The sequence below is a fragment of the Gossypium raimondii genome, chromosome 11, assembly GCF_025698545.1.
Source record: "Gossypium raimondii isolate GPD5lz chromosome 11, ASM2569854v1, whole genome shotgun sequence".
Taxonomy (NCBI): Eukaryota; Viridiplantae; Streptophyta; class Magnoliopsida; order Malvales; family Malvaceae; genus Gossypium; species Gossypium raimondii.
The window spans coordinates 59,311,530-59,379,947 of NC_068575.1; the positions used below are offsets into that span (position 1 = coordinate 59,311,530).

Consider the following 68,418-nt stretch of genomic DNA (forward strand, 5'->3'; position numbering starts at 1 on the left):
GACGGAAGGCTATGAAACTTCCTATAGAGAATAACTAACAGGGGGTTGGATTTTTTTCAATATCGATGGTGTCGTTCAATTGGAATCAGGAAGTGCATCTGCTGGGGGAGTTATGTGAGATAAGAATGGTGATTGGATCTTAGGCTGTAATTGATTCCTAGGGACATGCTCGGTCTTTGATGCAAAACTTTGGGGCATTTTAGATGGCCTAAAACTTGCCCAACGAAGAGGCCATGAAAAGGTGATTATTCAATTAGATAGTGTGGAAGTTGTGAAAGCCATACATGAAAGTGCTTAATTTGAAGACTTCAAATTCTGCTTTGAGCAGAAGAATACACAACAATGGTTATTAAGACACATTTCTAGGGAGCATAATCAAAGCGTGGATTGCATAACAAAATTGGCTTTCACAAATACGGCGGATCTTCATCTATTTGAGACCCCTCCAAAGAAAGCGTTAGACTTTCTCGTTGCAGACAAGGAAAGAGGGTTTTATATCCCTCAGTATTTTTCCATGTAATTTAATTTAGATTCGTTTTTTTTCACCAAAAAAAAATTAGGGAGAGGGTATAGGTCGTTCTAATTGTATCAAGAAGAGTAGATATTATAAGAACTTATAATGAGATTAATGTTAAAATATGTATATTCTTTTAATAATAAAAATATATATTTTCTATTTTTAACTAAAAATAAATTATTAATTTTACAAAAACAAATTGTTTATTAGATTTGATAATAAAAAAAATTGATACATGGTGCACAATTACTAACCAAATTGATAAAAACTAACGGCATGCTTTGATTTATAATTGCTAAGTTTTAAAAAAATTAAATATTAAATAAATACAAGTAATAATATTATTATTATCGTTTTTGGAAAGTAATCTATTACCTTTGCCTGTCCCCTTTTGCCCGTCAATGCAATAGCACACTATTGCCAGCTACAACGCATTAGTTCATAATATAATAAAAGTGTGAGTTAATATTTTAATTAGGATTTAGGTTTCGCATATAATCGAAAAAGACAGCATCTCTTTGTTTTTCTGTGTTATGGGATTGGGTTGCTGCCGTGATTCTCGCTGTTGTAAGCCGTATGCATCCATCGTACTCTTTTTCCCATCTGTTTCCGCATCACTATTATTTCTTCTTCTTCTTCTTCTTCTTCTTCTTCTTATCTATTCAATTATTGTTTCATTTAAATTTTGGTAAATGAATTTGTTTTCTGAAAAAATGAAACACTTAAAGATGTTTATATACACACTTTGACTTATATTTTTATTGAATATCATGGATTTCAATGACCAATGTTGTATGTATCCATCCAATCAAAATAAGATAAAATACAGTTCATATTTTCATTCTAGCCGGTGATGGGCTAACTGTGATTATTATCCTATTAGTTAAGTAATTTGCCTTCTTTCTTTATGTTTGATTGATTATATTAAAACTCATGTATTCAAATTATTGTTGTAGGTAATATATATTTGTCTATGAATATATGTTTCGATCAATATTTTCGTATGTTTAGATTATTTTAATGTATCTTGGTTCATTTCCGTCAATACCGATTTGTATTAAGTGCATATTGATCTATATTGGTTGATATAAAATTTTGATATTTTAAATTAATTCTTTTTATGGATGTAATTGAAATACATTTATAATTATATATAATATATATTTTATTAAAAATAAAAAATTTGAAAATTCAAAATGATGCATCAACATATACCGATATTAATACGTAACCATACTAAAACAACACTTCCTTAATCCTTATGTACATACACCAATAATAATCTAAAATCTTTTGTTGATAATAATAAAATAATTAAATTTTATATTTGAACTCTAATATTTTACATTCATATCCCATATATATTATCACAATGTTATTTAGTTTTTAATTCACAATTACAAAAATTCACATGTGGCAAAGAAAGAAAGTAAGCATTTGTGGAGGGAAAATTTGTGACATAAATCCCTCCACATATTTTTGTATAATTTTGGTACTTTGCAAGTTATATATTTTTATAACAAGTCATTCTTATTTGCTTATATCCAATAATTCAACTTATAATTTTACATAATAAGTCCTTATAAATTTTAAAATTGTTTAAACAAAGTCTTTTCAAGTTTATCACTATTTTTATCAATTAAATACACTATTAAAATCGAAATAGATAATTTAAAATATAAATAATGTTATAGTAAATTATTTAGTGGTTACAATATTTTAATTTAATTAGCAATCTAATTCACTAATTACTAATTAAAAATAATTTAATATATATATATATATATAAAGAGAATTTCATAAAATCTGCTATTACATTTATATTTTAAAAATAAATTTAAAATTTTGTTTATTTAATTCAGTCTAATATAAATTATTATGTTTTTAAAATTAAAATTATATATTATTATGTTTTAATTTAATTTCATACCTATATTATTAACGAAACATTACAAAACTTATGAAATATTTTAAAGAAATAATTAAATGTAACTTAATTAATACATATAATCAATCAATGCATTACACGGGTGAAACTGATAAATATAACTAGTTAAATATCTAAAACTTTCTTTAAATTTAATTACATATTATTTGAAATAAATGTATTAAAATATTTGGATTTAAAATAAATAATATTTAAAGATAAATAGATTAAATTATGTATTTGTTAATAATAAATATCATTAGAAAATATTAAAATTAATAAAAGTTGTTTCTTTATAAAGGTAATTTTAAAAATTATTGTGACGTTCTTAATAAATTGTGTTTTATTATTGTTATTTTAATTAGCACCTTCCAAACATTGTATTACTTTTTTTAACAATAACATTCTTGACGATAACATTTCCATAAATCACAGTGTATTGAGGTATTAACATAATATTAACACGAGAGTAAACATTAGCTTAGATATGGACAGATTTGGTGGTGGGTGGGAGAAAGAAGCAAAAATTAGTGGGTTTTGAACTAACCACCAGTTTATGCTTTGTTGTATATGAACAAAAATTGAAGACCATCAATGATTTGCCATTCAATGCTCGGTTGAAAAACACAAAACTCTCTTTGCTTTCATTGTTTTCACGTGCCATCAATGGCTTACACTCTTAGCCCACCGATAATATAGGGTTTTTGTCTAAAGTGGTGGAGCCCCATGTCCCTGTCCTCTTGCCTGTTGTTAGGTTAAGGGTCTTTGTCTTTTTTTTCAGACTCTTCTTAATAGGTAGCTAGCTAATCGGTTTTTCATATTAAGCTTCGTTGAGATTAATCAAGATTTCGTCATATTTTTTTTACAAAAAATAATATATTATCTAAAGCTGAAGGTAAAAATTATATTTTTTATTTAAAAAACTCGAGGGTGTGTGAACAGAAGGAAAAAATTTGCCATTTTCATTTGATGACAATATTTATTTTTATTTTTTTGGATCAAATGATGACAATATTTATTTCTCAATGGAGAATGTAGGATTTATATCTATATGTTATGATGGTTCTTCCTTGTTTGCTTATGGCCATTGGTCATTATTATATATATTGTAGTTATTTGGGCACTTTGTTTACAAAATTTCCCCCTGGTTTGATAATGACAAATAACTGTTGAACTGCAATTATTTAATTTGGTTATCAGGTTTTCAAAATTGCTTGTTCAATGATTTGGTTGGGTGGACTTGGTCTTTTAAGTTATATATATATATATATATTATATGTATAATATAAGATGGTGGAATGAGGGACCCTAATTGACTGAATAAACCAACATCTACTGCCCATTATCAATCAAGTTGCCATAAAAAAGTTACGGAAATTGGGATTTGTCTTTTAATCAAATAAACAATGTAATGCTGTACTTGTAATTCGCTTTTGTTAGGCCATCTTTCATGTAAAGAGAAGCGAAATCGAATAATAAATGTAGTTCGATACTCGACTTAATTTTTGTTATTGTTCCCCAATATTACTGTTCACACCAATATGCAAGATAATAATAAATAAGAGAATTCAATATAAAGCAAAGAACAAATGGCAGCTAACGAGAGGTCAAGCTATCACCCTCAACCTCTCATTAGTGCAACAAATTCGTACAATAAATTGTTCAATTGCATTTTATCGTGTGTGTTTTTTTTTCAAAAAAAAAAAAAATCAATGGGAATTTCTCGTTTTGATGTTTAGACAAACCTAGCTCACTCACTGTCATAATCTTCGTCGTCGCCAAAACTGAAGACTGAAGCATCAGCAGCAATGGATTTGATGTCACTTGCGCCCATCAACTCCATACTGGGCAGCTCAAGTCCTGTTGAATGTTTGCCAACTCCATTAATGGCAATGTCTTTGGAACTATTATTAGATGAAAGCTCTTGATTTTTGACAGATGGTTTTGATGTTCCTTTTTGCTCGGCTGCAGGGTTCAATAGATTGCTGGAGATTGTAGGTCCTGCTCCAGCAGCCGGTTGAGTCGGCCTACTCGGTGAAGCCCCTGATTCCTCTCCATCACTGTCTGAGAATATGTCATCGTTATCTTCAGTCTCCGAAGCTTTGCTTTGTTTTGAATTGGCTCCTATGACTCGATCCTTGACATAACCGGAGTTACCCTCGGTTCCATTGTTTGCAGAATCGGATTTAGAATTCATCTTTAGTGGGCCATCATAGTCTATCATTACCAATTCAATCTTGAATCCATGGTAAGGTACATTTCTCTACAGGTTAAAGGTAACAAATCACCGTAAAACATGATGTCTGAAATGAAGGAGAAAACCCTTTCGCATACTCGATACATTAGCTTCTTTATTAAGTATTTACCTTATCAAAACCATCAAGATCCGAGGCATTGAGTATCATTCTGTTCTCTATCATTGTCGTATTTAACCAACTGAAAAGGAAAGGACAAAGAAAAGGTATCAGCTGTCCAAAACTATCATATGCATCCTAAAGAGATTTATATCACACTAAATTTTCATGAAGAAAGCATACTTTTAGAGGCAATTAAGCAATGGCATTAGAAACAGATTTCGTCACCTATGGTATTCCGACACTTAACTTTTCTTGAAGTATGTCAGGATCTTGTGTCTGATGCATATCCAGACATGAGTATGAGAAAATGATACCTGTATCTGACACTTACATTCAAATCCAAAGAACATAGTATATCACACTACATGTTCATGAAGAGAGCATACTCCTTGATGCAATCAAGCAATTGCACTAGAAACAGTGTTTAAAGATAGAATGCATGATCTGCCATTGCTGAAACAACAGCTTTGCTTAGCTTATGAATGCGTTTAAGAGCTATGTTGCTCTGATTTTCCATTTTTCTTGAATTTCCTGTATTTGACACCTATGTTGAGATACGGATATGACAATATAACCCCTCAAATGTATGGGAAAACTTAAAAAATTTGAACATACACATCACATATACCCATATCCTGACATTCACACCCAAGTCCAAGTAACCGCTTAAGAGTAAATGAACTGGAAAATACCTAAATTCATTCAAAACAGGATCTAAAAACTTCTATGGTGAATGTGAGTTCGCTTTTCATTTTAAATGAGATACAAAAGAGCAGAAAAGAGAGATATTACAGACCAGTAAAAATCGCCTTGGCGGTCATGAAAATGGATTTTGAAGTCACCCACTACTTCTGCAAGACCAGGCTCCCTGGGAATTGCAAAAATTACTATCCCTTTCTTAGGTGCCTTAATCCAGAAATCTTCTGGCTGCAATTGCAAACACATTAGCAGAGTACTGACGGATAGCACTAAAATGAAATTGTAAAGCTTTGGAAGATAATTTTCACCATTAAATTCTTTGTTTTGGGATGCTTGCTTGTAGAGAACAGAGTTCCTGCAATGAGAAAATTTCAGCTATTACCAGATTGCAGATAATGCAATTCAAAGAAGACCACATGATACGGAAAACAATGATTCATCTTGTATTTAACAGTATATGCCGGCATTGCCATGGGACCAAGATGTATCGGCTCACCGCTTCAGGATAGGTGCGATACGAAACAGTAAACGTGAAATTGAAGTTCTAGAGAAAAAATGACGGGTGGAATCACAATTAAAATTGCTTTACATTCCTACAGTATGTTATTTGTAAGGTATATTAATTGAGATAGGCAAATTTCACACAGTATAATACCATTAGGATGAACACCATGCAGGACTACATGAAAAACCAAGGCATACCACTGTGATCAGAGATGGTAATGGAGGGCCTAATCCAATAAGGACACTTGTGAAGCCGGAAGCCCCTAATCATGCACCTGCAAAACAATTAACTTCAGTAATATTAACGGTGAACAAAACACAAGTTTAAACAAATGACATACCTACGTCCAGGCTGATCTTCTCCGTTGAAGCGCGTTAGGATACGCTTAAAATATTTGACATATCTCTAAGGGAAACAGGAAAAGACACCTATGAGAAAGGATGCCAAAAATTTATCGTTGACATAAATGATTAAAATTTTCCACAGAATGTAATGACTGACAATCTGACTTGGGAGAACCAGAGCTTTCCCATCTATGCATCTTTTCTGGTTGAAGTAATCAATGGCCTCTTCAGCTGTGGGAAAGAACTGAAGAAAGCAAAGTGATAATACAATCATAAAATGAATTGAAAATGGAGCTAAAAGAACAAGTCCCCTAAAAAACCCCACAGATCTAGTGAGGAGCTAATCAAATCCCACCTTAAGGAATAAAAGAAGACTGCAAATCATTAGCCCTGTCCTTCCCATACCGGCTTTACAATGAACAACCACAACATTTTCAATGTCCTCTTTCAACCATGAGTAAGCACTTTGACAAAAGGATTTTATGAGATGAAATGGGGGGCAATTGTGGTCATTAAATGGGAAACTCGCAACCTGTAAATAAGTTGGATGTTAGATCTAGCCATCTAGGGGCAGCTGCAAAAATTAGCATTATAAAAATCCCAATGTAATAGAAGGTAGGCTAGAAACTCTAGCATTAGGTATAATAAACATTACAGGCAGTCTCCAAAATTGCTCAAGATCTACTATACTACATAGTTACAGAACCAAACAGCCAAATTCGAAGAGCACAGACCACCAAAATGCAATTTGGATTTAGTGGGAAAATAGAGATGAGAATAAACCTTCCCCTGGAACAGTGATGCATCATACAACCTCTCTGAACAAAGATTGTACACTTTGTATCTCCCCTGCACAAAAAGTTGTTGATATAAGATATGTGACAAAATGAGGCCTCCAAAAAGCTTCAGAAATATAAGACAAAGGCCTACCTACTCACAGACGTACAAGCAGATTTAATCCAGAACACATAAAGCCACTAAGTCTGGAATGTGCTATTACCAGCCAGTAACAAAACTAAACTTTGAACTTTTAATACTGCAGATATAGAATTACAGAGATGGGAAAGAGAATGATATTACTATTCGACTGTTTTTCTCTAACCCTACAAATTTTAGTTTCCACCACACTTGCAACTTTGCCTGAACTAAACTTACTCTTCTACTATGATTTAATGAGACAAACACTGACCTTCACAGTTAAGATCACAGTAACCATTAATACATGAGTAATGACATAGCAATACATTCTTCCATCATATTTTAGACAAAACTTAAACAACTACAATCCTCCATCTCCAAGTGAATTCTGTAACTATTTAACTGTATATGATGTTTCCTGAAATATAGAAAATATTTCCATATAGTTTCATATTGTTTTTACTGAAATTATACACATCTCAAATTATCCCCTTTCCTCATCCAGTCACCTATATTATATTAGTTAATATTGAACCCCTAATTTTTTTGCAATGTTGTTTAGGCATGTAACATGCAAGATTTTAAATTGCATAGTCTATATTAAAATTCTAAATAACCCTCTTCATAATATTTCATTATTTAAAGGGAGCACCTCTGACCTCACCCTTTTTAAAGATCTATCAGATAAACAGATAAAAGAGTCCTTTGTTATGCATGCAACATCCTACCTTATGATGAGTTTCAAAAAACTTGATCACTTCCTCCATTTTATTTCGGTAAAAGCCCTGCATCACATTTTAAGTCCATAAAACCAAAAAGTGAACTTGGACATGAAAATTCAATTGCAAACCAGGTAAACCTTTTTACCTCAAAGAATCCAAAAAGCCCCGAGCTTAGATCACCAGCTGGAAACCCCATGGCAATTATATTCTCAGTGATATAAGTCATATCCAAATCAAACTCTCCCTCCTGCATAACATGCATTAAAAATCTTTTGAGCATGTGATTCATTATAAATTGGTATCATACTTGATATATATAAATCTGAAAGATAAGGAACTTCCCATCATGGTTGGATAAGAGAGTCTTTTAATATTAACATCTAAAATCAAGATAACTGTTTGATGTCAGACATTTTAATTAAAAACAAACCACCACCACCACCAACACAGTTAGGATACCTGGTATCTTCGATTGTTTTGCGAGACCATATGGCGTGCTTTGACCTGCACAGCCTTCACTGCATTCAAAGACGAGTCAACTATACCCTTTTTAAATGATTCAAAAACAGCTTGTGGTGCTGTAGAAGTATGTGCTGCGCTGTCATCCGGTGATAGAGTCATCGATTGCAACCTCAATCCAAGCCCACTGGTAAAGCGTGCTAGAGCTGAAGTCCCATCATTTCCAGCTTGAGATTCCTGTGGTGGTGCTATGGGCTGTGGTAATTTCAAATTTCTTGCCCAAGAAGATATGCCAGTGGAGGGTAACGCAGATGCTGGGGAGTTCTGCGAGGAAATGGTTTTCACAGTGACAGTAGATGCATTATCAGCAGGCTTTGGAGGTTCAATATCATAAGTTTTGAGAGGAGGTTCCACATTGTTAGCCATTGGGTGACTTTTCATATCATTCATATTAGCTGGCAGTTTAGCAGCAGCGGCGACTTCAGCAGAGGTTTCAACATCAGAAGCTTTACTTGGAGCTTGAGATAAGGAATCAACAGATTCTGAGTCCATTCTACTACTCAACTGCAATCAACCAATATCTGAACAAAGGACATAACTCTAAAACAGAGTAAAAATATCATAATTTAATCATCAACGAGTTGCAATGTGGAATCAAGCAATCAAATCCAAAACTAAACCAAGAAAAAAGTGTATTTAGGAAGCAAAATAGAATGGAGCCAAAGAAGTTTGAAATCCTCTCAAGCCAATGAAACGCTCAAAATACCGCATTTTGGAACAGTTATCATTGACAACTATTATTAAAGATGGCTTTTCAAAAACAACAAATCCTAGCTCGAAAGCTAACAAAGTTCATTGATCGCTACTTATACATTGCTCTTTGAAAGCCAACGTCTCAAATTCAAATTGCAATATTTTTCTGTATACGTATAAATCTAAGCACCGGCATATCCTAATTCGACAATGAATTGAAATGCAATTAGTAAAAGATTAGATCTGGAAACAAAACTTGGATTACTTTAAACAAAATAAAAATCCAAAAATGTTTATGAATTTCGCATTAACAAATGGAATCAAGATTAGCGGCATTTTGATTTTGAAAAATAGAACCTTACCAGAAATCGGATCCTTAGCTGGAATTATACGCTGCAATTGTTGAAAATGAACAAGATCTTCAACTGTTTATTGGATTTGATTGGCTTGCGTCGAAGCTCATGTCCGCAATTGAAAATAAAAAAATATATTACCATTGAAAAAACCGGTCTCGCGGGTCGGAAATTATCCGCTAATTGAGTAATTTTGCTCACTAATGGGTTAACGATTATTTATAACGGCCGAAAGCTCCATCGGTCCATCCTTCTCTACAAACCTCGGCCCGAAAAAATGACGAACCGGGTTTGGGCTGCTTTTAAGTTAATTTATTCACAAATATCCCAAATTATATTAACCCTCTCATGTAGGAGAGAAGTTTAAGGAGAACCAAAGTTGGCCGAAGAACGCTTTACAATTACATGCTACATTTTCTTTTACGTAGAATTAAACTGGAACATGTAATATATTCAAGTACAAGGACTGCCTATTCCAAAGACAACCGACAAAAATCAAAACAGAACAACCAAGTTTGAACCAAAAGGGACATCTCTGCACAACAAACATCAGAAACTAACTGTTTCTATCAATTCCATCTATTATATTTTCTATTGCCCGTGGGATGAGTTGAATTTCGGTTAAGTCTTCTGATTTTTTTTTTTGTTAATAATTATTCAATTCAGTTGGATTTTCGATTTTAATACTTTTATTTTGCTTTAAAAATGTGTTTTTCTATGACTTGAACATTATTAGTAAATTTTCGAGCTACTTCTTATAAATATTTCTTTAAAAATTTAAAATTTCAACTAAATATAAAATAATAAATAATATCATATAATTTTTTTGAAAAATAAATTTTACACAAAATTTTAAATTACTTTTTCGAAAAATTTTAATTTATTTTTACTATTTTAAAAACATTGTTTTTACATAATAAAAATAAAATTAATTATTAACAAAATTAGATTGGATTTGAATAATGATACTTAAGTTTATTAAAAACCATCCAAATATATTGATTGAAATCAATTTTACATAATCGTGCAAACATTCATCAAGTAAAATGTATTTTACAGAAAATAATATCAATCGAGTTAAATTTAATTTTAATTAATTCGTATATCAATAAAAGAATATTTAATTATTTTATAATTTTTATAATGATGTTTTATATAATATATAAACTACTTAAATTTTATTCCAAATTTAGTTGTTTGTATAATATTTTATATCGATTTTAAAATTTCAAAATAGTTTTTTAAAACTTTTTATTGAAAAATATTTACAAATATAAATAGTTTTAAATAATTTTAAAATGTCATGTTAATAGTTTTAAGTTTCTATACATTTTAATTAACAAACTGTAGCATGTTTTAAACATATTTTAATCACTTTTTTAAAACATTTAAGTAAAATTTCCAGTAATTTCAACAAAGTTTTAAAATTGTTTGTTAAAAGTTTTATTTTTCTAAAATTTTGTTAGAAATATGTCAAAAATATTAACAACATTAAAAATATTTTATTTAAATATTTTAAACATATTAACTAAAAATAATTTCAAATTATTGTCAAAGTGTTTATGGCAATATGTTAAAATAATATACAAAGTTGTTAAAAACAATTAACATTGTCTATGTTAAAAAATTTATTTATTTTAGTATTTTTTAAACATGAAAAAAGCCAACTTTGAATTTATGGAAAACTTCCATTTATTTCATATATTTCTACTTTTATTTGTAAAAATTTTCAACATTAATTACAAATTGGACTCATAAATAATTTAGTAAAGAGCAATAAATAATTTAAATACTAATTACAGATGTCTCATATTAGAGAGGTCTTATTTGGCATAAAAATAAGATAATTATGAAGTATATTAAAGTATTTTGTATAGTATATTATTGAATTAATTGGTGTATATAGTCATAATTTATAGTTAAACATTATTAGGATAAGCAATCACGAACTTTAAATATAAACCATAAAACGAATATGAAAAGTACTAAAAGATTATGTATAATTTAAAGACAATTACTTTGTTTTAAATTAATGCATAAATGTCGAAACAATTTTCCTATTATCTTGATGTATAAATGACAGGTTAGATTGTTTTCTAGATTGTAACTTCATATTATTATAGTACACATATATGATTAGATTTATGAAAATATTTTCACATATCAAAACCCAAAAAGTTATTTTTGGAAGAAAAACATTAAATTATATTACATTAAACACGATTATACCATATAAAAAGAAAGAAATATACCGCAATATGGAATGTAAGTCCATTACTTTTTGCAAGTCACTGTGGATATGATCTCGAGGTTGGCAAAGAGATCATATAGTGCAGTATCAAGCCATTTCTGATGATAATTATAAAGCTAAATCGAAGTGGTAATTTGTCAGAATGGTTGCATTACATTATCCATACTACGAAGCAGAACATATGAATTATATACAGGCTGAAGTTCTTGCAATGCGAAGCGTAACATTTGAAACTTGAAATGGAAACAACGATAACAGTTCCTTCATTGATAAACTATGATATTAGGTAAGCCTGTCTAGATGATCTTCTCTTAGAATGAAGCATCTTCGACAATTCCTGTATCTGTAACCTGTCGAACAAGGTTTTTGGTGGAAGGCAATCCGGCTACGACATCGGATTCGATACCGCACTCGTCTACACCCCTTTTGATCTTGAAGTAACCATCCTGTTACGAGAAATACAATAGTCAATATTTAAGCATCATAAAGACGGTTTCTAAATGAATATGGAGAAAAGTGGGACAGGAAACATACATCACCCCAGCCTCTATTCCATTGGTTTGCAAGAAGCTGCAATGGAGGAAAAAGGTAAAATATTAAAATGAAATCAAAGTAAATGATTCTTCAGATATTTGGCTAAAGATACAAGCCATTCAAACATACCCAGTAATCCTCTCCATCATCTGAAGTTCCCCACCCGATCAGCTTAACTGCATGGCCTCCCATAACATCGCCAGTCAAATGTTTGTAAACTCCCGACTTGTAGTGAGCAAAATCCTGTAAAAATCATGAACCAGCTTAGAATATCGAACTGTGTTTGATCAGACTTTTCATTTCTAGAAATACCTATACCAGACGCATGGATATAGGGATTCATTTTTCTTGAAGTGCCAAAAACATGGCAACTCTTGCATGGGATTCATGCAAAAGTAATAGTTTCAAAGCCTGCTACCGCTCGGAAATTGCTCATCCAGAGAAGCAGGAAATTCAATTAGAAAACTACTGAGTTCTTCCTTTACCTCATAAACGGTGAAGGAGACCTCAACCGGTCCATTCTTATAAACCTCAGCCATGATATCAGCAGGATTTGATTTGATCCTATACGCACCGACGCTATAGTGTTTTGACTGCTTCCAGAGAAGGTTTCCCTTAACACACTTTCTCACACATTTGGGAGTCGGAAATGCAGGCTCGCAACCAGGGTGAGAACAACCAATATCATCAAAGTATGGATCACACTGCAAGATGAAGAATATAATATTAGGAGGCAAATTACGTTAAGCTATAGATTTTAATACTAAATCAGGTTAGATGTCCAGAATGTTTATCTAATACAGCGAAATCACCAGATTTTCGAATGAAATAATCTTATCATTTCATATTTATACTACTTGAAACTATTAATATAAGAATCTAATTGTTCATCTATGTTACTCTGGGTATTCGTTTTTGTTTGAAGCACTTGCGTCTGACTCTATTGTCTTATCATATCAAGTTATGATTATGGCGACATGATTTCTAATACTTTGGAAACTTAGACCCGTATCCATCACTCATACCCACGTCTGAGTGACAAAGTTCTCAGTGAAATTGTGCTTGAGAAAAAAAATACCTCTTCAGTGACAACACCACTGCGTACAAAGTATCTCCATGCAGAGATTGGATACCCTCCATCACAACCATCTCCACATAGAAAGCCACAGCATGCAAGAAGATCATTAACAGACAGAGATATGTTCTGTAACCAAAGATTTTGCAGGTAAAAATTGATGTCTATGAACCGTAAATGCCGACTCTTTTCCTTTAGAAAGAGAAAGGAAACAAAAAGGAGTTTCATTTACCATGTCAAAATGGATACAGAACCGATCAGATAGTGATTCAACAGCTCCAAAAGCCCAGCAAGAACCACAGTGACCCTAAAGCATAAGCACAGCTAAGCATACTCAGATTTTAATTCTACAAGAACCAGATATAAAAATTGAGAGAAATGAAAATGAGTTACCTGATCTTTAATATTGAAATTGACCCAAGTATTGATTTCATCATAAAAAGAAGGAAATCATCAGTCCAATTTGTTTAAAGTTGGCAAAATTTAATAAACCAGCACATAACTCACCGAGAATTCTTCCAATCGAGGTACATTGTGGCCAAGCTGTTCTAGCATCAAAAGAAGTTGGCAACTTCAAGGATTTGTCATGAGTTAAAATAGGAACGCCCAAAAGTTCTTTCTTAGGTGTTGGTTTTACTCCAAGAAGGTGCTTAAACTCACCAATCTATGCATCAAAACAACAGATTGGAACTAATAAGCATACAGAAATAGCAACATAAACGAGAAAGATCAATGATGAGGTCCAGGAAGTTGCTGACTTACGGTGTAATTAGAAAATCTAGGATTCAGTGCAGCTTCCCATCCAGCCTTGGGGTTTTGATTTACTTGTTTTACAATTGAATCCTACATGATCAAGGTGAGAGTAAAGAATCAACGGCTGTCTATTTAACAACTGAAAGTTGAAGCCCTTCTTTCCCTTAAACACATCAGATGGAGAACATACCTGAAGGATCCGAGAGTTAAGCTTGACGTCTGAAAGTTGCTCCACAGCAATCACCTGCTGACAATTCAGTATCAACTAAGTCCAAATTGCAACTTTGGGGGTTGAACCATAACAACCAAATCAATATTTACTAGCAAACAAAGATGGCAGCCATACATAGAAAGCAACCACAAATAAGCTCCCCTGAAATCTCTTGTTGAGAAAATCAATTTTCTTTTTAGTTATATTGATTTAGTTTATATCTTTTCATCAAACACATGGTAAACTAAAAAAAAAAAACGTCAATTAACCACTATCAGCTCAAAAAAAGTTTCAATCTAAAAGATCGAAACCCGGTGATGGCAAAACTACTAGCAGTAAATAAGTTTTCCTGAAGCCTCTCGTTGAGAAAACCAATTCTTTTTAAAGTTTACATTGAACACATGGTAAACTATAAAAAAAAATCGTCTATTTCACGAATCACGACTATGAGCTCAAAAAAAGGTCAACGATTTAAGAGTTTCCATCTAAAAGATCGAAACCGATCTGGTAAACACGGATTCTAGATATTATTGCCAGTTATCAAAGTCAAAAACAGTATCGAAAATACACGTATATGCCCCAAAAAAATCGGACCCAATTTAAGAAAACGGAAGAAGTATCGGAAAATACCTTTGGGTGAACCGTAGAGAGAAGCAACAGAAAGATAGCAAAAAAGAACGAGGGAGAAGCCATAACCTTCGTTTCCAATGACAGAGGAAAGGGCAAAAGTGATTATGGGGATTAGAAGGGTCCTATTGCTTGAGACCTTCCTTTATTGTTAAGATTGCAAAGAAAACGACAAAGGAGAGGTTAAAAGCGAGATAAGGGAGAGAGATGACGAAACTTCAAAAGTCCCATATTTTGAGGAATGATTGCGTGTTGGGTTATTATTGGACTGTTTGTGGACATTAAAGCGGCGCTGACGTCGAAATTATGGGAAAATCTGACACCCTGTCTCGTGGCATCTTTCCTCCCCGCCATTGTTATCTCTAATGAGATATTTTTATACAATATGTTACTTGAACTTTCACAGATAGATTCAATGTGGTGTCTTAAAGGCTAAAATAGACAGAGTCAATGTTTTTAGTTGGGGGTTATTGTTAACGTAACATCCATACATCACTGGAAAACGCAATGCAATTAAACGTTCGAGTCAGTTCGGAGTATAAATTTGTCGAGAAACGTTTAAATGAGATATTTGTATTTACGATTTTTTTTAAAAAATTTTAAAAGGAAAATTGAGTTAGATTCGATTAGTATAATCACTAAAATATACCTATTCATTTCGCTTCATCAAACCGGGATAAATTCTTAATTAAACTTAATATTTATACTAAATTACTAATATATGATTAATGTAATGATTCTACTTTTAAATAAATAAATTTAAAATTTAAATTAAATTTATATAAATTGTGAATTTAATTGAAATATGACCAAAAAATTAATAATAATTAAAATATATCATGTTACGAATAATAAAATGAACATAATCACTTACAAACAATGCACTCGATTCAAAATTACTTAGCTCAATACGAAAATAATCAAAATCAACCTTAATTTCTACGTGAATGCTGTTGGTGTCACTGAAACTATAACTTATAATCGAAATTATGTGACATGAAGGATAGCTCTAAAAAAGTAAAATCCCAAAGTTAGCATTTTTGTGGTTTACAAAATTGCATCAACATAACATAAATATGCAATTGTGTAAAATTTTATATAAAACTTTCAACACATTACAAAAATATATATTTATTTAATTCAAACATAGTGATAAATTGTGTAAAATATGAGATAAATCAAGACACAACACAAATATGACACAGAAACATAATTTATTTTATAAATTGAACCATTACTATAGATTATGAAGACATGATATGTTAGCATAAACACGTCATACACAAAAAAAAGTTTAAATTTACAAAATATGAATTATTGATATGTATGATATATACAAATTTATAATATTCTTTTTTTTTTTGAAAAACATGTATAACATACCACCACAACATAACAAAATCAAATTATTAGTATCTAAAACTTATATAAATAAAATATACATAAATTTATGCTACCTTAAATATAAAAAATTAATATAAACGTGAATCACATCACTTCATTTCATCCGAACACAATAAAAACAAAATCTCAAAATATTTTTAGATTGCCAAATACCTTTCTGGGAAATCCTAATAGCATTGCTTACTTGGCGGAAAATTAGTCTTCCTTAAACTTTAATTGAGTATATATTTTATAGATTCCACGTCATATTGAATTTTCGGATTGAATTGATCTACTATTAATCCGAGTAAGAAAAACCAAAATCATTTTCCTCCTTTCTTTCAAATGTTCTTATTAACTTAAACAGGTAGCATTAGTTTCATCCCCAAAAGGAAAATTTATAATTAGGATGCCTTCGTTCTATGAAAATTAATTTACGAATTTTTTAGCTATTTTTTGTATTTATTTCATGAAAAATAGTTAACGAAAAATGATTTATTTATTTCAATTTTGAAATTTGACTCTTCTTTTTAAAAGAATCCTTATAATACATTGATTTATATATAAAATTTATTTGAATAAGGCAAACACTATTATATTGATAATATGTTTAAATTAAAAAGTTTGTCACTAATAAGAATCATAAATTATAATAAAATAAAGACATAACACATAATATATTGCAAATTTATGCACCTATGAGTAAATGTGTTTAGGAAGTCTCTATATTCAACAATAGATTAAATTAATCTCTTTATTATTAAATAAATCAATTTAATCTATGTTGATAAAAATTATAAAAAAAAGAAGACAATTATTAACTGTATTAAGTTTTCTAGTTTAAAACAAATATGGCATGAATATTTCATCTTTTAGAAACCACCACTGAATGAGAGAAGAAAAATTAGAAATAAAAAACCATTATCAAGAACTTAAGAGAGCCGCTAAATTGATAATGCATAAAAATCAAATGTTTTATTAAATATCACGTATATGCTAATAACTGAAACTAAAATTGCTACTTTCAATAGATAATCACATTTACAGAGAAAATAAAATGGACGGAACTAAAAAAAAAAAAAAATCGGGATTGGATTATGTTGGAGTATATCGAGTCGTGGGGGGAATTGCCAGCTTAGTTATCATCTCTACATCTCATATCATGTCTTTTTCACGGTGTTTCTCTTTCCAAACAACAAATCTCATTTTTCTCTTTCTATTGAAACCCTAATCACCCAAGAAGTGTGCCACTGTCAATGGTCAACTTCGGTCACTAACACCGTCAAGTCGAAGCTCTCTCATGATTCTCTCCTCTAACGATTCAATTTTTGATTCTCATTGTTCTTTATTGCGATTTTCGATTTTGGCTCGGGATATCTATTAAGTTGTTAGGTTTGCTGATAAATTGGATTAACATTTCAAGTAGATGGTTGAGTAGAATTATGAGGGGTGGATATTGGTTGCGATAGCAGATAAGGTTTAAGAAAGAGGTGATGGTGGTGAATTGAGAAAATGGCAATGGTGAGTTGAAGCTTGGGGACCGGCCTAGACTTGTCCATGGGCCGGGCCGGGCTCGAAATTTTTTGGCCCAACTCTTAGGCACGGACCCGACCCGAAATACGGGCCTAAAATTTTACCCAGGCCCGGCCCGAGAAAAAATAATAAGCTCGAGCCCGGCCCGGCCCCATTTTTAATAAACACAAAAATAATATTTTAAAAATAAAAAAATATTTTTAAAGTATTTTAAAAATAAAAAATATATTTATTATATTCGGGCCGGGCCGGGCCGGGCTCGGGCAAAAAAAGTTGAGCCCGAGCCCGGCCCATTTTTAAAACGGGCCTCATTTTTTTGCCCAAGCCCATATTTTGGGCATATATTTTTACCCGAACCCTCCCATATTTCGGGCGGGCCGTTGGGCCGGGCCGCCCGGCCCATGAACAGGTCTAGACCGGCCCACACAAAATTTTATTCTGTTTTTTTTTTTTAGGTTCAAAGTCTAGTCTGAAAAAATAGATTTAAAATTTTATTCAAGTTCAGCCTAAATTAAAAAATGTTAAACACGAGTCCGACCTAATCTATTTATTTTAGCTTTTTAGATTATTCTTTTATATAAAAATAAATTACATCAAAAACATTAAAATATTAAAATAAATATATTTTCAATAAATTAAAACATATTAAAAGAATAATAATTAACACTAAGATAGTTGCAACTTATTAAGCAAATGTCTCAAAAATAGTAACAAATCTAACAATAAAATATGAGTTATATAATATCCAAATAATAACAATAATATAATAACAATATAATAGAAAAATGATAGCAAAACAACAATAAAATAACAATAAAACAACTTATTTAGGTTGGGCAGGAGAAAAAATCCTATTCAAGGCTCGACCAATTTAGAAAAACGAGTCTTATTTTTTTTGTCTAAACTTATTTTTTGAACTTATATTTTTACCAAATCACTCTTACTTATCAAACGAATTTTTAAATTCAGACGAATAATTTACCTATCATCAGGTATCTCGAAATTGTGCAGATAATTTCTAGATTAAATGAGAAGTAAAAAAGCCATAACTATTTATAAGGGAATCGTGATATTTGTATAAAGTTAATAGTTTAAAGAACTCTCAGCACATCCCAAATTAATATTTACAAAGAAAAGTGAAGTTCCATTTGTATAAGATTATGCATTTATTTAAGTTTTTATATTTAGATATTCTAATTATTTAAACTTATTTTTACCAAAATAATATTTAAATACTATTTTATATTAATTTATCAAATTAAATTAAAAATAATATTAATTTATCATACAATTTATAAATTCTATAAAAAAAATCAAGCTAAAAAGCGTTTGAGAACTTTGAGGGCCAAAGACAAATTATCATATTTTTAAACATTAATTATAGTGTTAGAATAAAATTTTAAAAACCTTGAAGGGTTAAAATGAAAATTTTCAAAATTTAGAGTGCTGGCCCCTGCCACCCCCGCCCCCAAAATTCGCCCCTGTTTACAGAAAACTGCCATTAAACCCTAATTCCAACCCAAACGGAAGCTATTACGCCGGACGAGATAGTTCTCTCTCGCCTCTCAATTTCAAAATGAGATAGGTACTTTACGCTTCTATTTTAAATAACCTATTTGGTTTAGGACCTTTTCTTTTCTTTTTTTACTCGTGTAAGCTGTAAGCAAGGTTCTTACATTGATCTTCATTCAACAAACCTAGCTACTATTGGAGTTCAATCCAATCCAACTCTTTTCTTCTTCACCACCGAAAGTAGAAAAAATGGATAATAAGGACACAGCTCATTCTCATCTATTGAGTTTTCTCAATGCTATTCCTCCGGTTGACTTTTGCTGCGTCTATGGCTCGACTCTTCATTCAACCGATTCTGGCAAGGTTCTTCTGTTTCACCATAACTCTGTATTTCTTGCATTTCACCTTTGTATTTTTTTATTTACTTTTTTTTTTTTGCTTTTCCAGTCAACCATGGTAGATTACATACTCGGCGTGTCTGACCCCCTGCAATGGCATTCCGAGGTGAGATTTTCATATTTTAAGCTATGTCACTACTACTTCACAATTCTTTACATTGTGATTTTCCCTTATATTTTCATCTATCTAATCTATTTTGTCTTTCTCCCAACTAGAATCTAAAAATGAATGCAGATCATTACGCCTCATGGATGGTGCTTCTCGGTGGGGCGAAACTGGTTCTCTCTCTCTCTCTCTCTCTCTCTCTCTCTCATCGGTACAGTTTTACTTTTTGTTTCCCATCAACTCACACTACAGTTGTTGGTTTGTAGATTACTAATGTTGCAGACAAATTAGGCGTAGGAGTACATTTCAACCCGTATGTTACTTGGAATAACAAGGTAATTGAGTTTTAATTATTTGAGATCTTAAGTTTAATATGATTACTGAAATGGATTATAGGTGTATACACACACTGATTTCGTTTAAATCTTAATTGCCCCACACTTTGGCTTTATTGTGGATGGCAGATGTTGAAATATGGAGTTGTTAGAATGCATGACTTGATCCAAGACATACTAAATTGGGAGAGCTTCTACTTGAGTGGTCGTTTGCAAAAACCGGTGTGTTTTATCTGATTCTTTTTTTCCTCAGTATCTTGTGCTATATTTCTTTCAAAAAAGTACTGCAAAAATGGATACTTTTTGTGAGTTGTAACTAATTGTTAACTGTCTTGTAAAGCTTGTCTAATGTTAAAATCATCCTTGTTTTCTTGTTTGCCAAATGAAGGTGAATCATTCGGCCTTTTTTTAGAAGCATATTCACCATTTATTGCAGTATTCTTTTACCTTTGTTTTTTTAGGTAAATATGCTTGTGGATAACCTGGACATTGAAACTATAAACTCAGTTAACCTTCGAGCTGCGGTGTCTGCTGCTCTCCTCCTCTTACCACCCAAATTCACAGAGGTTTGCTCTGTTGCTGTTTTTTCCTCTTAGAAATCTCATATTACCAGATATATTATAATCAACTCCGTGTTCATGTAGGAAGACCTTTATGCCAAAATATGTAGCCTGTCATACATGGGTGACGTGCGTATGCTTTTTGCAGAGGACCGAAGTAAGGTAAAACTTAAGTTTGTTTAAGGAGGAAATTTGAAGGGAAATATTTAGCTGTCGATTGTGCAATTCATCTTCTGAAATTTACATTGGTTTTGTTAATCAAAGTTGGGGAATAACTTCTGAAATTTCCTTTTTTTTAGTAAATTTTCTACTGCTTCTTTGTTCAATTTTCATTTAATCTGGTATTTATTTATTCATTTTTTTGATAAAAATCTGGTATTTATTTCATTATGCTGTAAGAGGGATATTTTCTTGATTCAGGTGAAGAAGATCGTACAAGGGCAGTTTGATTTATTCCAGTCCATGTATAAGCCGTTTCTTGAAGAGTATGAAGGCAAAGACTTCTTAAGATTCTCATCATCTAAAAATCAACTTGCAAATATATCTCAGGTTTATATGAATTCAAATTAAAGAACCCAAAGTTGGTATCATTTATTGCTCACATACTTAAATAAGTTCCGAGTAAAACAGTAAAGCTCTGCCAGAAATGAAGTCTCTGCATTCTCTACTTTTATCCAAGCTCTTTTAATAGTTAAAAATGGGGCAAATACTGAAGTTATTTTATATGCACTAACGCTTACTGCTTGCATGGTTTTAATTACATGAATTTGGTTTTTCTTTAATGTTATTTTAGGTTGTTGTGTAGGTATGAAGATGGTAATTTCTTGTTTCCCGTATTTGTTGATTTCACCTCATAGAGGGAATTGCTGTAAATGGTATTGATAAGAAGCTTTACTAAATGACTTAACTTTTATGGAAAAGTTATCATATATTTCATGCCAGACCTTTGGGGCTTTTGAATTGCATATGGAATAACATTCTCTGTGAGACTATTGATATTGAAATATTCTTGGTTGAAATCAGGATTGTGGCTTACCAGTGACTCACTCGCACATATCTTTCCTTCCTCCAACTGTTAGAAGCCAAATGGGGATGAAGATAGGGAAGAAGAAAGTAATCAGTGAATCTGGTAAGTGACCACTTACATTAGCCCCCCTAGTCTTGAAAGCATTTTTTTTTAAATACTGCTACTAGGTAAGTTGGTGAAGTAGATTGATTGACAAAGGGAAATTGTTTGTTATGTTTGGTTGAATATGGGCAGGTAAGGTTGGGAATGGGAATGAGTTAGGATTTGGGTCAAGAGAAGAGGCTGCAAAGTGCATGCAGAAGGCATTGAGGCGAACAGTGATGGTTTCAAGTGCAAGGCAAGCAGTATCTGGTGTATTGACTGTGGGCGGTGTTAAAGCAGCTAGATATCTAACCAGTAAGATGTGCAAGGCTTGGAGATCATGGACAAGGACATGATTATCATAACCTAAATCAAGGCTGGGCTGGGATGGGAAGCTGTTATCGTAATCTAAATCAGGCTGGGGATTGGGAACTGTTGTTGTGGTTGGTTATTTATTGTTAAAATGAGGAAGGATAGTGAAAGTGTTTCTCAATCTCATTACTATTTTCCTTTTTGGTTATACATAAAAATATTATTAAGATAAAATCTTATTATATATATGTATTGACTTATTTGAAATTAAGTTGCATTACAAGAAGTTCGAACAAAAAAATTACAATACAAAATTTTCTCAAGTAAGATGAGTCATAATTATTATTAGCTTTTTCGTACTCAAAAGTAATTTTTATTTATTTATTTATTTTAAAGTAAAAGAAATCTATTTATAATATACTAATAAACATAAAAGCTAAAATTCAATTGTAATAATTGAAATTATTGTTAAAAGATATATACTTTGTAATGGTAAACAAAAATATAAAAGATAATTTAAAATTACAAATTAAAACAAACTAATTATTTATGTTATATCTATTTTAATATGAATTTATATAATCATATCAATTTAAGTTCAAATTATTATTTGATTTGAAAATAAGATCATTTTATTTTGATCTTGGGTTAATTTGAATTAAAATGATTTTGTAGTTTTGTTTTTGTAGTAAAATCGTAATTGATAAAAATAAAAAAAATAAGGAGTAAATTTGTAATTATTTTTAAATGGATTTATTTAAATAACTAAAAGAAACTGAACAAAGAAGACCAATTTTGAACAAATTTCGAAATATAAAAAAGTTACTAATACGAAATTATTTTCGGTGGCATATGTTGGCGAGACAGGGCAACTGAACTCTCGTCGTAGAAGTAGATTATAAATTTATATAATTCATAAGTGGCTGCGGCGGCCACCGCTTCGTATGAGTTTGAAATTCTGCCAAACCCAAACTAAAGCCGTATTTATTTCTTCTTTTAAACTCCGACGTACTGTTTCTTATGCGATTTTTGTTTCTCTGCAGTTTTTTCAATCTCCCAAAACATGCCACAAGGTTCCTAGATTTTTTCCCTATTCCACTGTTCCAAATCAATTAATAAAAACTCAGCTAATAGTATTTGAGTTTTATGTTAATGCAGACCTCCCTGGGTTCTACTATGATGCGGAGAAGAACAGGTACTTCCCCAATAAACCTCGGATACCTGGCTCTTCTTCCTTCTCCAATGCTTCGCCATCCCAAAACAACCCTCTTTCTAGCTCCCTCCAGGTAACCCCTTCGGATTCTTCTTCAATAACTTAATTTTTATACTTCAACACTTTGAAACTCAAAACTCACATTAAAAAGTGGTTTCTTCCCTTAGGAAATAATAATTCATTAATTCATGCTTGAATACATCTGCTTCTGTATTTGAGACTTTTCGAATTTTTCAGTTGGAAAACTATATATTTTAATCATATCCATTATACTTGCAATATTAATTCTCACAACTAACTTTTTAACTTACATACACATAGCTTCGTGTGTTTCCTATCTTCAATTTCTTTTAGGCTCTTTTTGGGTGCAGGCGACCAAGTTATGTCCAAAAACCAGGGTTCCCGCATCTAAGCTGCTTCATCTTAGAGAGTTGAACGGCAATGCTTTTAGTTATGATCGAGGAAGGCATAGCTTTGTGGAGGAAGTCCATAAGTTACATGCTTCTAAACCTGTGGTAATTTATAAGTTGCCTTTTCATTTTCCATTTATCCATAATTTACAAATTATTCATGTTAGTCCACTAGTTTTTCTAAATCTAACTAAAATGGACTGCAAGATTTTTTTTTTATCCCATTAAGAGCTACCTTTAGTTTATCTCGCTAATGGATCAAACCTTCATCTTTTTCCTTTGTGACCCTCAAGAATATGTATTGAGAAAACTAGAGTTATACTGTTTTATATGAATTTATATTGCCTGTAATACTCACGCATATTCCTTTTGCAATATTAGTCATTCTTTAAATCAGAGTTTTATTCCCAAATTTCTTACTGATAATCTCTTAGTTTTCGTTATTGTATTTTACAGTATTTCTGATTTGTTTCAGGTTTGGAGATATGGTGCAACAGACGAAAATTTATTAAGAAATATACGTTATAGTGCTTTGGAGCAGACACAAATTGATGTCCAGACACTAGAGGGTCAAATGGAAACAGAAGTTCTGCTAGCGGGCAGTATGGACGGCTCCTTGAGGTATAAATGGAGTTGGAAATAGATATAGATGTATCTACATCCTCTTCCAAGTACAAGATGCCTCCAATTTCCTATTGCTTTCCTATAAATTCTACTACTTTAGGTGGATCTACAATCTCTTAATATGAGGCATTAGCTGTTGGCATTTCTTTGCGTTGATCACATTTACTGGTGTCAAAATACAATATGCTGAAGTGTGTCATCTGTTACTCTGTTTGAGTAATGACCTCTAATTTGAAATGATTGTGTCAGTTCTTCCCGTGCTCATGCATCATGGTTGGGTGACCTAAACATGCCATACTTCTTGCAACTTGCTGTCAAGTGCGATAAAAATTAGGTCTCCTTTTCAATTTTGTTGCGACATTGGAACATCTACATATCTTGCTCATCTTTTCTTTCTCCCAATGATCTGGTCTTCTTTTTGGTGTTACCATCTAACATTACATAGCCCTTCGTATTGTTGTATTGGAGCTTTTACATATTATGATGCATGGTGCATTCTTCTACTACTGCAACAGACATGCAGATGCACTAGTTCTTTCTCACTTCCATTTTTCTGTTTACGACTGTTACATTGTATTTCTAAGCATTTGTCTCGTCGATTTGTTATTTTCTACTGGCTGCTATTGTGACATATGTTTAGCTTCTTTTTATGGCGTTGCAAAGGAACTTATATATCATCCATTTTCTTTTAAACCTTCTATCAGTGTTGTGGTATTGAATAAAAATTTGGATACTGTTTAGCTATAGTTTTTGAAGTTTGGTTTTCTTGCAGTCTCTTAAAGGTTGGAAGTGAACGCCATTTTGACTATGGGATCACACACATTCCAGATCGTGTTTGGCCTTCCACCAAAGGGGATGCGGAGAGTGATGAAACGCCTCCGTATGTCTCGAGGCCTGCAGCTGCTCCACTCCATATGCCGTCAAGAATATCTTCTATAAGATTGTGTGAAAAGCAATCTTTTTCTACAAACAATTATGATTCCAAGTTCCAATGCTCACTGTATCCTTCAGTGATCGCTTATCTTGACAAGTTCTTCAATATACTGAAGACATTAATTCCTGAAATCTTCATCTTCTCTGTGATCTGGATGTCCCATAGTTCTGTGGTTTATGAAGCATGAAATCTCACTTTGCCTAATGGATGTGCTATCTAATTCATGGTTTATATGATTTAATATGGTTCATTCTTCGCTCTTGCCATAAATTCCTCAGATTTTCTTATTTATTATGTTTGCATCTCAAGAAGAGATTTGGTTTTTCACTTGCAATATCTTAACGTAAAAAAACAGCATAACTACACTGGGGTCTGAGACTTATGGTGGATTTGTTTATATCCTTAATCTCCTGGAACCAGTAGATTTTACTTCTCGATTGGATCGAAGGTTACATGCAGTTGCTACTTTTAATCATACCATTTGGACTGCAGATTATAGTTTTAATACAGCTCAAGCAGCAATAGGCAAGTTTCTTTCTCTCTTCTTTTAATTTTTTGCTCTTGTTAAGTTATGTTTGAATTAGCTTTCAAATTGTATTTCATTTTTAGCATGGAAATTATGTAGCTTTCCAAAAATTTATGATATTTCTATTCCTATATTATGGCATTGTCCTCTAGATGGATTCATTGACCTTCCTTCCTAGTCTTTAGTTTGATCAGTAATGGAAGGTGCTTTGCTGTCATCTCTTGCCATGTTTTCCTCTGTCTAGTCTAGAGACATTTAAGTAAACATGTTTCCCTGCTCAGTTCAGGTTGCAATTACATAGTATTAGACATAAACTTGTATCCACTTGAGCTAAGGTCCAATCATTGGTTTAGCATTTCTTACACTTGCTCTACTCTTCAACCACAAACTGCAATTAATTGGGAATTCTTTTGATAACTTATGATTATGTTAAATTTCTGTTGCTGTATCTTATTTGAACAACTGCTCCATTTCCTGATAGAATATAAGAATAAATAAGAGGGGTAGTGACCTTTAGCCGTTGCTGTCCTTCACCCTGTAATATTCAGACACTTATATTATATATGCTTTTTTTATCATTATAGGAACTGATATTGGAGTAGCCTTGGTCAATGTCGAAAGAGGAGCAACGAAATGGGTGTGTCGTAGCAAAAGTGATGTTTTGGCTCTACAATTTGATCAGACAGTAAGAATTATATCCTTCAAGGTTTTGGCTAATGATGTGAAATTCCTCTTTACTTTAATCGATGAACCTTTTAGTAATATATCAGTTTGTAAGGGGAAAAATATGTTCATTAATATCAGTATTCAATTGTGCTTAATTTTGTTTCTCCCATTACCCACTGGGAGTCAGATAAATTCATTTTTTGAGGTTCTAGACCTTTCTTTCTTTTGGTCAGGTTTCAAGTTATTTGTTGTATCTTATTCTTTTAACAGGTGGCATAATGTGTTCCATGATAATTAATGTATGATATACGCTCTGAGCTTGGAAAGGAAGCATGGAAGCTTATAGCATACTTATATCTTGAAATTGATCCTGAATGTGACTTATTTCAGGGAAATATTGTTCTTTGTGGACTCAGAAATGGAGCAATTGTCACTGTGGATGTTCGTGAGAACCAGGAGCGCATGTTTTCGAGACTTACTAAGCTTAAAATACCTTACTCGTCTTCAGGAAGAAGTAGTCAGAAAAGATGGTTTGAGGTACCAATTTCTATTTAGAGATTAAATTGAAGTTTTTATGTATGCACAATGAAGATTATGGATGATGGTGGTTGATAATTCTGAAACTCGGTTGTGGTTGTAGAGTAGATATATAATATATCTTGCCATCTTCATCTTCTTTCACAAACTGATGAAGATCTATGGTTGAAAATTATGGATACTGCAGTTGTTTATTGTGCTTGTTAGTTTTTGCAGATATCATATTTCCATTTTTCTACCTTGTAGCATCAGCTTACGCAATTTACTTTATTCATGCCTCAATCCATCTCATATCTGGGAAACATGTTAAAGTATTTAACTTGGAATTTCTTTTTGTTGTTATCAGAGGTTAATTTATGTGGTTGTCATGTTTTACAGATCAAAGGACTCATATCTCCTTCTCATACAATTCATATGCCGTCATCTATTTCTAGGTTGGTGAGTCTTGATGCTTTTGTAAACCTGCTTTGTAGTCTTGTTTGTTTGCTTCAAGTTTATTAACTCCTGCTATGTTGTCTGACCTCAAGTTTGGTATCACTTCAATCCTATGATCAATACTTCTTGGCAAGCTCAATGGATGGTTCGGTGAGTTCCATTTGTCCATTTAACTCTTGTTCTAGATTTTGCTTTGCTTACTTCTCATTCTGCATCTAATTTTCCTCCCTGGTTAGTTTTATTTAAATTATGCTTTGCATGGATAGATGTTTCAGTTACCTTGTGTTGTAATTTTTCTGATATTGGTTGTAGCTGTGTCAGGTGATATTTTAGATTAATGATTTCTCTTGTGAATATTATTTTTCATAAGTTGCAACTTTTTTTTTAGATGAAGCTCTATGATCACCGTCTAACTAAGAGAGGGGCTGTACAATCGTATGGAGGGCATGTGAATTCGCATACACGTATACAGCTTGGAGTTGACCAATCTGAGAGATTTGTTATGTCAGGTGAGGTGCATTAACAACTGAATGAATGGGCATACAATGTTTAGCAGATGTAAGAATTTGAGTGTAACAACATTTGTTCTTGCAGGGGGAGAGGACTGCTATTTACGATTGTGGAGTATCAAGTCCGGTAAAATGCTGTTTGGGGAAAAATTTTCTGATTCCATGCTAACAAACATTTGCTGGCGAAGAGCTCAAAGTAAATTCGATTTCCCCCTTCTCTACTTTTGCTTTGCCCCGTCTTCCGGGGTAGCAAGATCATGTAATAACTTGACTTTGTTTTTGTCCACTTTATAGGCACCTTGGGAAAGGAAGGTGAAATTAGACAAAACCATAATTGTAGAGCATGGCTTGCATCAGAAGAAGGGCTATTCCACATGCACTGGTCCTGAGTTGGAAACCATGGATTTTGGTGAGAAGAGACTTGACACTTAATATGGCCAGTTTTGATAATATGGCCACTTTGGGGAAATTTTGGGTTCGCATACTGTAAACTAGTATTAGTATAGTATCCAGCTTGATTATGTGAGGAATTTTGGTGGCTTTGCCTGTTTGGCAGTGGAGTAGGAAAATGCTCTGTGTTCCAGATGCACATAGGCATGAATATAGGCGTGGGCATATTTGATTCCAACACTGACCAATAACCATGGGTAGCGACTAATGAATTGAGAAAATGAAAATTATTTATTTGTGAGTTTATAAAGTGCTACAATGTGGTTGGTGTCTTACTTTGTCGATTTTTCCTTATTGTGGGTTGAAGTTTTAAATCAAAATAAATGAAGAGAACTCGCCGTTGGCGCAACAGCGACACCAGTCCCACATTGCGAACATTTGGATTTTCATTTAAACATTCATATTAAGCCAAAAACCTAGGCACATAAATTGTACAGGGGACATGTTGAGAAATGAGAGTTCTTTTATTATTCTGATGACGAAGAAAATTGATTCCCTTGCTTTTTAATTCTGATTGATGAAAAAAGAGCTGACAGTTGCATATTTTAGCACAAAAAAAATTAAAAAGATAGGAAAATAACAACAATTATATTGAAGGATTATCATGTTATAGTTGAGAGAGTGGTATGTAAGATAATCAAAAATTAAATTCACAGCTGTTCCAACGTAATTTCAAATATATAGAAACACTATAGCTCAAATAATAGTGTAACTTCTCTGGTGGTTGAAGGTTTGATCTTTAATCACAAATTCAAAACATAAACTTAATCTAATTTATCAGATATCCCAAGCTTGATAATAAAAAATTCGTGCTTATAAATTCCTGATTTGCAAGAAACGCAATTTTTAGATTTATCTTACGCCTAAAAGAATTGCATGCCACATAAACGTAATTTGCGGCCGCAAAACTAGGGATCAAAGAGTTGATATATAGAATATGGTTGAAGTTAATTTATACTCCAGATTTAAGGCCAATGAGAAATAGATCAGCTGTTGCATTGCTATTACATCTGACCACGACCGTCTTTAGTCCCTGCTCTCATGCTTCTGCATGCCATCAAATATTGGCCATATCTCAGCCCACAATACCGTTCCAATTCCAATATTTCTACATAAACCAGCCAACCAATTTCCTTTGGAGTCCCATATGGTCGAATTTGAATTATAAATTTTTAAGAGCTGAAAATATAATTTTATCATTGTATTAATATAAATTTTTAATATTTGTTTAGGGGTTAAATTATAAAATTTCATTTTTAAAGAGGCTATAATCAAATTTTATATTTAAGGAAGAGTCTAATTACAATTTTATCATTGAATCAACTTAAAACTTCACACTCGTGTTTGCTTGCTGTTTTTGACTCCGCCTCTATCCAAAAAGTGAAGAGCCTTGCCAATCGGTGGTCTGGAGACAACCAACAAATTTGCGGAGGCACCCAATAGACCCGACTAATACCTTTTCTTATACTGTAGAATGGATGTTTTGTGCGAGTAAAGCTCTATGTAACCACATTGTACACCACACACATTTTCATCAATAAAAAATAAACCTGTTGCCACGCATCCAAACATTCCAACGTATCACCCCAAATAAAATATTCCGAGAGGTTATACCATCCCTCCATAAAAGGCTCATCAAGAAGGTTACTACAAGGCCAATAAGATAGTGCTTGACAATAAAACTTGGTATTACTTTCTTGTGAAATCAATTTTACCCGAAGTCACTGAATAATCTTTCTGCACGTATATGGTTGTCTCTGTTAAATTTTTTGCAAAATTTTCTCTTCCACATTTCTCAACCTTTGTCAGAAAATGATTACACATTGATTTAATCTACTCGAAACTTTTTATAATATCCTATCAATTATCTCTAGCTTCTCAACTATATTTGAATTCAAACAGACATTATTTTTAATTTTACTGAAATTAGTTTTATAAATTCTTATATTAATTTTTTTCTTTCATTAACTATTTTATTGTTTACATATTTTTAATCTAACCAACAACCGCCAATAATAATGATTGCCGTTGAAAGAACTATTATTTTATAGTTATTAATTATTCATTACATTTGTTCCTTTACCTCTGGAATAAATAATTTCAAAATTACTTCATTTGACGTTTCTGAAATTTATTTTATTATTTTAGCCAAAAGTATATTAGAGTTTAATAAATCATGAAATAAGCATGCAAAAGAATCAAAATATAAAAAAAATGAAAATGATTTTTTATATTAATCCTAATTTCATGTACTTATTAAATTCAAAAAGTGGTTGAATTGTACTTAAGTATATAAATTGAACTTGTGAGAATAAATAAAGATGTCAACTAATACAAATTAAAGATGTAGTACACCTACCCTAAATACACTTAAACTTTGACGGCATATTCATAATTTGTATATTTTGATAAAAGGGTCATGGAGGTCCTTGTATTAGGAATTAAATTGTATTTTATTCTTTCTACTCCAAACATGAATAAATTAATCCATGTACATTAGATCAAAGAACAAACTAATCCTTTTGTTAAAATTTTCCTTCATTTCTGTTGTTAAAAATTTGTCCCTGTACATCTGCATAAGGCACATGCGGCATGTCACATGATATTGTCTGATTATTCCATCAACCACGCATGTTTTTAACAGTAAAAAGGGAAGAAAGTTTTAACAGAAAGTACTAATTTGCTCTTTAATCTAATGTATAGGGACTAGTTTGCCCATTTCATGAATAGAGAGGGTAAAATGCAATTGAACTCCTAGTATAGGGACCTCCATGATACTTTTACCCACTATTTTATTTTTTATTGTATTTTGATATATTATTCAAATATTCATCTAAAAAATTAAAAATTATGATTAAATACCAACAAGTGTGGATGTAATGATAAGTCAGAGAATAGTCTCATAGGTTTGATCCTATAGAATTTGATCCATTTTCTTATTAAGCGAGGGGAACAAAATAAATCAGATCGATTTTTCGATCAAAAACACTATGTGAAATCTTCTATTTTTCCTTTCCTATCCCTATCTCATAAGTACATCATTTGAATCAATAGAGAGGATTCGAACCTCGAGCATACATTATTGGGAGAGGTAGACACGAACCCAACGTGAATCCAAATTAAAACTAAAAAATTAAATGAATTTACCTTTTTTTTCATTGACAAAAAAAAAAGTTATTTTTTACAATCACGCTTCCCCTACCCGCACACAAATTTCAAATGATGATAAATAGTACAAAAGATTTATCTTTTTCATGAACTTGAATTAACAACGACTACGAAACTGAAGCTTTTGTTGACGATGATGAATTGTTCTTATTGCGACAGTACTGGAAGCTATTCTCTTCCATTCTTTCGACCATGAAATGGGCAAGCATATCATTGCGTTCCACCATGTTTTCCCTACACAAAAACTCATCCCCTGACATCTGTTCCACATCTCTGTAATAATCATGGACGAAAACATGTGTTTTAAGGCTGCCCCCTTTCTTGCTCCTCGCTAACACGCCAGCGGTGAAGATCGGTTGCATTCTGCCGGGACTTTCTGGTCCGTTGCCTCTCGGCCCATCGATTAATATCACATCCCAATCCACTTCGTAAACGTGGTTCGGCAAATCGTTGATTCCGAGCTTACAATCTGAGAACAACAGGTTTTGGACCGGCCGACATTCGTTGTGGATTTGTTCTTTGGCGGACGCTATGAGCTCCTTTGTTTCATTCATCTTGGTCGTGTATTGGACGTCGAAGACATCGATTTCGGGATGTATCTCTTCGAAATAAGCGGCGTAGTATCGGTTTTCTTCGATGAAAACCGTGCGGCCGTTGTGGTTCAGTGATTTCCAGAGAAGGGTTTCTGGAGTTAGCCCGAAAACAAGGAAATTACACGGCGAGGAGCGTTTCCGGAGCACATCGGAGATCGGCTTCAGCTCGGAATATGACATGTGGAAGCTGTCGTTGGATTTCGAAGCATAATGGAGAAGGGTGTTGACAACGGTGGTCGGCAATGGCGCAGCATCACCAACACCACCGCCTGTCACGGCTATGATCCCGGCGGCAGTTGGTTTACCAGTAGTCGACTCTCGGGTGTATACAAGAGTGAGAAGAAAAGCTATGGTGAAGAAGGAAATGAAAGCAAGAAGCCATAATTTGTTAGAACTTCCTTGTTTTTGGATATAGGGATGAAGGAGGATTAGCTTAGTATTGCTGTTATTGTTCTTCATTTTCTAATGAACTTTCACCTGTGAAAAGAAAAAAAGCAAGACTTTTTTCAAATCTATTTCAAAGGTAATCAATGAGAAATGTTTGATTTAAACAAAGACATACACAACATGCAGTGACATCTCGGACAACCTAATAATAATATTCTAGAAACCAAACTTAACTTTAAAGGCCATTTTTTTCTTTTAAAGTTGGTGGTTTTGTTTCCATGCAATTCTAATTGGTTAGGTATACGTTGATTTTTATCATAAAGGTAATAAATTATATTAGAACGAGGTATTAATAAAATAGGGTCACGTCATTAAATTTGAAAGGTAACAGAATGTTAATAAATCATATTAGAAAGATTAATAGATATAGATGAATGTATAATAATATTTTGTTATCTTTAAAATTTAATGATGGGTCATTATTTTATTGATACAAGGTATTTTCTTTCTCTTTTTCTTTTGAAGGGTCTTTAATAACTTGGAATTCATTTATTATATTGAAGAATGGTGAAAGAAGGTGGTTGGAGCAGGGGGTAGTGGGAAGGGAGGGGGGACTTAATTGTAGTGACCTAATAACTAATTACAAGCCAAATGTCGCTTTTACTTAATTTAATTTTCACGAAATCATTTTTAAATATGATATTTATAGGATTTCTTAAATAATTAGCTACCAATGGAAGTTGACAATTCACCTGCTTGAGATTCCCATTTGCAGAAACATGGCCTTAAGATAGTGTTAAATATGCATGATTGAAATTTTGCTTTGGAAAGGTTCTGCCGTCTAACAAACAGATTATATATTCTGGTTTTCAATCATTATTTGGATTGAAAATTTTCAGACTTGTTTAAGAAGCTAGCCTCAACGGTAGACTTATAGATAAGCAAATTTCTAAATTTAATTTGATTTGTTTATTATCAAATTATGATATTGAAGATAAATAATATTAGGTAATAAATATATTTATAAATAAATAAATAAGATTTTAGTTGTATGGCATAATAGAGATGTTAAAAATATATTATGTCTTTGATTTAATTCGTATTATGTGTATTATATACGAAAATAAACTGTGTTGGTATGTAACAACATCAATATTTTGGGTTAATTTAGAAATACTTCTAAAGAACAAAAATATTCTTAAACAAGTTGTTTTTTTTTCAAAATAAAAAAAAAACACGAGCAAAATGAAAATCATAACAAGGTAAGAAAAGTCAGATGTTTGAAGTGCATTAGTTAGCTTAAGAAGATGGGGCAGATGGAACGGCATTTTCGAAAAGGTATAGTGAAGATATCATAAAAAAGAAAATAAACATTAATGAAATATAGTATAATAACAAATAAGAAAAACCTTTAGATTTGGGATTAAATCTAAGTCGGAAATATTTAATTTTTACTTAATTGCGTATATTCGTTGGAATTTAGGTCACTTAATTTACGATCGATGGAACATTATGAAGAGGTTGAAGATCAATTCATTGCTCATTAAAATTTAAAGTTACCTGAAAATGTTGCCAATGGTGTTGCTGACATCCACCAAGCATCAAGGCTTTTTCCACGACAACCAATGTAGACCTCCTTGGGGACTGATTCCGAAGCTGTCTCAACTCTCACCGGCTACTACCTTGAAGATTCTTATTCGGCATCAGAGTCTAAGGCTGTGTTCTTCATTGCTTAAGAAATGGGCTTTTACTTGGAAAAGTGCTTTTCTTTGAAAAGCAATGAAGAACAACCTTCGTTTGCTAGCAAATTCTCAGAAGCTGAGAAGTGTTTTTGGCCAGATGGAGAAGTAAAAAATTTTAGCTTTTCAGCCAAAAAGTGCTTTTGGGCTAGTTCATTTACTTTTTTAGCCACACACGAACGCCCTTCTTTGCTCTCTGCTCTCTGCCGATTCTTTGCCCTCATCTCTGCCTTCTGCTGGTTCTTTGTTCCTCTGCCCTCTGCCTGTGAGTTTGCGGCAGACCGAAAAGAGTTACCAATTGCAGTTGGCGCTGGCTTTGCGGGTTTCTTCGCTGGTTGCTTCTACTGCTGATTCCAACTTCTTGGATTTCAATTCTGATGCTAACACCAACAGAGTTTCCTCATCCTCTTCCTCTTCTTCTTCTTCACCACATCATGTGTCTCATCGATTCTGGGTATCACTTCATTTTTTCTGTTTCTTTGAGTTTACTCCTTTTTGTCCTTGAATTATTGGTTAGTAAAGGGTTTTATGCTTTATGGTTGATGATTGAATTTACGTTACTAATTTTTCCATGATTATGGGGATAATGTCTGTGTCGTATACATTAAATATTGAGTTTTCTATCTATAATCTTTCTGCAATTTCATTTGGCCATTTTGTTCAAGTTTTCATGTTTATAATTTTTTGGAATTAAAAATCTGAGTGACCATGTCCTTCATAGTTTTTGTGATGTTTATCTCTTGTTGGTTGAACAATGTGTTTATATTTAGAATATTTCTATGAAACCATATTCTTTGTAATGGTAATAAAAACATTTTTTGTCAAGTTTAAGCAGGTAAATAGTATTTTATGTAGGAAAAAGTAGTTCTGGGTTATTTTTCTTGGTGGTTGATGAATTTTACATCCCAATGACTGGAGAAGTTTAGAAAACAAGTTTAATGATTCATATGAAGAATTTCTAAGGTACTCTGAGTTCCTTTGGTTCAGGTAAATGGCATTCTGTTTATATTCTTATAGTTGTTGTTTTCTGCATTCCAAGTTGTTCCTACTTTACAAGGCATGAGAGTTGGGACAATAATAGCTAAAAAAATTGTAAGGTTTGTTACTCTTATGTTTCTACTAATTCTGAAACTTTTAACTGAAGTAGTTGTGTTATCAAATTTTCCCTCGACATATATGCCTGTTTCATGTAAGCATGCAACTGTAATATTGTATTGGTGTTAAACAAGAGCAAGTGCTTGCATGCATACCTGTTTCTTCTAGAAATGAGTATCATGTCACCTGCTTCAGAATCATAATTCTTATAATTGAATAGCAGGTAAATTCTATTTGTTCTAGCATTTATTCAAGTTTAGTGTCTAATATAAAATAAATGCCTCGAGAGTCCGAGTCGAATCGCACAATGGATATCACATTAGCTTGTTAAGTCCTTATTCTTAACTCGCATTTTGTGAAATGTATACTAGTAGTTACTTGAACTTATATATAGGAGTTTAACATTTTGTTCTTACCTTTGCTTCCGAATGCTCACAAGTAGAGATATTTATGACATAGTGCTCTTTGTTCCGAAAGGAGAGGTAATTCTTGTCATTGTCTGAAATGTCATAACCTATATGTTGTCCTCGAGAAGTCTGTTTATATCCCCTGGTTTTATTGGTTTTACCAAGATGTCGCCTCTCTTTCTTGCTTTGAAACGTGTTGCAAAGTCCTTCTAACAAAGGCTGGCCAGGTGTATTACAATTGCCTGGCATCTTTCTGATTGGTTTTTATGATATCTGACTCAATGGCTTTCTTCTGCTACCTTCACACCAAATCTAAAAGGGCCTTAAATTTTATTAGATAGGTGCTTCCATTTGTTCATTGAACTGCGTAGTTTATCTCATTCAATAAACATCATCATATAGACTAGTTGCAAACAAGTTATGTAGAAACTTGAGATAATCAAGGGAAAGGGGGTTGTTAAGGTTTGAATCCTCGACTTAGTGTCAACCAAAACTTGAAAGCAACGTAAGTCATTTCTCAGTTGCTACTACACCAGTGGCTTGGTTACATGGAAAGTTGGGATTGAAATATTTATATATATATAACATACATATATATGAGGTTACTTTGGCAGGGTCATTGATGAAATGATTTGTATTAATTGTTCTTGAAAAGCATGATATGTATAGCTTATTTCAGGTTCTTCTTCAAAGCATGTGGATTCAGAGATGATATCTTGGGCTCTACTATGATGATGTATAGTAGGACAGTTTCAAGTACTTGTTTTGAAGGTGAGCGGATGGTTAAACAAGCTGGTTGAAAACTGTTGTTAGTTCCATCACTCCAATTGCAGTTAGCATCTTCCAAGACAACTACCACAAAGTTGAACCGCATCAAACATATGGATTTAAAAAGGCCGAGAAATTATTTCCGTTGTGTATTCAAGCTTCAGTTTCTTTTTTATCTTAAAAGATTGCCCTCTTATATTTATTGGCTTCATTTGTAATGTAGCAATAAAAAAAAAGCTTTGGAGGGATATGGAATGAAGCTTCAATCATTGCACAACATACTGATAGTAATCATATATTATATTAAGAACTGTAATATATGCTACCTAGACTCTTGTTTTACTGTAAATTACATGTTTCGGCATATATTTGGAATAGGTATGGGGATATAGTCTTTCAAATATATGAAAATATTAAGCATGACTATGTTAGATGTGGTACTCTTATCCGATAATACAAATGTGTTAAAAGCATTAATTAAAAATTAAAATAATTTTAAAATAATACAATTATGTCAATATTTAATTACAAATATGTAATTATTATATTTAAATATTTAAATATAGTTTATAATTCTAATTAAATTTAATAATTAATTAATATTAATTACTTAGAAAGATTTAAAATTAATATTATATATTAAAATATTAACAATAAGTTATAATAAATTATTTTTATATTTTTGCTAAAATATCATAATATTAACTAATTTGAGCATTATTTAAATAACTGTTTGTTATTTTATAAACTCATGTCTAAAATGGACATTTTATTTCTCAAAAGCATTTTTTTACAGCAATAACAAACACTCAAAATTTTCAAAAGCACTTTTCCACAGCACTTTTCAAAAGTAATGAAGAACTGGCCTTAAGTAACCTAACATGTGGCTTGCGGGAGTAAAACTTTCCTTCTTTCATAGAATTTGAACGAGTCTGAAAATTTTCGACCTAAATAATTATTGAAAATTCTGGAGGGTGGAAATTAACTTATTTAAAGACCAACCAATAGCAACTAGTTTTCTACTAAAATTTGATTATGATACTGATGCTGGAAAACTTAGTATGTAATGGATTGTGTAGGCTACTGCTTGTTCAATTGAAATTATTACTCATTTGTATTCATTTTTAAAATTACAAAATAATCCTAGTTTATACCATGACTCGCAAAAGAGGTTTAGGGTCTGTTTGATTGATGGAATTGATTTTTCGGAAAATCATTTCCAACTTTTCCAGCGTTTGATTGGTAGAAAACATTTTCCATTTGGAAAATGAACTCCAAAACAAGGGAAAATGGGTTACATTTTAGGGAAAATGTCTTACCCTTTCAATTTCCGTAAGACATTTTCCGTGCTCTCCTCTCTATTTAGGGAAAATGTCTTACCCTTTCAATTTCCGTAAGACATTTTCCGTGCTCTCCTCTCTATCGCCTCCTTCATTCCTTCCTTCATTTCCGGTAGAAAATTGCTTCTGTTTATCGATTTTCCCGTAACTTATTTTTTTAATTATTCAATACTTGTTTTTTTAACACAATTACAAATAATTTATTTGATATTAGTTTTTTTTCAATTTATAACGATTAATATTTTAGCTTAATAATTGAGTATTATTATAAATAAATCATTGTAATATATGTAAAAACAATTTAAAATATAAAATTTATTAATATATATTAATATATGTAAAACAACTTTTCCAAAAATATATTCGTGAAATCACATGAGAAAATATTTTACACAGATTTAATCAAACACCAGAAAATATTTTCCAGTAAATCATTTTACAGAAAAGTAAAACATTTTCCAGAAATCATTTTATGAAAATCATTTTACTGGCAATCAAACAGACCCTTAATATTAAAATTCCTATCCTTACTTCCTGAAATGGCATATATTTTGGCAGGGGCTTTTAAAGGTCAAAATTAAATTGTAATTTTTATTATAGTAAAAATTTTATCATTTTATTTTTAAAAGGTCAAAATATAATTTTACCTTTATTAGTTTAAAATTTTAAAAATTTTAGAAAATTTTCCGGTACGTTATTAGGTTGTGTTGTCTGTTTCGGGTTATTTTGCATGGATTGGTTATAGGAATATGATGATAAGGTTACAAACACACTATAATAATAATAAAATAGATTGATTGAGTAAGGAATTGGGATTAAGAAAAAAGAGCGCCCAAAGCTGAGAAACATAGAATTTGTCGAAAAAACTAGGATTCATGGAAACATGGAAAGGAGTGGTTGCTTCAAGGGAGAGTTCGAGGAAGTCTATAGAAAGGCCGTACAAATTGATAAGGATGAGAAAGTTGGGGACTTGAGTAAACGGTGCTACACCTGTTGCGGCGTCTAGAGCTTATGATACGGCCGTTTTTTACCAACGTGGACTGTCGGCTAAGCTGAATTTTTTCGACCGTTTGGCAGGAGAGAAATTGGTGGCGCCTCATTCGATGGTGGTTTGTCGGCGGCTTCTGTTTGTATAAAGGCTATTGAAGTTGGTGCTAACTAACCAGAGTTGATGCTCTTGAGGCAGCTCATCATCACCACCGCCACTTCCGCTAGTAGGGCCACCGTCAACATGGTCATGATTATAATCACAGTTCTCTGGCTCTGGGCGAGGAAGGGAAGGGAGGGGCCAGTCGCTAACATGCACAGTGACCTTGCGTCACAACGGAGTTTGGGGTTATCAAACTTAAAATTTTCAGTACTAAAATTTATTAGTATTAAATTTATGTCAATAAAAAATAAATACTGAATATATTTATTTTTTGTACACATATTGAATATATTTATATTGTTATGTATCTTGATTTTTAAAAATTATTTAATTCATAACTTTAATCTTAAATATAATGTTTTAGATTATTAGAATACTATGAATATTTTAATTTTTAAAATAAAATTTCTTATTTCAAATGTAAAATTTTAAAAATAAAATTAAAACATTTTCAACATAAAGTGATAATTATAAATTTATTTATGGAACACTTTAAAACAATTTTCGAGAAATGACTTATCAAAAAAATTTAAATTTTTAAAATTAAATATTTTCTAATAAAATCAATTTTAAATTCCTTTTAGATATAAGTTTTAAAAATTATTTTTAATGATACAAACATAGTATAAATTATATTTGTTAAAGAAAAATTATCAAAGCATTGCATTTGAGAACCAAAATTTACCTTACAGTGAATATATTATTTTATACATGCCTAGTAATAAATAACATGGATGGTGACATATTTGAGCTTGAAAGGATAAATGAAATTAAGAAGGATATAAATAAATAATCATGTTTATATTATTAAAATATTTACATTTATATTATAAATTTTTATTAAATATTTATAAATCATATAACTTATTCATTTATTTATTTAATATAACAAAGTGCATACTAAATTTACACATGTGACACTTTCTCATTTTTATATTTATATTTATATTTTAATTATTCATTAAATTTGTTTTTTAATAAAATCAAATTATAGATATATCATTAAAATTTTAAATAAAAATAATTCAAAATAATTTATCCTTTAAAAAATTTAATTTTTTCAAATACTTCTAAAAGTTAAAAAGAAAGAGAATATAATAATATAAAGAAAATTTTAAAATTAAATATTTTTAATTATTTAATTAAAAATTAATAGTGTTTAAATAATATCAGAATGAAATATTAGATTTTATAAGATTTCATAATTCTAAAAAATTAAAATATGACAATGTTTAAAAATTTTATTAAAATGTTCTAAATTTTATACAAAATTTTAAAAATAAAAATACTACTAAAATAAAAATTAAATATTATTTAATTAGTCATTTAATTTTAAATATTTATATGTATTTTAATTTTTATAAATAATATTAATGATTTTAAAATAAAATTAATAATATTTAAAAACATTATTAAAAATAAAAAATTTATATGAAATTTAAAAATCTAAATCCTAAGTCAATCCATAAAATATATTTTCTCTAAAAATAAATAAAATATATTTTAAATGAAGTTTAAATATTTTTAACAATAATATATTTTAAAATTATATCTACTAGTTACATATTTTTAATTTCCCTAACAAATTATTATTTGCAACTTGGTACATTAAAGAATTGAAGATTTATGAGTAGTTAGCCTTTTACAAAAGAACTATACGTAGAGCAATGCAGAATTATTGAATAGTATTATATCACTTATTCAAGTATTTATTTATAATATAAGATAATTGTATCCTTGTATATTATATTCAAGTATCTATTTTGCATCTTTCATTATAATATGACTTATTAATTTTAATATTTTTTTTATAGAATAATATGTGTTGATACACAATATTAATGGAAGTAGAGAAGAGTAGAGGGGATGGTGGTGGTGGTGGTCGGTTCACCCATCCTAGGGTCAAAAGTCAGACAAGTAGAGGGATTCAAGATGAATGCTTAAGGTATTAAGATTTTAGGAAAAGAGATAATCCCCTACAATGTTGATACTTTAATTATTTCTAGGAAAGTTAGGACTCTTATCCGATATACTACTTAGTGGACTTGTATAGTCCAATGGAGGGTCCAACTGAGTCCAAAATGAAGTAGCGTTATAACAATAATTTCCTCTTATTGAGAGGTTTTTGATTATTTTTTATATATTAATAATATTTTTAATTAAGTTAGTTCACAATTTAATTTTTTTTCATTTATAAAATATATATTTAACATGCTTTTATTAATTAAATTTTAACAATTTGTTTCATTATTTGTTGTATTTTATTTTCAAACAATTTTAAATACGGATATAATTTTTAGATAATAAAACTTTTTAAACTCTAAAAGCAAAATTAATTTTTTGGGGGTTGGAAATAGAGGCTTAATCGAGCCTAAACTCTTTCTTGTTCCAGTGTAGTCTCGAGAACGCTGGGAGGTTGATAAAAAACGCATAAGCCACTTGTTGTAGCCCTTCCAAGTCTCGTCATTAAATCGGCAGTCCTATTCTGTTCACGGCTTATATGTTTGGAAGTTAATTGCCAATTCCTGCTGTACATCACCTGGATTTGTCGTAGTTCGGACAGTCTATTCCTTGAAGCATAGCCACTGCAAATAAACTGGATCAGAAGAGCATTGTCTCTCTCCACCTCCATCTTCCGGTAACCCTTGTCCCAAGCCAATGCCAATCTAAGTCCCTCAAGAAGCGCAGAAGCCTCTGCCTGAAAAACGGTGGTAAACCCCAATCCTGTCACAGAACCAAAGAATCCAATCACCATTTGTGTCCCTTAGCAACCCCTTCGATAGCTGAGTTTCCTGCTACTAAATTAACAAAGCCATCCGAATTTAACTTAATCCAATCCGATCTAGGAGGTCTCCAACACTTGTTGTGATCAGAATAAAAAGTAGTCCACTGCATCTTAGTCGAACGCTTCTTGCCCATTTTCCCTTCCAACGCCACATCGATTACAATGGCTCTCTTTCATCCCAAGCCTGAATCTGTAATGGATCTCTGAGAAAAAGCCAAAGGCATTGCCTGACTCTTTGGGGTACCTGACATTTCCATACTAACTCCAAAAACCGCATCTGTCTCTCCCCATTCAACACCCGCAGTAACCTTTTTAAGTGTCCCAAGTAGATAACAAACCCTTATCAGTCCAAGTCCATGCAATTCTTTCATTCCCTGCCTTATCTGAGGGTGGTAAAATACCATCAATGCTTGTCAAAATGTTCCGAGGTAGAATCATTTCTAACTATTGCAATTTTAAATATTTATTAATTCTAAACTAGTATCAGAAATCCCAATTCATTAACTAAACATCTCAATTCAATATCTATTGGAATAAATTTTATATTTGTTTAAAGATTCAAATCTTAGCACGCAAATTGGTTATATCCTATTTCAATTTACAACAATCAAAATAAAGCAAATGAAAGCAATATTCGTAGTGCCTATTTAATCACTGTTTTTGCATCGTTTAAATTCACCGGAAAGCTTGTAGCTTACTATAGCAAATCAAGGGCAGTGGAGATTTTGAAACCTTAACAAGCGAAAATTCAGGTATAAATGAATCAGACTGCGAAATTTCACGCGCGTAAAAGAGAACTCTCCCTAACATGTTTTGCTTCTAAAGCAGTTTCTGGAATTGGTATTACTACGTTCGGTTAAGTTGACAACAAATAGGCATCGAAACATTAACAAGAAACAGATACAAATTTTAAAATTTTAGAAATTGCTCGGTAATTCGTAGAAGTGAAATTAGCAAAAGAATTCTCACGAAACAAACAATAAAGGAAAGCAAGAGAAAGTGAATGGATAAGGTTACAAACCGAAACGGAATTGGCGGTGCTAGCGGCCACCACGGAAGCGGATGACCTGCAAGAACCAGCGCCGGCGTGAAAGTGAATTAGAGAAATAGGAGGCGGTGGACGGGGCGAAAGGTGAGCTGGCAAGTCATGCGGTGGAGGTGGAAGTGGCGCGTAGGCGCGTCAAGGAGAAGGAGTCCGTACGGAGAACTAAATCCCTTCTTAATCCGTCTTTTTTGGTGAGGGAATGTCGGGACATATTAAATATGGATATTTTTTATTTTTAAGTGTTTTATATAAACTAATAAAATTTTAAATTACATGTTTTCTAAAAATAAAAATCAAAGTTTTTTAAATTACATGTTGAAATAATGTAACAATGTAAATTTATTGGAAAAATAATTTTAAAAAAAGTCTCGCCAAAATATTTACCTTTGATTTTGTTTCTTAAAAAGTTTTCTTTCTTAAATTAGAGTATAATTCTTGAACAAAATTCCATGTAAGAAATTCTTTTATAATATAAAAGGTTACCCTTATGAGAAAAAAATAAAGAGCTAGGTTTTTTGGATATTATAATCTACAGAAATCAATACAAAACATTCTCTTAATTTGATTCACAACGACACTAATCTATTAAACAAATCATATAAATAAATTTGTCAATAAAAATCTTAAAATTATTCATCACCAAAATATTCAATTACCACATTTTAAATAATATATTGAACTGAAACTGAAGTAAATTAAATATACTTGATTAATTATGATTCAAATAAGTTGCAATAAAATTTTAATTTCTTGAAATTGTTTTCGATCCAATTTTTTTATCAAAAACTAATAATTAATTTTAATTATAGACAAAAGAATCTCCTCGCGTTTACCCAAAAAGGGAAAAAAAAGGTGTCAAAGCGCCTCACATGGGAACTAAATCAGAAAGGGACCCATAAAGGGATAATAAAATAATCAACGGTCAGGATCTCATCAAACAAATAAAATAATAATAAAATTAGGGTTAGACAGTTGTAGGCCCCACCTACTTTCCTTTAGTATATAATCTCCCTGTCTCTTACCATTCCTGTGCGGTGCCGTTCGTGCTGCCCAAAAGCTAAAAATAAAATTTCTTTTTAACAAAAACGTTGTATTTTCTCTTCTTTTTCTTCCTTTTATTTTTTTTAAGAAAACCAGCATTATTTTCCGTTTTATATTCATTTTATTTTTGTCCAAAAAATTTTAAAAGGAAATTAAAAAACTTATTCAGGTTTTTTCGTGTTATTGTTTTATCGTCGTCCTTCACTGTCAGTTTTTGAAGAAAAAACTCGGAAGAAAAAAAAAACCCAAAAAAGAGCGAAAGGAAACGGACGGAGGTAATGGCGGAGGTTCAAGTGCAAGCTGAGGTGGCTCCGGTGGCTGCGGCGTCGTCGCCGCCGCCACAGCAGCAGCAGGTTGTGAACGGGGTGGCGAGTAATAATGGTGTTAGTGTGACTACGTCGTTGTATGTCGGGGATCTTGATCTTAGTGTAACCGAATCTCATCTTTACGATTTGTTTAGCCCACTGGGAACGGTGGTTTCGCTTAGGGTTTGCAAAGACTCGAGGACCCGCCGCTCTCTTGGTTATGGTTACGTTAATTACAGCAACACACATGAAGGTTACCTTTGCATTTCGTTACGATTTGGTTTATTTCTCTGTTTGTTTGTTTCATATTTCGTTGCTTTTATTATTATAATAATAAGAATAGAAGCAATATTATGTGACACGTCACTGAAAATGAATGAATCATTAAAATTTATGGATATTGTTTACAAAAGCTTATACGAATGTTATTGTACCAAAACAAATGGTTTTTGCTTCATTATTATTCATTGAAATGGATTTAGAGTTATAAAACATGGTGCAAGATGATGAATGCTTTATTTAGTTTTAACTTTTTAAGTTATATGTATTGTGGACAATCTTCTGTTGAAGTACTGCCTTGGGGAAACGAAATGTGTTAGTTTTAGGTACTAGTGGCTATTGTATTTTGGAGTATGGTTCGATTGTGTTTGATAGAATTTAGAAAAAGGATGAATTAAAATGAATATTGGAAATTAGTAGGTCTATTGTCCCTCACATTCCCCCCCCCCCCCCAACTTGTCTTTCTGTTTTGGTCCGGCTAAGTTGGAAGAGATTTAAGATGGATTATATATGGTTGGCAGAAATTCGGTTCTGACATAGCACAAGAGAGCGTTTTGCTTGATAGTGAGACTTACCCTCAAATTTGAAACCGAACAAGCTGTTAGAACTGATAGCCATTCAATTGGTTACAATGTTGTAAACCTTGTTCTGTGTTACAATATCAATCTGCATATGTTCTCTTAGTAGTTAATGATTAGCTGATGACCGCAGAGCAATAGTCTTATCTCTTTTATCATTGTGATTAGTATAAGGTGTTGTGGGAGGAGAACTGAATATGTATTGGTTCTCGACTTGTTTCTTCCTGATTGCTTGTGGCTTCATTACTCATCCTTGCTTACTTTGCAATTCTTTCTGACAATCCTGTGTGCTGAACAATCAATTTTCTACTTCTAATCCTTTTAATCTGCATGGACCTAATGGAAATATATATATTTAATTCACCACAAGAACATCCATGTTAGCTGATACCTTTCCGTGTGTCTTATTGTTCATGACAGCTGCACGGGCGTTGGAGGTACTGAATTTCACTCTTCTCAATGGCAAGCCAATTAGGGTAATGTATTCTAACAGGGATCCTACTGTCCGAAGAACTGGGGCAGGAAATATTTTTATCAAGGTACTTCTGTTCTCCAATGTCTCTGAAGATATTTTCTTGAACCCTGTTATATCAGATGCTTAACTTTCTTTTATCTTCTGATTGATTCTGATTCTTCATCTCTTTTTCTTGAAAGAATTTGGACAAGACAATTGACAACAAAGCTCTGCATGACACATTCTCTACGTTTGGGTATATTCTATCTTGCAAGATAGCCACTGATAATACTGGCCAGTCAAAAGGATATGGGTTTGTGCAATTTGATAATGAGGAGTCTGCCAAAAATGCAATTGATAAGCTCAATGGTATGCTACTTAATGAGAAACAAGTTTTTGTTGGGCCCTTCCTTCGTAAACAAGAAAGAGAGTCATCCATAGGCAAGGCAAAGTTTAACAACGTCTATGTAAAGAATCTATCGGAGTCAACAACTGATGAGGATTTAAAGAATGTATTTAGTGAACATGGACCTATAACTAGTGCTGTGATTATGAGAGATGTGGATGGAAAGTCAAAAGGTTTTGGATTTGTCAACTTTGAGAATCCTGATGATGCAGCTCGTTCTGTTGATTCTCTCAATGGAAAGAAGTTTGATGACAAAGAATGGTTTGTTGGGAAGGCTCAGAAGAAATCTGAAAGAGAGATGGAACTGAAAGGGCAGTATGAGCAGACCTTAAAGGAAACAGCAGACAAATTTGCAGGACTGAATTTATATGTTAAAAACCTGGATGATAGCATCAATGATGATAAGCTTAGGGAATTGTTCTCAGAGTTTGGTACAGTCACTTCGTGCAAGGTTTGTAACATGGTTCAATATTAGTAAATTCCGTTTTGTCAATTTGCAGCATAAAAACTTATGCATGATATATGCTTCCTTTTCTTTCCCTCTCTTTCTCCCCCTCTATCGGGCTTAACAGGTTATGCTTGACCCTAATGGCATAAGTAGAGGCTCAGGCTTTGTTGCCTTTTCAACTGCTGAAGAAGCATCTCAAGCTGTAAGATATTTCTGTTCCCATTTTCCCAAGTTCTTTAATAGATTTTATCTTTTCTTTTCCTATTGTTCGTAACATTTGTTCTGTGTTTTAGCTCATGGAGATGAATGGTAAAATGGTAGTTAGCAAACCACTTTATGTTGCAGTTGCTCAGAGGAAAGAAGAAAGGAGAGCTAGATTGCAGGTATTCGATTTAGTAGTTTCTTTCTTAAACTATTGTGTCTAGGTGGCATACACATGTATTACCAGTGAAAATGACAAAAAGGTCATTGAGCCGATTACTCTTTGTTGTGTATAGATTTTTATGTTTTATACTGGATGCGGAGTTAAAACCAGCATAGTAAGGAATAAGAATGGTAAATATATATGATAATATTATGTTTATGCACAGGAACAGTTTTCTCAAATGCGTCCTGGAGCAATGGGACCTACTGTTGGCCCTCAGGTGCCCATGTATCCTCCTGGCGCTCCACATTTTGGACAGCAACTCTTCTATGGTCAAGGCCCTCCTGCTATGATTTCACCCCAAGTAATCCAACTTGATTATGTTGATTAGTTCTTAACTCTATGTTGATTTTTCAGTTTTTTGGTGCGTCTCAAAATTTTCCTGCCTGTTCATATGTGATGATTGTTTGAATATATTTATCACCGGAGGCACTTCAATTGTTTATTCTTTCACTTCTCTTATTTTTGGGTGACAATTTATAATTCATCTCTGATTTTGTTGAGATTAGTTCGTAACTTCTGCCGTCCTTTTATTGTGTTATAGTGTGACTACTCTGTGCTGCTTGATATTCAATGACAATTCATGCTATCCTTTTGTGGTATGTTTTTGGATGCTATAAACTAATTAATTTTCTGTAATTTTATAACAGCCTGGATTTGGATATCAGCAGCAACTAGTTCCTGGGATGATGCCAAACTTTTTCATGCCAATGCTTCAGCCTGGGCAGCAGAATCAGCGCCAAGGAAGCAGACGATCCGCAGGGGGCCCAATGCAACAAACACATCAACCACTTCCCTTCATGCAGCCACAGGTCGAAGGGTTTTCCTTTTACAACTGCAATTGAACGTACCTTACTCATTTTGCCTGTATTTTTTACTCCAACATTTATGTACTGATACTGCCTGCAGATGATTCCTAAGGGCCGTGGCTATCGTTATCCACCAGGTCGCAACATGCCCGATGTTCCTGGACGTGTGCTTCCTGTTCCTTACAATGTAGGAGGAATGCCATTCCGAGATGCTGCATTTTCACAACCCATGGCAACTGGAGCTCTCGCTTCTGCTCTTGCAAACGCAACAACTGTACAGCAGAGGACGGTAAGTGCTAATCTTTATTGCATTAATGCATCGATAATATTACTTTTTAATTCATAATCAACTACCAGTGATAAAATAGCATGGTAATGTTTATTTCAACATTTTTCGGGCGCAGTTGTTGGGAGAAAATCTATACCCACTTGTAGACCAGCTGGAGCATGATAATGCTGCCAAGGTGACGGGCATGCTTCTAGAGATGGACCAGACTGAGGTTTTACACTTGCTAGAATCACCAGAAGCTTTGAAAGCAAAAGTTGCAGAGGCCATGGAAGTTCTAAGGAATATTGGCCCTAAACCACAGCAAGCCAATAGTGCAACTGATCGGCTAACCTCATTGTCTCTAAATGAGAACCTTGTCTCTTGAGCTTAATATACATCTGTTGCATACCCATCAACTATTTGATCCGTGAAATAAGTTTGTGGATTTGTTTTTGTCCCATTGGGAGTTGCTTCACTGGATTTTCTTGGTCTTGGCTTTAGTTAATCAATTTGCATGGTTCTTAAATTTCTCTAGTCTTATTATCTATGTTACTTCAATTTCGGCACAAGCAAAATTTCAAGATTTCAATTAAGAATTTGTAAAGAATCATATTTCAAGACTGTATTTGGATATGCATTGGAGAAGGGGAGATCAGCCAACTTCTCTCTTCTCCAAAGCCCTTTTTTGAATTGAATCCAATGAGATATAAACTGAAAAATGAACCCAAGAAAACCAAGAGAAGATTGGCCCTAAATATAGAGAAAAATAATGGAGGCCCCAATTTAATGTTTTATATAGCAGGCCCAAGTTTGCGTCCATTTGCGCTATGACGATGTGGCTTATTTTTATTCGTAAGTGGGTTCTCCTAAGATCAGTTTCTTAGGAGATGAAACTAAAACTAAATTAGCCGACTTGCAAAGATGAAACTAAAACTATTAGTAAGGGATATATTTATCAACTCTTTTTCAGGAGATTTGGGGACGGAGCTGTTCTTGGGCTGGATTGATAGAAGGACCTAGATGATAAAAGATCAATTATGAAGGCGTTAGTGTCATGAGACTAGATCTATTGTTTCATAATCCGTGCGACTTTAGGCAATTCTTTCACTTCGAATGGGCTTAAGTCAACCTAACTCTCACAAAATTCCTACAATGCATCAAAATACAGCTCGAAATAACAGAATAACTACAGAAAAACAATGCACACAAGGTGTTTAAGTAAATACTCTCAATATTACTCTCTATTTATAATTGAGCCCCTTGAAACTGACAATATAGATTGAGTTACATCGACGGATGAGATCGAAGCCTACCTACAATTAAGGGATTTACACAATCTCCAAGATTACAAAATCAAATCTTATCAAACTACATATCTTCTAAGAATATTTTCCCTAATGTTTCATTGGGCCACCAAGGCTTCAAGTAGATGAGTTTCGTCACTTATTCTTCAAATCCGACCAGTTCAAGTGAGTCAAATGAATCTCATTTAATAAGTCATGAGACGCTCTTAATACTTGGTCATGGGATCTGATCACGACTAGAGGTGTTCATGGTAGGCAACCCACCCGACTACCAACCTTAGAAATATGGGAGGTTTGGGTAAAAATATAAGCCGAAATATGGGCTTGGGCAAAAAACGAGGCCCGATTAAAAAGCGGGCAGACCTCAAAACCACTTTTTTTTTCTGCCCCCGCCACCGAATAATAAATATTTTTATTTTATTTTTAACTTTAAAATACTTTTTTAAATTTTTTAATTTTAAAATTTTTTAAAATACTTTTTTAATTTTTTAATTTTAAAATTTTTAAAATACTTTTTTAATTTTATTTTAATTTTTAAAATAAATTTTGGTATTTATTTAAAAATGGGTCTGGCGGGCGGGCCGGCTTATGAATTTTTTCCCGGGCCGGGCCTGGGCAAAATTCTAGGCCCATATTTCGGGCCGGGCCGAAATTTTTTCTGGACCCGGCCCGAACCCAGCCCGGCCCATGAACACCTCTAATCACGACCCATGATAATAATACTTGTATGTCAAGACACCCTTCGAAGTAACAAATAAACGTGATGGAGCGACTCTTGCAAAGTAGTAGTAACGTTCAACAGTATTTATATAAAGGCCTTTTGGTTGTTCTGAGGCTATCGATTGTACAAGAGTGTACGAGATTAATGGTGAGTTTGGATGGGCGGTGTGTTTACCTGCGGTTAGTGTAAAGATTAGATACTGTAGCAATATTGTAGCGTGAGACAGAAAGTAAGCTAAACGCACCGCACAGCACTCAATCGCCCATCCAAACCCACCCTAAGGTTTCGTTCCATGTGATTGCCTTGGATGAATGTTTTTGGTTTGGTAAGATTATACCTCGCTGACACTGTTCATTGATTTATGACAAGTACTATTGTTGAGGGTTAATTGTGCATCGACAGGATTTTTCATAAAACTTGGATGGTTTTGGGCTGTGAGTTTCTTTGGGTCTTTTTCTAGATTAGTATAACAAGATCTTAAATAAAAACAAAATTGTTGTGGGTTATGTGTAATATATTTAAATAAAATCAAACTTCCTTTGATTCGCCGATAAACGATTTGAGTATGAAAATATTAAATTTGTTATTAATATTACAAACAATCTCTAAATTTTTAAAATGAAATAAAACTTTTAATTTTAAATATCTTTAAGTTAATTTTATTAGAACGAGAGTTTTAGTGTTCAAAAAAAACTCCAGTTCTAAGTAAAATAATTAAAATAAGCATAGAGTTTTTATATTATGAAATAAAAACATAAAGTTATATTCATTAAACGTAGAAAATGCAAATTTTGTATTAAATATTATAATGGTTTAATTTTTTTTCCTTTCTTTCTTTTACATATAATGGCTTGTCTTTGGGTTGGTTAGGCTTTGAGACAAACCTTTAGCTTTAATGGTTCGACATCCTAATTGTCTTTGTTCATTATACTTCTTGATGTTCTTATGTTATATAGTTGGTAAAGCTTAGTAAGTTATGCATCTGTAAAAGCGCATCTCAGAGTCTTGTGGTAGATTCTTGCAGTCGAAACTTAGTAAATACTTATAATTAAATATTATTAATTATTAAAAAATTTAATAGTAACGTCCAATGAAATTTAAGATTTAGTCCCATTTTTTATTTTATTATTTAAATTTTTGTTATGAGTTTATGATAGACTCGAGATGCGCTTTTACATATGCATAACTAAAGAAACGACAAATTAAGAAATGTTTTTAGATTATTAAAACTAATCCAATTGTTGATAAAAACATATAAATTTGAATCACTAATTTTTTTTAATTTTCTACATATAAGTTATTGAATTGATGATTTTATTAATTATGATAATAAAAGGATTAACTTTTAATTTCCATAAAATAGAGGTATGAAATTCAAAATTATTCCACAACCACTCCATTTTACATTAAAATATGATTTTTATTATTACTTTATTTATTTTAATTAAAATATTATTTTATAAATATATACTTTCCAATTAATTCTTTTGATTATCTAGATGAAGGAAACCCATGCAACACAAAAGCGAAATTGAGGTTTCAATGATTTCTTTTTATTTCTATGTGGGTCAGATCATTATAATTTATAACAAATTAATAATTAAAAGTGGTATATATAATAATTGAAGACATTTTTACTACTATTATTATATTTTATATGTACAAAAGTTACTTTAATAGCTACTTCCATGGGTCACAGTCCACGACTGGTACAGTATTGTTGTGTGGTGTGGTCAATTAAAAAGATCGGTATTATCTATTTTAGGTCATTTAAAATTCTATTATTTAAACATATTTTAGTTTTATTAAATTTTAATAGCATGGACAATATATGATATCTTTTTCCTAAATTAAATGATTGTAACAAATCATATAAAATATAACATAAAATGAGAACTCAACAGTCCAAGATTCAATCCTTCTCTGCAAAATAACATAAGAAATATAATTCAAACACACACAAAGGAAAACATAAACTTGGCACTCCATTTTTTGAATATCATATATATATATATATATGATCAGATTCAAAGCATTATATATATAATTTAATTATAGGTTTTGATAATATTTATTCTTTGTGGCAAAATATTTAAAATTATTCATAGTTCCTCCAATCCATAAATAGGAAGATAATACACTTCAATGTATTCGAGCCCACGTCCTCTTGTATTGACAACAATGTTCATATCAATCTTGTTGCAGATTAGATTGTAAAGATGATAATTGTTGATATAAAGGGAGTTAATATTTTAGCAACTGCTCCATTAAAAACTCTTCAAAGTGATAAAAGATAGTATTTTGTTTTTCTTATCACAAAAAAAAAAAAAAAGAGTTAAAAGACTATATATAATTATCCAATATTGTGGAGGACAATGCATGCAGCTTGCGGCAATGAGTTGAGATATTGTGTTTCTCTCGTGTCTACCCAATATCACTAAAATGCAATACAAATATTTCGAAGTTTGGTCCCAAATTGAAAATAAATGGAAAAATCTTAGGTTATAAAATGTTAAAACATATTCACACTCTCACATGAATGCTACAGAGATAAGAAACTGAAAATTATAATGGTTGCATGTGCACTCTGTCCTCAATTGGTCTAACTTAATGGATCATGACATCATATCCTTCCATAACACTAAATAATTTGACCCTGATAGAATTTGTTAATAAATTTTATTATATATTATTAATAAACACGTAATTTTATGTTCATTTTATTATATTGGAGATTTATGAATGAATGGATTCATTCATTATCTTGTCGTTTTGATAATAATTAAAAAAAAGTAATGAAAACGATCATTGTTAGGTACCGGAAAATGGCTCCATTCCAATTGCATTGGAAGCCATCCGCCGCAGCTACCCATTTTCTTTCTTCTTTTGCTTAATATAATATTTGGTATTTAAACTTAACATTTTTTTTAATTTGGTACCTAATTTTATTAAATATTATACAAATTATGTAAAACGCTAATGGTGTTAATTTTTTTTTATTACGCTACAAAAATATTGTCAGTATTAGAGGAAATTCATGTTAAAAAGTTAAGTATTGAACTATATTTAATGAATTAATATTAAAAAGAAAAAAGTTTTAAAATCCAAATTAAAAGAAATTAATTAAATAAATAGAACTAAAAGCAATTGAACATATAAAATGCAAAAAATATCATATCATCTCATCACATGTCGGTCATTTATTGATTATCTTTACTACCTCGTCAAAAATTGTTAGTATATAAGAGTAATTTGTAAAACGTTGGACAAGTTCAAGTATCAAACCGAACAAAAAAATTAAGTACCAAATTAGAAAAAATAGTCAAGTTCAAGTACCAAATTAGAAAAAAAATTAAATTGATAACAACAAATTGATACATCAATTAAATATATAAATAATATAATAGAACAGTAATTAAAGTCTTTGATTGATACATCAATTGTGTATTTCTCTTTTAATTTATAATTTAATTTTGTACGAAAAAATAATAAATATTTATATTATATATTAAATGGTTGCTAATAAATCGAGTCTTGATTTAATTAAGAAATTATCAAATACTTATAATGAAAGGTTTTATATTTTTATATAAAATTTAGAAAATAAACATAAATCCTAAATTCTACAGGCTTTGAATTTTAACTAAAGCCTGGTCCATTTCTTAAGTAAACTTTTTTTATAAATAAAATAAAATTTCATTGACATCATAAGTGTATAGGATTGAGCACAGCCAGCGGAGGCGACCCATGTAATGTGAATGATTGCTTTTGTCAGGATATAATTAATTTTGCCAGCTTATATTTTCCCTTTTCCCCACTGGAATGCTGTTTTAGACGCGGATGCCCAGAGCTTCAATCTTTTTATATGATTTTAATTATAATAATTGAAATTATATCTTTATTAATTAAATTTTTTTTAAAATATCAAATCTTTTTATTAGCTATGTCTTTCCTCTGTTTAAATTCAATTTTTAAAATGAGATAATTTTATTCTTTTATTTTTATAATATTATTGATTAATACGAATAATTATCATCTTTAATTATTTCAATTAAAATGTTAATGTGGATTTTCATTAAAAAATGCTTATTCAACTTATCATTCTAATATATATATTTTTGGTTATAAATATGTTTTTAAGAAAAATATTTTAATATTTTACTCAATTAGTTAAGGATATTAATTATATGGGCTAACTAATGTCATTGTAAAATTAGAGAATTAAATTATAAACATTAAATCTCAAAGTTATGAGATTATACATATAGCGATATAATATTTTTCGATTGTAAGAACCAATTATATCATACATCATAGTAAAAAAGTTATGAGATTATACATGTCCTATTTCGCAATTAACTGATGGCTGATGGTTGATTGCAGTGGTTGGTTTAACCAACTGGTTCCATTAATTATTTATTTAAAAGTATTTGGTAAAATTTAGCTAATAGCTAAAGGTTAATATGTAAAATGACAAATAAGGGCATGACTCATTTTATTGTTAAGTATTTATCTGCTTATAATACTTTAGTCTTTATTGGGTGAAATTATTGAAATAAAACACTATTACTAAAGAACTAAAACATCCGTTATGAAAATTAATTAGTGAATATTTTTAAAATTTTAAATAAACAAATTTCTTAAGTTCATTATTTGAAAATATTAACCTTGTGGAAATTGATAAATATTAATAGTGTATCAATATAATTGTAAACTATATTCTTAATGATAATTATCTCATGTTTTTAGTATGTAAATTAGTGGTAATTATGTCACACTCTGAATAAAATTGTCAAGTAGCATATTTCAATTAATATAAAGTTACATAAAAAATTAACTTTACAAGAGTAAATTGAAAATAAATTAAGAGTACATAAATATTTATGGGCTAATGGACTTAATTGAAAATTTCTCGTGGCAATTGATTTTTGTAGATTCACAGTAGAGTGTTTTTTTTTTTTAGATTTATTTTGGATTTTGAAGGTGAAAGTGAAAATTAGAGAATGGATGCTACTGATATTCTGGCACACCTCTATTAGGTTTGAGAGTATGTGACAAATTGAGTGATTTTTTAGCAAGCATAGTCATATATGTCATTCCACGTATCTCATTCCAAATCAACCGTAGAAAAAAGTTGCTCATCCAAACATTACAATCAGAGGGTCTGACTACCTAATCCTTCATTTGTGCCCAAATCAGCTAAAAAATGTCTAGAACTCTATTTACCAAACACCTTCATAATCTAACCCTCTTTATAACATAAATTTTGAATGCTATAGAAATATGGTTGTTATATACTTATAATAACATTTGATTTTGCTTAAAAAAAACAGCATTTATTTTTTTATAATAGCATTTGATATTTAGATTACATTTGATTTTTTAATTTTGAATTAAAAATTAAAAATTATCTTTAATAAAATTTACAAATTAATTTCCTTTATTAAAGAGCATTTTCTTTTAATTAAATATGAACTAATAGATTTTATGTAATCTTTAAACAATTTATTGAAATAATTTCTTAACTAAATTTTATTTATTTTTGGCTCAAGGGTGCCAAAAAAAACCCTCAAAAAATTTCAAAAAAAAGTAATCCAGCTCTTTTTTTTTTTGCACTTATTTGGGTACTTGAACTTTCAAAATGCATAAAAAAAATACCCTCAAACCCTTTTGAAAAAAGCAATTAAGCCTCTCTTTTTTTTGCACTCAATTGGATAATTGAACTTTCAAATGCATCAAAAGACATTCAAACTTTTTCAAAAAAGCAACTAAGCCCATGCTTTTATTAAAAGTTAGAAAAAATAATAAAAATAAAATCAATAAAAGCTATAAATATTATTAAATTTTAATAAAAAATTCAATCACTAAAAATTTATTAAAAATTAGGAAAAATATAAAAATCGTAAAATATATATGAAATTGTAAAATTTTATAAAATCGTAAAAAATATATAAAATATATGGAAATGTAAAAATTATAAAATTTTATAAAGTCGTAAGAAAATTATACAAAATCTAAAGAAATATAAATTTCAGTAAAAAATTATAAAAATTATTGTACCAAAAGGAGCATTTTATAATTATTCTATAACTTTTATTGATTTTTATTTTTATTATTTTTCGCCAAATGTCACATTGTGTTGCGACACGTGATGACTTTAATTAAAAACCATGGGTTGTTAATTTTTATGATTTTTATAAAATTTTACAATTATATATTTATTTTTACAATTTTATAAAAAATCTATTTTTAATAAAATTTAAAATTTTATATTTTATTAAAATTTAATATTATTTCTAAAATTTATTACTTTTTATTTTTTGTTTTCTAATTTTTAATAAGAGCAGGGCTTAATTGCTTTTAGAAAAATTTTGAGGTCTTTTGATGCATTTTAAAATTCACAATAAACTTAGTTGTTATAAAAGTAGATTATTATATAGAAAATATTGGAGTGATACGTAATAACAATTTTAATTAAAATGTATACTAAATTAGGTTTGTTTGCTTACTTTATTTTTTCTTTTCCTTTTCTTTTTCTTTTTCAAAATTGGTTGCTCCTTTTCGGTTCTCTTTTATCTCATTCATGCAAATTCAAACTTTTTAATAATTTTTATCCTTTTTTCTATTTAACCCTTGACCAGGGCGAAATCAAAAATTTTTTAGACAGAACTGAAATTAAATTGTAATTTTATTATAGAAAATATAATTTTATTATTTTAATAAATTATATCTTTATAATTTTTTAAGCATTAAATCAAATTTTTTTATTTTCAGAAGAGCTAAAGTGGAATTTTATTTTTACTAGTTTAAAATTTTAAAAATTTTAAAAGTCTATATGAATTTTTTTTCATTTTAGGGGCCGGGCCATATTAGCCCCCTAATTTTGCCTCTGCCCTCAACTTTGATTTCTTTTTCGGTCAATTTGGCTCAATGAAAAAATCTATTTCCATTTCCAGAAAAATCCTAAATTTAAAAAGAGTTTACCTACTCTTCTTGTGGATCTTAGCTTCTTCTTTTTTTTTTTTTTTTTGTGATTGTTGTATTTTTATATAAATTTAGATTCTGATTGTTTAACTGAAAATAGTTTTTAAAAATGACTTACTTTTAAGGAAAAGTTAATATTTTTGGTGTTTGGATGAATATGTGTAAAATATTTTCTGTTATTTGATAGATTTCTTTAAAATATTTCATTAAAATTGTTTTCAATGAAACAAATATACAATTGAGATTTTCTTATCTTTTATTATTTAATTGAGTTTATTTTATATCTATAAATTTATATTTTATATTGTTTTTCATATATTAAAAATATTTTGTTAAATTTAGGTTTATTACAATGTCATTTTTAGTTACATGACTACCAAATAAGTAATTTTATTTAAAATATGACATCAACAAAACTGACAAAAAAAGTTAACAATGTCAACAATTGGATTTTATTTTCAAATCTGAAAAGTAGAGGACTAAATTCTTGAAAATAAAAGTACAGAGACTAAATTGCAAATTTGTGAAGAGTTCATAGAGTTATGACATATTTTAACATTTATACTACAAAAATTTATTATTAAAATATTAATCTTGAATATTTATTATTTATTATATGACTAAATATAAATAATTAAATATGTATGTTTAATAATATTAAAAATACATTATTTTATATCCATATTTTAATAATTTAAATAATTAAAAATGTAAAAACATTATCAATACAATAATATTAAACTTAATTTAAGTCAATTTTTATATAAAAATAAAATTACCTATAGATGAGCTCTTTTTGGAAAATAACTTACGCCTATAAGTCATTTTACAAGAAAAAAAGTTTATTTTATAAACAAACACAGAAAAATACAAAAATATTTTACGTAAAACCTTTTACACATAAATAAACGGACCATTATATGATTGAATCATCCAGCCCAATTGTTTTTTTATTATTATTTATAAACAAAGGCTCAGACGAATTCTAAAATCCATGTATATATCACCACACATGTTAGTTTTTGTTTTTTTACACGACTTTAAGATTCGTTAACATATTTTATTATCATTCACATACATACTTTTATATAATATATAAATCGATCAAAAAATTAATTCTAGATTGAATTAATCTAAACATTATTCTTTAATGTAATTCTAATTAAATAATTTATTAAAAAACTAAAAGAAATCTATAAAATCTCATAATTGTTGACACCATTTTTCGAAAACGAGGTCGACTTGGATTTTAAAAAAGAATACGAATGTAGGAGTCGCCACCAATCTTTTTTTTAGGTGTGATCGGATCACCTCACTTAATCATTTTAATAAATGTTTAAATTTATTAAAAACGATAATTTTTGGTCTACAAAATCCAGAAAACGGGTTCGGGAGTCGGTTACATACAATGAAGGATTAGCACCCTCGTAACGCCCAAAATTGGTACCTAGTTGATTAATTAATGTCTTAAAGTCGAAAGTCGAAAATCCATAAAGAATTTAAAAAAATGCGATCCTCCCTTTTTATTAATGTTAAATTTATAAACGATGCTTGGATAAATCGAGGTGGATGCTAAAGACCTTCTTGTCTCAGAGTAATAAAATGTCACATCCAGTACGTTAGGACACAACATTTTAAACCATCGAGAACAAGCTTATCTTTTGATTTTCAAAACTCGTACATTTTAATTTCAAAAGGATATTCGATTATTTGGGTTAAAGGAGAAAAATCGAAACTCAGTAAATTAGGGCACGATCACTCGAATTTCCCAAATACGGAATATTGCCTTTATTATTTTTAGAAAAATCATCATCTCAAGAAAACAATGTGTCATATCCAATGCGTTAGGACACAACGTATTGAATTCCCGATAATGAGCTTTTTCTGTTTTTTGATTAAAGATCATTCTCGATTATTTAGATTCAACGAAGAAAATTGGAACCCAATACGTTAGGGCTCAATCCTCTCGAAGATCCCAAATACTGAGTATTGCCTTTATTTTCAAAATTTTCTCTTTTTTACAAATTTGGGTAAAAAATCATATATGACGGAATAACAATTATGATAATGTAAGTAAAAATAATACGAGCAATAACAAAAATGAACAAATAAAAGGTCAAATTAATAACATGCAAAATAACAAGTATAATAAGCAAGTAAAGTTAAAACATTTTTTAAAATAATAATAAAACATAAATAAATAAAAGAGATGAACAAAATTATAAAAATATAAAGTATGTATATATATGGTTAAATCTAAAATTAAATGGTATAAATGAGTAAATAATAATAATAATAATAATAATAATAATGATAATAAAAGGTTAAAAGATATTTAAACTTAGATAAATAAATAGAATAGAAATATAATAACAATAATAATATAAAAATAACAGCATAATATAATAATATAATAGTGAGAAATAAATAAATAAACCGAATTAATTAATAAAGTAACAAAATAACATAAGAGGACTAATTTGAATTTTAAGACAAAGATTCGGGGTAAAATCAAAATAAAATGCAAGGTAGGGAGCAATTTGAACATGCGCATAACATGGGGGGACTGAAAAGGTAAATTTACCTTCCCCCAAAACGACACCATTTCAGATAGGACCAAACTGAATTCGTAGAAAAATCACGGGTTAAGATTTAAAAAATAAAAATCTTTGATTGGAAAACATTAAAAAAGCGGAAGGGCTAAAAGTGAAATTAGCCCTTCCATTGAAAACACGCGGATCCCCCCTGGAGCAGGTCGGGTCGCACGCAGGTCGCGCAAAGTGGCGTCGTTTTGGCACTGAGCTCCCCAGGTGAAACGAAAGTTAAAATTTTTTAGAAAAAACTCATTTTTTTTCTTCTTTCTCAAAAAAGAAACCAAAATCCTCTCTAGTTCTCAACCCCCTTCGAACGTCGGCCAATGGATCGACCAAAGGTCACCGCACCGGCTGCTAGTCGCCGGCGCCGCCGTGCACGGCGGCAGAGAGTCAAAAGGTTTTCTTTTTTACCCCGTTTTAGATCCCGGCCTCCTAAATACGGATCTGGTCTCGAAACACCAAAAGGAAAACAAAAGGGAGAGGATCACCGGCCTTTCAACAACCGATTCTATCACCGGAGAAGAAGCCTCCGACGACACAGACGCGAAACGATCCCGATAAGTTCCTCTTTTTCTTTATTTTTCTTGTTATTTCCGTATAAAATGAAAAAATAAAAAATAATAATAAAAGTAGAATCGGCCCGATTTGAAACCAAAAATAGAAGTAAAATCACCTTCAAAGTTTTTTTATTTTTTATTTTTTTATTTCTCTCCTCTCTTCCCCCCTTTCTTTAAAATTACATTGGGTTTTTATAAACAAGTTCTCTGTTACAATCAATATTCTCTGTTGCTACCTCTCCTTTTGTTTTGTTTTTGCAGGGTTAGGGAGTGAATGGGCTGAACTTTGCCATTTTGGTGCTACTGGAGGCTGCCTCGGGCGTCGAACGTGCTGCTGAGGCACATGGGCAGCAGGGGAAACGACGCCTTAGGGTTAGGGTTCTGGTTTCTTTATTGAAACCAGTTTAGGTTGTGGGCTTATCGGGCTTGATGTTTTTGGGCCAGTTGGACTGCTATGTTTTTTTTATTTGGGCCATATTGGGCCTGTTTGTAATTTGGACTTTTTTGTTATTTTGGGTTTTATTATTTGTGCCTGGGCCCGGGCAAAATAGGGCCTGTACAATAATCAGCGTTTAGAATTTTTATTTATTTATAGTTTTTGTGAAATACAATTGATTCTTCAAGTTGTTTCTTATAAAAAGAAGTACTTGTGAGATAGCAAGAAAATTCAATAAACCACCACTTCTCTTTTTTCTTCCAATGTTTTACAATTTCTTAATATACATTTTTAAAATTTATATCTTGAATCAACTTGGATAAATGATGCTTCAAATGAATTCAGACGTCTATTTGTGTAAATTTATTTTGAACTTAAAATTTGAATAAATTTAATTTTTTTAATTTCTTTTAAATTTTTTTATTTTTGCCGATTTACGTCAATATCGCAACAAATGACTCATCAATTATTAATAGCCACGTTAGCACAATCGATAAGATTTAATGGTCAATCGTTAAATCTAATAGTTAATTTTATCAATTGGATGCAAAGATTCATAGATACTTAATTAATCTATGGTTGTTTTGTTGTTAGAATGAGATCCAAGTTTGGTAGCCCATTTGCAATTTTTCTATTAAGCTCTTAAGAGTTACGATATATTGTAATAGAAAATAATTGGTTCATAGCATAATGATTTATTTGGTCCTTTACTTTATAAAAATCATTTTATCCTTTTATTTAATTTTTATATTTGTATTTTTTGTCAAATCACTCCAAAATGGATGTAAAGATTAATGTTTTGACGTGGCATACACATGAATTGTCATGTGGATGAGACATCAATGTCGAAACCGCTTTTTTTGAAAACAAAAATTTAGTTGTCGACTTTTTAAAAAAATAAAAACTGGAGTCGCCACCGATCCTTTATTAAGGTGTGACCGGCCCACCTTAAAAATTATTTTGGTCTGCGAATTTTGAGAAAATAGGTTCGGGAGTCAGTTACGCATGAGGAAGGATTAGCACCCTCGTAACGCCCAAAATTGGTACCAAATTGATTTTTTAAATGCATTGGTGTCGAAAATTTGAAAAGATTTTAAAAGGAAACTTTTTATTTCGTGAATGGATTAAGACAATTCTTACTTCAAAGAAATAAAACACCACACCCAGTAAGTTAGGGCACAATGTTTTTAAATCTTCAAAATACTCGAATATTGCCTTTTGTTTTTGAAAACTCTTATTCCGAGGGAAAAAAATGTCATGACCAGTAAGTTAGGACCCAACATTCTAAATTCCCGAGAATAAGTTTTTATTTAAAATTTGAGTTTATTGCAAAACAAATAATTGGTATTCTAGATTCATCGAAAAATAATCGCAATCCAGTAAGTTAGGACACAATCTTTCCCGAGAATCATGAATGCCAAATATTTTGGAATTTGTAAAACAGGAGGATTTCAAAACTTTGAGAAAATCAAAATATAAATTTTTGGAAAGAGATGCTGAAAAGGTTAAGGTATAACATGAAATAGTTACTCTAATTTCAAATATAAATGAATAAGTATTTACAAATATATATGCAAGCACAATTTACAAGTCAATTAAAGATACGAGTGTGAATATATTTTTAAAAAAGTATACATGTAAGAGAAAAGGAATGAAATGTATAAACAAAAACCTTGTAATAAATTATAAAAAATGTATTTATGTATATGAAAATTACGAAGATAAGATTAAGAAAATAGATATATGTATATGTATAGATATTTACAAAATAAGAATGTATAAGTATATATAAAATATAAAGTATATAAAAGTTTTTTAAAAAAAATATAAACATATATATATAAAACATATGTATAAAATGCAAGTATTCAAAAATTTTTTTAAAAATACATATATAAAAAACGTATATATTTTATACAAGAATATGCGTATGTACTACATGAAAACATATATATATATATATATATATATATTATGTAAAAAACCATGCGTGTAAGAATATAGAAATAATGATAATAATGATAATAATAAATAAATAAAATAAAGTAAAAAATGAGAAAAATAGCTAAAATGGGCTAAATTGAGCTTAAAAACAACAAATGAGGCGAATTTTGAATAAAATTTTAAAAGAAAGGGGCCACTTGAACACGCGCGTAACATAGGAGGACCAAAAGGGAAATTATCCCGTCCTTCCAAAACGCTGCGCAGCAAAGGGGCCAAATTGAAACAAAAATTAAATGTGCGGCCCAATTTTGAAGAAAACAAAACAAGTTTAATTGAAATGCGCTGCAAACAGGAGGGGCCAATTGCGCAAATAGCCCATATGACGTCAGGGCGCGCGGATCCTCCCCTCCGGGTCGGGTCACCGCGCGGGTCAGGGCCTGGAAAACGACACCGTTTTGTCTCATTACTTAAAACATATTTTTTTCTCTAAAAATCATTTTCATCAGATTGAAAAGAAAAAAAAATAAAAAAGGCTCCTTTTGCTCTGCTAGGGTTTTGTCCCTAGCATCATCGCACCACCGTTCAGGCGGTTTGGTTAGCCCGAATTTAGGCACCGATTTTGACGTTCGGCCAAGCCCCGATTTGAGCGAAGCCACCGTGACTTCGACGGAGAGTCCTCAAAGGTACTACCCCCTTTTTTGATTTTTGTTTATGAAATAAAAATAAAAAAAACAACCAAAAGAGTAGAAAATCTGTAAGAAAAAAAACCAATTCACCTTCAAAAACTTTGTACTTTCTTATATTTCCTTTCTATTTTTTGGTATCTATTTTTCCCCGTCCCCCTGTTACAGATTATAGAAGACCCTTTTATAGGCCGAAAAAAGAAAAAAATACAATTATTTCACTTGTTTTTTTCTCTTCGGACTCTTTGAGTCCGCATTCGCAGGTGAACGTGGAGCAAGCAGCGCTTTGGGTGGTCGATTCAGACGTCTGGCGCTGGGAACTACTGAGGCGGAGTTGGGCAGACATGCGGCTGCTGGGTGTATTCGGGGCTAGGGTTCTCCTTTCTTTTTTTGTTTTTGGTGTATTGGGCTTGTGCAGGCCTGTATTTGTTGGACTGTTAATTTTATTTGGACTTGGGTCAATTGGGCCCTATTACAGCTGCCCCTCTTTGCTCGTTGTCGTGAAACGAGAACAGAGCAAAGACTATAAGGCCCAATTGCGTCTGGCTATACTGAGCCTTGACTTCTTCAGTGCTTCTTTTCTAGTAGCCTTGTTCCTTCCTACTGCATCTTCAGAGGTACAAGAACTGGTGCTCCAATCTTCCCCACTGGAATGTCGGGGAGATAGGATTCATATGTTGTAGCTTCTCAAAATAGCAAAATCTGCTATCTTTAATCTGCTCCACTGCAACTTCAGGGAGATAAGACTTATAGCTTCAATTTGTTCTGTTACAACTTAAGGGTAAACCCGATGTGATCTGCTCTACTGCAACTTCAGAGAGATGAGATCTGCGGTGTTAATCCACCCCATTGCAACTTCAAGGAGATAGGATTGGTTACTTTTGTCCGCTCCACTGCAACTTCAGGGAGATAAGACTTGTATCTTCGATCTACTTCACCACCAGTATGGGAAGAGAAAATCTGCTTTCTTTGATCTACTTCACGCCAATACATGAAGACAAGATCTGCTTTTTTTTTTGATCTACTTCACGCCAATATATGAAGACAAGATCTGCTTTTTCCGATCAATTCCACTGCTGACCAAGGGAATAGAATTACTGGCTTCAATATACTCCCCTGCAACCTCAGGGAGGTAAAATCTGCCATCTTCGATCTACTCCACTACTGCTTAGGGTGATAAAATCTGTAATCTTTGATCTGCTTCGCCACCAGTATGGGAAGATAAAATCTGTATATTCGATCCACTTCACTACCGATATAGAAAGACAGGACCTACTATCTTTGATCTGTTTCACGCCGGTACATGAAAACAAGATCTGCTTTCCTTGATCTGCTTCGCCACTAGTATGGGAAGGCAAGATCTGGTATCTCTGATCTACTCCACGCCAATACATGAAGACAAGATCTGTTTTTTTTTATCTGCTTCGCCACCAGTATGGGAAGACAAGATCTACTTTCTTCGATCTACTCCACCACCTGTACAGGGAGACAAGATCTGGTATCTATGATCTACTTCACGCCAGTACATGAAGACAAGATCTGTTATCTTTCAACCTGCTCCACTGTTGCTCAGGGAGATAAGGCCCTATGATTTCACCAATCTGCTCTCTGTGAAACACGACCTGTATGGTTCACTTTATGAGCCTAATTATGCCTAATGATTAGGATGTTATGATCAGAATGAATCAAATGCTCCTAATTAGGCGTGTATGAATGACATTTGAATGTTATGTCATGAAAAATGAATATTGAATGTTTAAAGTCATCATTGCTCATTAAGGCTTCCTTCGTGGCAACAATGCTTCGTCAAAACTTGAAAAATTTAGAATCTCAACTCTTGGCTCCTAGATATCTCCGACCTTTTAACCCGGTGAAGGTCTAAACAATAGTCCTGTTTCAGGTTCCTGAGTTGTTTAAAAATTTCTAAAGTAATATGAAAAACTTCCCTTGTGAAAGTTTTACTAGTCCATTAAACGTTATTCTAATGCAACATGTTTGCGAAAAGATTACAACGATGAATTAATTTGGGAGCAAAGCTCGCAATGGATTATCAATGATAGAAGAATTGTCTGGGGACATTTATATTGAAGAAGAATGAAATATTCTAAAACAACGAATTCAATACAAATACTATGAACAGGTGCCCCAAATATCTCTGCTTTGAATTTCTCTGTACAAATTTTCGAAGACCCTTTTGAATTCAACACATGTTTAGGAAATCCACAGTATTTTGTTGATGCCCCAAGATGTCGTCTATTCCTTTCTGCCGATTTAGGTACAACAAGACTACCACGTGACAATCAAAATTTGAGCCGCCCTTTTCGGGTTTTCAACTCAAATCCCCTTTGGTCTTAAGGTGCCCTTTGCGGGTTTTCACCTTAGCCTCTCCTTTTCCCTTTTTTTTTTTTAGAATCAAAGCGCCCTTTGCGGGTTTTCACCTTGGTTCCTTCCCTTCTTCAAGTAAAGTACCTCCTCACCGAATCTGAATTTACCGGATTAGGCAATATTCTTCCATCCATTTCAGCCAGGATCAGGGCTCCTCCAGAAAAGGCCTTTTTGACAACATAAGGACCTTCCCAATTCGGCATCCATTTCCCCCTAAAATCTTTTTGTAGAGGAATAATTTTTCTCAACACCAGGTCCCCCTCGTGAAATTCTCTAGGTCGGACCTTCTTGTTGTAGGCTCGCATCATTCTTTTCTGGTACATCTTACCATGCTGAATAGCCTTTAGCCTTTTTCCCTCTACCAAGTTCAACTGGTCGTATCGAGACTGAACCCATTCTGTTTCATCCAAATGTAGCTCGGTCAAAACCCAGAGAGAAGGGATTTCAACTTCGATGGGCAAAAATGCCTCCATGCCATAAACTAAGGAGAAAGGCGTTGCCCCGGTGGAGGTCCTGATTGACGTTCGATAAGCAAAGAGGGCAAGCGGTAACTTCTCATGCTAGTCCCTGTAAGTCTCAGTCATCTTCCCCACAATCTTCTTTATATTTTTATTGGTCGCTTCCACCGCACCATTCATTTTTGGGCGATACGGCGACGAATTGTGATGTCTGATCTTGAATTGACTACACACTTCTGCTATAGAGCTGTTATTCAAGTTCAACGCATTGTCGGATATGATTCTTTCAGGCATTCCATACCGACATATGATCTCCCTTTTCAAGAACTTACTGACTGATGACTTTGTAACAGTAGCATACGAAACAGCTTCTACCCATTTGGTGAAGTAGTCAATAACCACGAATATGAAACGATGGCCATTTGAAGCCTTCGGTGATATTGGCCCAATGACATCCATACCCCACATGGAGAAAGGCCATGGAGAAGCCATGACATGAAGAGGTGAAGGAGGTGCATGCATTTTATCACCATAGATTTGACATTTATGGCACTTCTTGGAATAATTGATGCAATCCCCTTCCATGGTAGACCAGTAGTACCCGAATCTCATAACCTGCCTAGCCATTGTGAACCCGCTGGCATGCGTTCCGCAGATGCCCTCATGGACTTCTTCTAGAATTTTCTTTGCTTCTACGGCGTCCACACATCTTAGCAGTACCTGATCTTTTCCCCTCTTGTACAAGATCTCCCCATCTAAGACGTAATCAATGGCTAGTCTTCTCAGAGTTCTCTTTTCATTCTCCGTTGCCTGGCCAGGATATTCACGATTTTTTACATACCGTAATATATCTTGATACCAAGGACTATCATCGATTTCCCCTTCTTCAATATTGTAACAATGAGCCGGGTCTTCATAGATACTCATTTGGATTGGTTTCATATCCCCATGTCTGTTCAGTTTGATCATGGAAGCTAAGGTAGCTAGTGCATCAGCCATCTGGTTCTCATCTCGTGGGAGATAGCAAAAAGTGATGTCCTCAAACTCCTTAATCAATTCGAGGACCAACTTTCGATAACTGATTAATTTGGGGTCTCTCGTTTCCCATTCACCCCTGAGCTGATATATCACCAATGCTGAATCTCCATAGACCTCTAGCACTTTGATTCCTCGCTCTATAACTGCACGAATACCCATGACGATGCTTCATATTCTGCCATGTTATTTGTACAATCAAAATCCAATTTGCAAGTGAAAGGATAATGATCACCATTTGGGGACACCAGGACTGCCCCAATTCCATTGCCTACAGCGTTCGAGGCTCCATCAAAGTTTAGCTTCTAACTGTGACCTTCTTGGGGACTTTCTTCAGTAGCGGCTACACACATCAAGTCCTCATTTGGGAAATTAAAACTCAACGGCTATTAGTCCTCCACAGTTCTACTAGCTAGAAAGTCAGCAATTGCACTCCCTTTCACAGCCTTTTGGCTCACATAGACAATATCAAATTCAGACAGTAAGATCTGCCATCTGGCCATTCTCCCATTCAAAGCAGTTGACTCCATCATATACTTTAACGGGTCTAACTTTGAGATCAGCCAAGTCGTATGGTATAACATGTACTGCCTTAATCTTCGGGTTGTCCAAATCAAAGCACAGCATAATTTCTCAACAGGCGAATACCTCATTTCACAGTCAGTGAATTTCTTGCTGAGATAATATATCGCCCTTTCTTTCCTCCCCGTTTCATCATGTTGACCTAACACACACCCCATGGAATTGTCGAATACCGTTAGATACAATATCAGAGGCCTATACTGGTTAGGTGGTGACAGCACTGGAGTATTAGACAAATACTGCTTCACCTTGTTAAAAGCTTCTTCGCATTCCTCATCCCAAGTACCAGGATTATGTTTCTTCAGAAGACGAAATATAGGGTCACATTTCTCAGTCAGTTGTGAAATGAACCTAGCGATGTAATTCAGTCTTCCGAGGAAACCTCGAACTTTTTTCTGAGTGCGAGGTGGAGGTAAATCTCGTATTGCCTTGACTTTGTCTGGGTCAATCTCGATTCCCTTTTCACTGACTATGAAGCCTAGCAACTTTCCTGACCTGGCCCCAAAAGTACACTTCGCTGGATTAAGCTTGAGCTGGAACTTTCTCAATCTTAAAAATAACTTTCTCAAGACCCGCACATGTTCGCCCTCCGTTCTAGATTTCGCGATCATATCATCAACGTAAACCTCGATTTCCCTGTGCATCATGTCATGGAACAAGGCTACCATGGCTCTTTGGTATGTCGCTCCT

At 32.0% G+C, this 68,418-nt stretch overlaps 6 protein-coding genes and 1 long non-coding RNA gene across 12 annotated transcripts; 3 read left to right on the plus strand and 4 right to left on the minus strand.

Moving 5' to 3' along the window:
• Positions 1-3,986: 3,986 nt before the first annotated feature.
• Positions 3,987-9,731, minus strand: LOC105802231 (phosphatidylinositol 3,4,5-trisphosphate 3-phosphatase and protein-tyrosine-phosphatase PTEN2A). Of its 3 annotated transcripts, none has more exons than XM_012633743.2 (13): positions 9,564-9,731; positions 8,449-9,012; positions 8,135-8,236; positions 7,996-8,052; positions 7,133-7,198; positions 6,705-6,881; positions 6,507-6,593; positions 6,346-6,410; positions 6,203-6,279; positions 5,809-5,855; positions 5,598-5,728; positions 4,811-4,880; positions 3,987-4,707 (listed from the first exon to the last, which is right to left on the minus strand). In XM_012633743.2, exons 2-13 carry the CDS (start codon positions 8,998-9,000, stop codon positions 4,195-4,197), a joined length of 1,944 nt encoding a protein of 647 aa, XP_012489197.1. In that variant the 5' UTR covers positions 9,001-9,012; positions 9,564-9,731; the 3' UTR covers positions 3,987-4,194. The 3 variants fall into 3 exon arrangements, with proteins under 3 accessions (XP_012489197.1, XP_012489196.1, XP_012489195.1); XM_012633742.2 differs by having other exon boundaries at positions 8,449-9,029; XM_012633741.2 differs by having other exon boundaries at positions 8,449-9,048.
• Positions 9,732-11,913: 2,182 nt separating this feature from the next.
• LOC105802230 (cathepsin B-like protease 3) lies at positions 11,914-15,207 on the minus strand. The gene is made up of 11 exons (XM_012633740.2): positions 15,009-15,207; positions 14,358-14,411; positions 14,177-14,257; positions 13,922-14,078; positions 13,808-13,812; positions 13,647-13,721; positions 13,418-13,543; positions 12,825-13,043; positions 12,469-12,582; positions 12,340-12,375; positions 11,914-12,251 (listed from the first exon to the last, which is right to left on the minus strand). The coding sequence occupies exons 1-11, from the start codon at positions 15,069-15,071 to the stop codon at positions 12,117-12,119; spliced, it is 1,065 nt and encodes a 354-aa protein (XP_012489194.1). The 5' UTR covers positions 15,072-15,207; the 3' UTR covers positions 11,914-12,116.
• Positions 15,208-19,363: 4,156 nt separating this feature from the next.
• Positions 19,364-22,519, plus strand: LOC105802229 (uncharacterized). 2 transcript variants are annotated; one of them, XM_012633734.2, is made up of 11 exons: positions 19,364-19,506; positions 19,623-19,796; positions 19,881-19,937; positions 20,048-20,110; positions 20,204-20,272; positions 20,402-20,494; positions 20,734-20,838; positions 20,917-20,994; positions 21,253-21,381; positions 21,856-21,961; positions 22,094-22,519. In XM_012633734.2, exons 2-11 carry the CDS (start codon positions 19,683-19,685, stop codon positions 22,294-22,296), a joined length of 1,017 nt encoding a protein of 338 aa, XP_012489188.1. In that variant the 5' UTR covers positions 19,364-19,506; positions 19,623-19,682; the 3' UTR covers positions 22,297-22,519. The 2 variants fall into 2 exon arrangements, with proteins under 2 accessions (XP_012489188.1, XP_012489192.1); XM_012633738.2 differs by lacking the exon at positions 20,402-20,494.
• Positions 22,520-23,066: 547 nt separating this feature from the next.
• On the plus strand, positions 23,067-28,831 carry LOC105802225 (uncharacterized). Of its 2 annotated transcripts, XM_012633732.2 has the most exons (14): positions 23,067-23,194; positions 23,296-23,325; positions 23,411-23,538; positions 23,837-23,980; positions 24,351-24,496; positions 25,272-25,499; positions 25,789-25,958; positions 26,544-26,644; positions 27,016-27,162; positions 27,541-27,596; positions 27,690-27,747; positions 27,986-28,106; positions 28,192-28,302; positions 28,401-28,831. In XM_012633732.2, the coding sequence occupies exons 2-14, from the start codon at positions 23,316-23,318 to the stop codon at positions 28,493-28,495; spliced, it is 1,515 nt and encodes a 504-aa protein (XP_012489186.1). In that variant the 5' UTR covers positions 23,067-23,194; positions 23,296-23,315; the 3' UTR covers positions 28,496-28,831. The 2 variants fall into 2 exon arrangements, with proteins under 2 accessions (XP_012489186.1, XP_052480437.1); XM_052624477.1 differs by having other exon boundaries at positions 23,090-23,325.
• Positions 28,832-31,689: 2,858 nt separating this feature from the next.
• LOC105802227 (protein IRX15-LIKE) lies at positions 31,690-32,916 on the minus strand. The gene has a single exon (XM_012633733.2). The coding sequence runs from the start codon at positions 32,774-32,776 to the stop codon at positions 31,832-31,834; it is 945 nt and encodes a 314-aa protein (XP_012489187.1). The 5' UTR covers positions 32,777-32,916; the 3' UTR covers positions 31,690-31,831.
• An 8,580-nt stretch (positions 32,917-41,496) lies between these two features.
• Positions 41,497-43,232, minus strand: LOC128034640 (uncharacterized). Its single transcript, XR_008190764.1, has 2 exons — positions 43,010-43,232; positions 41,497-42,371 (listed from the first exon to the last, which is right to left on the minus strand). It is a non-coding gene; the product is annotated as an uncharacterized LOC128034640 (long non-coding RNA).
• An 842-nt stretch (positions 43,233-44,074) lies between these two features.
• LOC105802224 (polyadenylate-binding protein 2) lies at positions 44,075-48,571 on the plus strand. 2 transcript variants are annotated; one of them, XM_012633729.2, is made up of 9 exons: positions 44,075-44,632; positions 45,657-45,775; positions 45,891-46,547; positions 46,669-46,746; positions 46,838-46,927; positions 47,135-47,272; positions 47,619-47,780; positions 47,878-48,066; positions 48,182-48,571. In XM_012633729.2, the coding sequence occupies exons 1-9, from the start codon at positions 44,353-44,355 to the stop codon at positions 48,428-48,430; spliced, it is 1,962 nt and encodes a 653-aa protein (XP_012489183.1). In that variant the 5' UTR covers positions 44,075-44,352; the 3' UTR covers positions 48,431-48,571. The 2 variants fall into 2 exon arrangements, with proteins under 2 accessions (XP_012489183.1, XP_012489184.1); XM_012633730.2 differs by having other exon boundaries at positions 47,141-47,272.
• Positions 48,572-68,418: the final 19,847 nt, after the last annotated feature.

Excerpts from the sequence above, each read along its gene's own strand:
- LOC105802231 (XM_012633743.2), bottom strand. The coding sequence starts at position 9,000 with ATGGACTCAGAATCTGTTGATTCCTTATCTCAAGCTCCAAGTAAAGCT. Across the intron at positions 8,053-8,134 it reads GGCTTTTTGGATTCTTTGAG|GGCTTTTACCGAAATAAAAT; the intron begins GTAAAAAGGTTT and ends AATGTGATGCAG. Across the intron at positions 5,729-5,808 it reads CCAAAACAAAGAATTTAATG|CCAGAAGATTTCTGGATTAA; the intron begins GTGAAAATTATC and ends TTGCAATTGCAG.
- LOC105802225 (XM_012633732.2), top strand. Across the intron at positions 27,163-27,540 it reads GTCAGAAAAGATGGTTTGAG|ATCAAAGGACTCATATCTCC; the intron begins GTACCAATTTCT and ends CATGTTTTACAG. Across the intron at positions 28,303-28,400 it reads TTGCTGGCGAAGAGCTCAAA|GCACCTTGGGAAAGGAAGGT; the intron begins GTAAATTCGATT and ends TCCACTTTATAG.
- LOC105802224 (XM_012633729.2), top strand. The coding sequence starts at position 44,353 with ATGGCGGAGGTTCAAGTGCAAGCTGAGGTGGCTCCGGTGGCTGCGGCG. Across the intron at positions 46,548-46,668 it reads GTACAGTCACTTCGTGCAAG|GTTATGCTTGACCCTAATGG; the intron begins GTTTGTAACATG and ends CGGGCTTAACAG. Across the intron at positions 46,747-46,837 it reads CTGAAGAAGCATCTCAAGCT|CTCATGGAGATGAATGGTAA; the intron begins GTAAGATATTTC and ends TCTGTGTTTTAG.
- LOC105802229 (XM_012633734.2), top strand. The coding sequence starts at position 19,683 with ATGGATAATAAGGACACAGCTCATTCTCATCTATTGAGTTTTCTCAAT. Across the intron at positions 19,938-20,047 it reads CCCTGCAATGGCATTCCGAG|AATCTAAAAATGAATGCAGA; the intron begins GTGAGATTTTCA and ends TCTCCCAACTAG. Across the intron at positions 20,273-20,401 it reads ATGTTACTTGGAATAACAAG|ATGTTGAAATATGGAGTTGT; the intron begins GTAATTGAGTTT and ends TGTGGATGGCAG.
- LOC105802230 (XM_012633740.2), bottom strand. The coding sequence starts at position 15,071 with ATGGCTTCTCCCTCGTTCTTTTTTGCTATCTTTCTGTTGCTTCTCTCT. Across the intron at positions 13,044-13,417 it reads GTGGTGTTGTCACTGAAGAG|TGTGATCCATACTTTGATGA; the intron begins GTATTTTTTTTC and ends TTCATCTTGCAG. Across the intron at positions 12,252-12,339 it reads GGAATAGAGGCTGGGGTGAT|GATGGTTACTTCAAGATCAA; the intron begins GTATGTTTCCTG and ends TTCTCGTAACAG.
- LOC105802227 (XM_012633733.2), bottom strand. The coding sequence starts at position 32,776 with ATGAAGAACAATAACAGCAATACTAAGCTAATCCTCCTTCATCCCTAT.